The 72,089-nt window shown below is 34.5% G+C and overlaps 5 protein-coding genes and 1 long non-coding RNA gene across 6 annotated transcripts in view; 1 reads left to right on the top strand and 5 right to left on the bottom strand.

Moving 5' to 3' along the window:
• LOC122316089 (cation/H(+) antiporter 3-like) overlaps positions 1–2,707 on the bottom strand; it is a 3,373-nt gene extending 666 nt beyond the window's left edge. The window contains exons 1-3 of the mRNA XM_043132622.1: positions 2,086–2,707; positions 749–1,756; positions 1–526 (exon numbers count right to left, since the gene is read on the bottom strand). The exon at positions 1–526 is cut by the window's left edge and continues 666 nt beyond it. Coding sequence (XP_042988556.1) covers positions 1–526; positions 749–1,756; positions 2,086–2,316 — 1,765 coding nt within the window. The 5' untranslated portion in view covers positions 2,317–2,707. The remainder of the gene's footprint in view (positions 527–748; positions 1,757–2,085) is intronic.
• A 965-nt stretch (positions 2,708–3,672) lies between these two features.
• Positions 3,673–9,215, top strand: LOC122316782 (mannosyltransferase APTG1). The gene is made up of 9 exons (XM_043133567.1): positions 3,673–4,047; positions 4,158–4,275; positions 5,739–5,843; positions 5,996–6,282; positions 7,168–7,449; positions 7,596–7,794; positions 8,457–8,608; positions 8,731–8,893; positions 8,998–9,215. Exons 1-9 carry the CDS (start codon positions 3,806–3,808, stop codon positions 9,079–9,081), a joined length of 1,632 nt encoding a protein of 543 aa, XP_042989501.1. The 5' UTR covers positions 3,673–3,805; the 3' UTR covers positions 9,082–9,215.
• Positions 9,216–32,816: 23,601 nt separating this feature from the next.
• On the bottom strand, positions 32,817–33,940 carry LOC122315206 (transcription factor IBH1-like 1). The gene is made up of 3 exons (XM_043131004.1): positions 33,779–33,940; positions 33,034–33,602; positions 32,817–32,939 (listed from the first exon to the last, which is right to left on the bottom strand). Exons 2-3 carry the CDS (start codon positions 33,599–33,601, stop codon positions 32,908–32,910), a joined length of 600 nt encoding a protein of 199 aa, XP_042986938.1. The 5' UTR covers position 33,602; positions 33,779–33,940; the 3' UTR covers positions 32,817–32,907.
• A 15,547-nt stretch (positions 33,941–49,487) lies between these two features.
• Positions 49,488–55,250, bottom strand: LOC122315134. Its single transcript, XM_043130904.1, has 4 exons — positions 54,982–55,250; positions 54,546–54,683; positions 50,540–50,759; positions 49,488–49,994 (listed from the first exon to the last, which is right to left on the bottom strand). The coding sequence occupies exons 1-3, from the start codon at positions 55,034–55,036 to the stop codon at positions 50,614–50,616; spliced, it is 339 nt and encodes a 112-aa protein (XP_042986838.1). The 5' UTR covers positions 55,037–55,250; the 3' UTR covers positions 49,488–49,994; positions 50,540–50,613.
• Positions 52,563–54,539, bottom strand: LOC122315135. Its single transcript, XR_006243950.1, has 2 exons — positions 52,902–54,539; positions 52,563–52,824 (listed from the first exon to the last, which is right to left on the bottom strand). It is a non-coding gene; the product is annotated as an uncharacterized LOC122315135 (long non-coding RNA).
• A 2,242-nt stretch (positions 55,251–57,492) lies between the features above and the next one.
• Positions 57,493–62,380, bottom strand: LOC122317141 (very-long-chain aldehyde decarbonylase CER3-like). The gene is made up of 12 exons (XM_043134076.1): positions 62,225–62,380; positions 61,886–62,106; positions 61,514–61,737; positions 61,162–61,397; positions 60,813–61,032; positions 60,346–60,473; positions 59,599–59,855; positions 59,365–59,472; positions 58,970–59,176; positions 58,659–58,769; positions 58,320–58,493; positions 57,493–57,883 (listed from the first exon to the last, which is right to left on the bottom strand). Exons 2-12 carry the CDS (start codon positions 61,934–61,936, stop codon positions 57,716–57,718), a joined length of 1,884 nt encoding a protein of 627 aa, XP_042990010.1. The 5' UTR covers positions 61,937–62,106; positions 62,225–62,380; the 3' UTR covers positions 57,493–57,715.
• Positions 62,381–72,089: the final 9,709 nt, after the last annotated feature.

The following is a 72,089-nucleotide window of genomic DNA, read 5'->3' as shown; positions in this document are numbered from 1 at the left end:
CGTCAATGGAATATTTTCTATGAAACGGGATTACTATGAGAGACGTGAGTTTGTCCAGTGCAAGCGTGCAAATATCTTCGTACATCAGCTTGGACGGGGAGATCGCAGTGAAGACATTCACGACTATAGCTTCTTGATTGTTTCGCTGGAAGTGACTGAATGAAAGAATCAAGTCTTGGGAGTATGAACGGTTGGAGAGAGTTTTCTTCTGCATCTGGTGAGAAATGAAAACGGGGGAGGCCCTGCCAATTAGCTCAATGAGATGAAGAACGTAAACAGCAAGAGGGTTCTCTCGAGTTGGAGATATATGCTCAAGGAGGTTGATGACGGCGGGGATGTTGTCTGGTCTGTGGATGCAAGAAAGTATCCGTAGCTCTGTATTTGGTTTATGATGAATTAAATTTCTTTTCTGGTAGCCTGCATATTTCCTTGAAGGATCATATAACCTTCTTATCAGAATTGGCACAGTGCTTGCAGTTACTAGAATAGTGAGCATTGCAAGCGAGAAAATCTTCTCGTCTATGTTCTGAATTTAATCAGGAAAAGAACGTTGAAAATGTTAATTAGTATATTATATGTTGCAAGATCAAAATGGAATTCAGAAAACGAATTCTTCTGCTCAACTCTAAAAGCTTTAAACTCATAACCCAAGTCAGCAAGCAATATGCATGGATTTGGTAAAAGATGAAAAATGGAAGAAAAATATAAATCAGGATTTTCTTGTACAAGGGAGACCTAAAGTACTTACGTTTTGGCCTCTGGCAATGCTATAATTGGCCATTTCGACGACGCCTTTGCAACTCATAATGAGAGCCAGTGTGAGAGCATCATTCATGGGCATACTGGAATACAGTGGAGGAACCAAACAGGCTGCAAACTTGGCAACGATGACAACCAACATTGCTATTGCATGGGCCATTGCTAGATCGGAATTAAGGTTTATGCCTGAGAAATTTACCCTCATCATGGTTGTGATTACAAAGAGTGGCAAAAGCGCCCCTGAGACCATGCTATCGAGCTTATAAACTAGAGTGGAACCCAATGGCGGTCCGTCTGGCACGGCCAAACCCAAAACAAATGGCCCGAACACTATCAATTGGTCAAACCACACAGACAGCAGAGCTGAACCCAGAACTGCTAGAATGATAATATAGATGTAGAGGTCCCTGACAGGTCTCCCTTCTGGGGTCTGTCTGACCATCCAATACATCGCCGGCCGGGCAACAAGCACGACAACAGCGAGATATACTACAATAATCCCGAAATCCATGAAAGCCCTTCTGGCTGAATGATCATAGGCAACTTTAGCCAATGTGAAAACACTGGTGAGAAATCCACTGAATAAATCGCTGACAATTGCAGCAGATAGTCCTAGCCGGCCGAGTTCTGAGTTTAGGATATTGAGTTCACTCAGAAGGCAAGCTATGACCGGAAATGGAGTCATAGAATGTGTCGTAGTTGCGAAGACAAGTTCCAGTTTTTCTGCGCCTCTTAGACCCCAGCGATTGCCGAGAAGCTGGAGCGTTCCCATACCAAGTAACAGGGGCATTAACAGGGACAAAGCACCTGTATACATGGCCTTTCTTCCGGTTCTGAATATAATTCCCATATCCATTTTCACTCCACTTAGAAATAGAAATAACGTGTAGCCTAACATAGCTATCGTATTAAGCATTTCCTGACTTACAAGGGGGAACAGGAGTTCACCAAAACTTTTCATGCCGCCAAAAGCGTGAGGACCCATTAATATCCCAGCCTGTTTCATGCATAAAATCATAATTTTTTAGGACAACTTTTCAAACTACAGAATCTCATCTTTAACAATTTTAAAATTTTCCCACTAAAAACTAAAGCATAAAGTACTTCTACAGCCTGAATCGTGAGAACAAACAGAATTTTTTAAGCAACAAGTGGTTAATTCGTCGTCCTCAATGACTGATCAAGAGTAGATCACTGAAGAAGTTCAAAGCAAAATTAAAATTTACAACAAGTGGTCAATAGTGCTATTATTGGATCCTCTGAGAATGTGAAATGCAAATGCAAACAAAGAAGGAACTAAATAAAAGGGATATATAGATGGCATACTGTCATTTGAGAGACAAATTTGGTAATCAGCCCAAAGCTATTGAGAATCAAATGAGAGACTATGTTGGAGGCGAACACGAAAATCAATTGCATTTCCAGCAGTGGCAAGGAGAAGTTGGTAAGAGATGAAGCGGCATTCGAGATCCAGACGCCATTTGAATTTACTCGAGGTGGTAGAGAAATACATATTTCTCTACTTGCACTGGGGCCGTCAATGCTTGATGAATTCATCTTTGCCTGCTCAGCTAGCCCGGGACCATGCAGAGGCAGACGCAGGTAGAGAGAGATCAGAGAACAAAGACACTACTTCCCAGAAAATGACACCGTCTGTGGCTACAAATGGCGCCCTCGTTCTGCTAGGTTGCATCAAAGTCTTTTAATTTAAGGTTGTCATGAACAGCATGATTAAAAACTCACTGTCTATAGGGCTCTAGCTAGAGTATTCCAACCGAAATACAGATGGGATCCTTGTAATTCTTTTAACACAATTCTGAAATTGTTGGGAGGTTTAAAAATTGAGGGTTTTGAGTGGATGAGGGTTGAAGATGAGGGGAAATGAAAAGTCGATATCCAGCCACCATACAATGGTTATAACTGTTGTTTGACAGTTTGTTATCTTGTTTCCTTGCTAAATAGTTGAGTCCATTTATACGTTGTATTGGAACAAGACAGAGTCTTAAAATGGCTACCAAAAACGTAGTACTATTATCTTGTGAAATAGATTGTAATATCTAATATAGGATATTTTGGTTATTTATTCCCTACTTTACATTAAGGAAAATGCTAGAGTCCCTCAACATTACCGCTCACGTATTTAAAATTTTTTAATTATTTTTTTATTTAATAGTTAAGAAAATGATTATTAATGAAATTATATTTATATATATATATATATATATATTTTATTTTATTTTTAATGATTAAAGATGTCAAAAAAATACTTATAGAAAAAAAAAATAAAAAAAATAAATTACTACAATTGTGCTAGCGGTAAGTGCGGGGCAGCTGCTAGCACCTAAATTACCTAATTCCTTACATTAAATAATTAGACTTTATCTATCTAATATAGGCTATTTTGGTTATTTTTTAATTATTCCCCACTTTACATTAAAATAGATAGAAGCTATGATGCATATATAATCATTTTTATAGTTATAATTAAGATGGATTAAGAATAGGTAAGGTTACACAATTTGACGACTGGATCTTAATAAACAGTATGCTTTTTTTCGTTGAAGTTAATAGACGGTACAAATTATAATTTATTAGTAATTTAAATGTGTAATATATAATTGCTTTAATTATAAAAATAAATTTATAAATTAACGTTATTTTTATTATATAATAATATAATTAACATATCACATAAAATCAAAAATTATATTAATTTATAAATTTAATTTTATAAAATCTTTTTATGAAGATATTATTTCACTTCTGCAAAATATTCTTTGCACAAGGACATTGCTAGTCTTTGATAGTTTATTACATAATCGTATTTTGAATCGATAATTTTATAAGTTAACTCATAAAACATTATTATTTTATAAAAATATTCTCATTTAAAAACGTAACATCGTTATATCTGTAATCAAACGTCCCTGTGCAGGCAACCATAGAGGGGTCTGCTGGCCAACCCGCAATATCCCCCAATCTGATTTGGGTATCGTCTTTCAAATTTCAATACCTGTGCGGCCGAGTCTCAAATTTGCGGAAAGCAATGAGACAGAGACAGAAGAGTGGAACCAGTCCACCATCCAATCAACCCGATGCCCAAAACCCAAGATTTCCAAAATCAGATCGCCACAAACCACCTACAAATTGCTATCTCCTTTCCTCAACCAGGAGAGTTTTTGCACTCTGCTTGGCCTTCAGGGTGGTGAATGCTTTGTTGGTGCAGACGTATTTCAACCCGGATGAACACTGGCAGGCTCTCGAAGTCGCTCATCGCATCGTTTTCGGGTAGCTTCAATTTCCATTTTTTTTTTCTTTTTCCAGAAGCCGTGGAATGGGCTTTCAAAATGGCATAGTAATAATGCGTTTATGTTTGTCTTGGTTGATGAAACTTTAAGGTATGGGCATCTGACTTGGGAGTGGAAGAAGGGGATCCGTAGCTACTTGCATCCATTGCTGTTTGCTGTTCTTTATAAAGTTCTCACTCTTTTGGGTCTTGATAGTCCATGGTTCATGGTAATCACATTAATTTTCTTTTCTTTTCCGTCTCTTTAATGGAAATTGTAATACCGTGTTTTCTTTTAGTATGTCTCACTAGTAAGGATTTTGAAACCTGAGTGTAGCTCAGCTGGTCACGCCTTGGATTTGTTTTCAATGGTCACCAATTCGAGTTCGCCACTGGAGATTTACTTGCTGTTAACTTCATGGCCGTGAGATTAGTCGAGGTGGTCGCAAGTTGGCCGGGACACTCATTTATATAAAAAAGAAAAAAGAAATAAGGATTTTGATATACTTATTTTTTGCAGAAAATAAGTGACAAACTTTCGAAGTAATCTAAGTATATTAAGTAGGATTTCATTTAGGTATCAGCATGTGATTATATCCAACTGCTATAGCATAAATAGGAAGTGTGTGGAAATTGGTTTAGGTCTGTGAGGAAAACAGATCACTTTCCTTTGCTGAAGCGATGGTACTTTTATTGACGTGGATGCGACTTTAAAAATGCCAAGTACATAAAGGAAATCCTTTTTTCTTGTTTGATAGGCAATCAAGAAGTTTTATTCATTAAAAGTAGGCAAAGTCCAAGTATACAGGGAGTATACATGAGAAGTACCTAATTAGAGTTTACAACTGAAAGTAGAAAATTGTGGACACTTAGCCCATTACAAACAATGGCTCCTGCCCATAAGAATGAAGGAAATCTACCATTGGTTATTGTTATCTGCCTTTGGAAGCATTCTTAATTGCATACTGATGCCGCAAAAAACTTAAGGATTTGTGTTTAGTATATAAAAAATATATGAATTATGATCTTGGAGGTTTTTGGAAAAGTGTATAGTTATTTTTTCAATGATACTCCTCTCTTGAAACAAAGTCTGATTCAATATGTATTCTTGGCTTCTGACCATGTTTGGAAATTGATAGAGTGACATCGGGATCCCAATGATGCACTTTATAAGTAGTTTTTTAGGGAAATCATCTACAAAATAGTGAGCGATTGCAAACAAAATGTCCGTCAGTAACTTAATAGACCTAGGTTCTCCAATGGAGCATTCCTGTGAATTGGTGCTACGTCTTTTGCAAATTTTAATCAAATGTTCAATTACTCACATAAAAAAAGATTCTACTTTGGAGCGTGAAGGATTTAAATCCCCATCATTTCATACAGTACCTATGTTAGTGCCGTGTAAATAGCTATAATTTACACAGTTATGGAGATGCTGGACCTCTTTTTAGGCCTGAAGCATGTAGCCTCAAATGTTATGCTTACAAAGTATAGAGTATTACTCTTTTTATTTATTCCCAACGCATATTTCTTCAAGAATGTTACGAAAGCATGTAGCCATAGAATAATTCCACATGCATTTCTTTTGGAACCATTTTTTTTTCCCCTGATTTCTTCTTCCATTTTTAGCTCTCTGAGTGCATCGTCACATCATTCTCACAGGTACTAATTTATGGTTTTTTATGCTTCACAGCAAAGGGCTCCCCGGCTGCTGCAGTCCATATTTTCTGCAGTGGGCGATTTGTATTTGTACAAAATGTCAGATGTCCTCTTTGGTGACTGTGTTGCGAAATGGGCATTATCCTTCTTTATTGTACTCTTTTCAGTTTAGAATGCTATCTTATCGTCATCTCAAGATGAGAGCTCATTTCATATATTTATTGAAGATGAAAATCACTAGTATACATATGAAGACATTTGTGATAGATGGCATACTTAACGACAGTGCAGCTCTTTTCACAGTTGGCAAATTGGTTTATGATATTTTGCTTTCCCCGCACATTGTCAAATAGTTTGGAGACTGCTCTTACACTCGTTAGCCTATACCACTGGCCTTGTATAAGAGTTTCTCCTACCAAAGTTCCCTCGGTTTCGAGGAAGTGGGGTTTGGCACTAGCAGCATTGGCTTGTGTAATTCGACCAACTAGTGCTATTATATGGGTGTACATTGGCCTACTTGAGCTGTTTGGAACTCATGATAGACTGAGATTAATTTTTCTAGAGGTGGCTCCCATTGGGTAGGTATCAATGCAATTTTCTTTATTGTAATCACAATTATATCTCTTCTCATGTGCATTAAAATGCATGAATTCTTTAGGCTATTTTTATTCTCTTATCTGTCGATGCTTTTAGAAAATATTTGTAATTATCTGTAGACTTATTTTATTTTACTTCCTTAATTTTTAATGATCTGAGGGTTAGTAAACATTCTCAGACTTTATTAATATTTGAAGTGTAGAAGACATTTTGTTCCAAATATTTAATGTAGATGGATGAGGTTCTTGTCGTTGATTGGCCTACACTTTTTATCACCAAACTAAAAAATAAAAAAAGAACAAAAGGAAGAAGAAAGAAAAGAAAGCTCGAGATTGACTTATTGAAAAAAAAAAGAATCCAAGATTGGGAATTCATATTTGATGAGGGAGAAGCAAATGAAATGCCACTTCACACCCTTGTGTTCATATAGTATAAAAATCCTTTCAAAGTAGTCTCAATTTTTCAGTAGTTGAAGTGAATGGATTGTCTTATGCACACGATGAAGCAGATAGAAAAAGGTAATGATTATGCTTAATGGCTTATAAGATGTGTCACAGTGCTTGTTTAGGAATACTGCTACCTATACCTGTGCATGCCTAACTTTGGCAGACCAAACATAAAACCTAATGTTGAATAGTGGAGGATGAATGCATAGTATACTGTAGTATAGACATATATGCTTATTTATTTCTGAAGTCTGATTGATTTTGTGAAGAAAAAAGTCCTAGACTAGATTATTGCTGGATGAATATTGTTGCTAGCTCCTCGAGAACACTCTTGGAAACATCAATCAATTCTCCTTTTTTTCTTTTGGTATTTTTAGATATTCTATCATTGTTTCCCTTATAGTTTAATTATGGCATCAGGGCCGTGGTTCTTGGATTAACATGTTTATTGGATCGCTTGGTGTATGGCTTGTGGGTCTTAGTACCTCTTAATTTTCTCAAGTTCAATTTTCTTTCCTCTGGAGGAGACTATTATGGAACTCACAAGTGGCACTGGTACTTCACTCAAGGATTTCCGGTCATGCTTTTCTCATTCTTACCTTTTTCTGTTGCTGGAATCGTGTGGTCCAAACAATGGAAGCTGTCTGGCCTTATTGCATGGGTTTTAGGAATTTACAGCCTATTGGGTCACAAAGAATTCAGGTATCCTATCTGAGAATTATTTGATCTGCACATATACGAAATTATATATATATATATATATTTATATATATATATATATATATATATCTGAACCTTCGGTTCTTGTTAAAATGATACTCATCCTTTGGTTAGAATATGGATTACAGGTTTGTCCTGCCTGTGCTCCCAATAGCGTTGATGTTCTCTGGATATGCTTTGGCCAAGACAAAGACACCCGATTCTCAAGATACCGAGAAGAAAGGATCTTTGAACACCCATTCCAGGCATCCTTTTAAGCGACTTTCCATATTGTTTTTGCTTGCTACCAATATACCAATGGCCCTCTATATGAGCTTGGTTCATCAGGTACAATTACTTTTTCTCTTCACTGAATAAAATCTGGTTCCCCACACCACCCACAAATTGAATGTCTTTATATACTGGAAACTGCTTTTTTATTTCCTCATGATTTTCCCTGGAGAGATGATAAGAAAGTAATTCCTTATTCTTGTCTTTTATTTTGTGGAAATTTAGGGCTTGTTTGGATATTTAAATATTCTCATAACTTATCATAATTTTCTTCCCAAATATCACTCAAACACGTAACACTTTTCAAATTCAAATTTTTAATTTTTTCATATAATCATTATCCAAATACAAAACGCAATGCAATTTTCCCAAACTTCTATACAGAAAAAAAAAAAATGATATAACTTTCTCAAATTTCAAATCTTAAATTATATTAAAAAATTATATTCAAATAATTTTTAAAATTTATAATATTTTTATTCAATTTTTTCTCTTTTCATTTCCAAAACTCAATAAAATATCTTAACTCAAACCATTTCACTATTATTCATAGAATTATAAGGTATTCTAAGTATCCAAATGAGCCCTTAGTTGACTAGTGTAGGAGGGCTGAAGCATCTGTAATTTTATTTTTATTTTTTAAATTTATTTATTTATTTTTTATTTTTATAATCAGAATTACAGTTGTTTTGGTTGATACTCACCTGCTTGCTTGACAGAGAGGAACTGAAGATGTAATGATATATCTATCTGAAGAAGCTCGCAATGACAAGGTGAAAAGCATCCTTTTCCTAATGCCATGCCATGCCACACCTTACTACTCCACTTTGCATCGCAACATACCCATGCGTTTCCTTGATTGCTCACCAAGGTCCAGACCTTTGACATTTGGCTAAAATGATTTTTATTTTTTTTTTCAAATAATCTTTTGGTCCTGGCACTCTCATAGTGAAGGTGGCCTATAATTCTGATTCTTCATGTTCTGTTAAGCAGTGAAGAGAAAGGAATTCCAGATGAGTCTGACCGTTTTATGATGGACCCTATCAGTTTTGTGTCAGAATTCACAAAAAGCTGGTCGATACCTAGTCATATTGTGTTGTTTGGTTCAGAAGAAAGATTATTGAGGGATTTTCTAGCCTCACATTCTTTCAAAGAGGTAAATGCCAAAAAACTCTTTATCTTATATCCTTATTACTTTTCCTTGTAGCTTTTGGCACCATTATTTTTTTTTTCTTTACTTATTCTAGATTATCATGACAGATAAGAAGGTTTTTCCATTCTCACTTCAAAGTGGACCGTGAGGTTCAAGCATCAGTAGTCGTATATGTTTGGACAGGGCATTGACATTGATTTTTTTCCAATCTGTCTCTTCGGAATATCCTGTTGGTAACTAAAATTTTGGTGTAAAAGTAAGGAATATTTTTAATGGCCCCTTGTTAATTTTCTACGATGCAATACTAAAATACTCGATTGATTACTGCTTCTTAGTACCTTAGAAATAACATTCGGATTTTGAATTATAACAGATCTTGTTTTAATAGAATCATTTCTGAAAAAAGTGGCAAAGGAGCTTGTTCCAAAGAGAAAAAAAGAAGGCAAAGGTTTGGCTCAAGCTGTATTTTTTTTTTTTTTTTTCTCCGACAGGCTTCATTCATATAAAAGGATAAACCAAACTATAGTGTTGTTAGAGAGATATATTACAAAGTTACAGGGGGTCTTTGCCACTATGGAATTCTAATAAGCAGGGGAGATGGAAATGAGGGAAATGCTTCCATAGAGACTATTAGAAGCTGCCCATTGTGTAATGTAATGCGCACATCGATTGAGATCTCAATGTATTTTCCTGATATTGCAGCTTTCAAAGGACTTAAGTGTGGTTCTGATATCTTTGACCATTGGTTCAATAGTCCAATCTGAATTATTCTCGGAAACCTCCATTGCTTGTATTACCACAAACGAATCACCTGCAGTTATGAGCTTCTTGATTTGTTGCCCCTTAGCTTCAGTGATTCCTATGTACATAGCTATGGCTTCTCCTTGATTAGGATTCTGGCTTGAGATGAACCTGGTTTTGACAAATACTGGAGAACCATCCCCTGATCTACAAATAGCTGCCGCTGTGCTGCCTGAACCTCTAACAGCCACATCAAATGTTAAAGTGAAATGATCTGTATGTGTAACTCTCTAATTATGGGTCTCATTCAATTGTTTATTGCCTCATGCATAACAATGTTCTTTATAAATTTTTAGAGTCCCATACACAGTTTTCTATATTAGGAATGAAGGACTCATGGATTGTTTTGTTTCTCAAAAACCACATATTATCCATAGCTAGGATAGCAAACAATTGAAAGTGGTGTTCTTCACGGCTTGGAATGTTGAGACGCTTTGAAGGATGGAGAATACATTCCAGCCAATGACTAATTTCGGTGTCAGCAAAACAAGAGATATTTAAAGGCCAAAGAGAATGTCTCCACAAAATTCTCATGAAAGTGCATTTCAAAAACGGATGCTTTTGGGTTTCTTCCTCCATGCTATAAATAGGACAAGAAGATTGATCATCATTGAGAGGAAGAAATCTTATCAACATCAATTTTGTGGGAATGATATTGTTGAGAATTCTCCAACAGAAAAATTTTAATCTATCCTGAATCTTGAGTTTCCAAAGCTTCTTCCAAATATCAGGTTGACCATGAGAAAGTTGGCTGTTGGCGCTCATGGTAATTGCTGCATATGCAGACTTTACCGAGAATTTCCCGGATGAATGATGGACCCAAATGAGTTTATCCTCAATGGTATGGAATTCTGTATGGGCTAAAGGGATTCTGTTAATCCATTCACAGATTCTTGATGAAAGAGAGCATCTAATAGAAGAGTATTCCATCTTTGGGTTCTTCCATGGTTAGTTCAGAAACGACATATACTTCTGAACAGAGACTGACTTTGGTATGGGTTGGAATGAAGATAGTGTGGCTTGGCTGTAATTTAGTCACGCTATTGCGTGACATGACTACAGTAGTATGCGTGTTAATCAAACTTTTGAGTACTGCTCCGATCTCTGTTCCCATGACAACAAGCAGAGCCCTGATAATGAAAGTGGTATCAAAGCTTTGGAGTGGGTTACAATTTACACCCCGAAAGCAGAAGAGGTTTACACACACCCACGAGGCAAGGAACACAATAATTTTTCTAAACCTTATAATTTTTGTCTAAACAAGTTTCGGACTACATCGGGTACATGGCCATATCAGCTTGAAGTTAAAATGATTGCAATTCGTCGTTTTGATGTACTAATTAGCCATATACGCGTTAGACTTGCATTTTCTCTACTTCAAGTTTCGTATTTTAGTACGATGAAGATATGTATTTCAAATCCGGTTTGTACGCATCCATGCAAATGCTCTTTAAGACATACACCCTGGCGCTCCTAGTCCCAGAGTGATGGCTGGATGAAACCGGCTGTGGCAAGTTGGTCTGCTTTACTCACCACCGGCCATGCCTTTTAAACTCTCACCACTATGGGCACCAGATTCGACCACTCTTTGCCCATCTAACGACCTAGCTTGTCTATCCAGCTGAAATTGGCAGGTCTTCGAAAGCTGGTCACTTTGCCCATGGGAGCCAAAGTCAAGCCAATTCGGAAAAGGGATAAGGATTCTCTTCATTTCAATTTTATTCCTCGGAAATTACCATGCATAAAGAAGGAAAAAGAGGGTGCAAGGACGATAATTTTTAGAAAGTAAGAAATCTGGGCTCTAGTATATAATATATATATACACATATACGTAGGTTTGGTGGACAAGTGGGATCAGTTTTGAGCCGACTTCTTGAGAAGTTAGGATTTGTTGGATTGTGGAAGGTGGGGTGATTCATTTGCATCACACATACTGCACACACAGCAGTGGAAAGAGACTCAACATGTCAGGATTCAGCCTCCCTTAAAAAGCATTGTACAAGTAGATTGGTGCACAGCACAAGTGAATAAAGAAAGCCTCCTTAATTTTTTTATCTGAAATAAGGCGAACCGAGTCTTCAAGTTTGGGAAATGGAAATGAGTTGACGTTACGGAACAAATAACAAGATTAGGAGACAGGGATTGAAGATAAGCTCACCAAGCTAACACTCTGTGGTCCTGCCTTCGGAGATTTACATTCATGCTTGGGGCTAGAATCTTAGCAATGAGCTCCCCATGCTTTTGCATTGTTCTCTCTCGAAGCTTTCCTACCATATAGCTAACAGAGCTGAACATAGTAGGACCCCTGACACCAGAAAGTGATGGTGCTTGTGACGCCCCCAAATTCCGTTTGGGATCGGACGGACATTTGAAGCGTCGAGACATGCAACACAAGGTTACCTGCCCCCGTTCATGACATATAAGATGCAATATTCCTAACATGCATCTAACAATATGCAATATTCGCAGCGGATAAATTTTTTCTTTAGCAATACTATGCACCAAATTGAAAATATCCCAAATGCTTAAAACATACTTCATACATAAAAATCCATTGAACAACTAAGATCACAACACTAGTCCAAAATGGTTATGATCCAAAAAGTAGTAGAGATGCAACTCAATCGTACAAGTAGTAATTTACGTTAATTACTATATCAACATTTATGTCGCACCGTCACTTAGTCAACTGTGTCTAGTTGATCAGCTCCTGATTCTCCTTCAGGTCCTGTAACAAGATCTACCATTCGGGGGGAATGGTAGTTGGGACTACCAAAATGAGATTTGATTACAAATCTCAGCAAGTTAACAAAAAACTTCCATACAGACTAATGATACATGTATGACAATAAAAGCATAAATGCATAATCAAATTCATAAGTAATTAAAGCATAACTTAGCGTACAACATAGCATAATTGACATAGCTTAAATTGAATCATGAACTGAACTTGACTTGACATGAACTTGATTTGAAACTTGACTTAGCATGAACTTGCTCTGAAACTTGAATTAACATGAAAAATACATACTCCACAGTTGTTGTGGCCCCATGTATTCTACACAAACTTGACTTAACATTAAAAATACATACTCCACAGTTGTTGTGGCCCCATGTATTCGACATAAACTTGACTTAACATGAAAAATACATACTCCACAGTTGTTGTGGCCCCATGTATTCTACGTGTAAATACATACTCCACAGTTGTTGTGGCCCCATGTATTCTACACAAACTTGACTTAACATGAAAAATACATACTCCACAGTTGTTGTGGCCCCATGTATTCTACGTGTAAATACATACTCCACAGTTGTTGTGGCCCCATGTATTCTACGCATCACAATTGTAGTAAAATACATACTCCACAGTTGTTGTGGCCCCATGTATTCTACACAAACATAATGTACTCAAGATGAAACGTGACTTGAACATAACTTGAAATACATGACCAACTTGAGATAGAAACATTTCGTAACATGGCATAACATATAATAGACAACATATTTAACATGACATACTTGCAACAGTGAATATTACATGACTTGACATACATGTAATAGATGGCATACTTAGCATGACGTACTTGTAATGTACAGTAATACATAACAGAATATATTATGTAACAGATAAAAATTGATGACAGAATAAATTCTGTATAATAAACAATTACGTGATAACTTGGCGTGGCATGACATATATGATAACACACATACATACACTATAGTTCTTTTACTTAGCACACATACACAGTAGACTGCTAGTAAGTTAAAAGCTAACTTACCTCGATCTCCGCGTTTCTTATAAAACCTCAAGCGCGATCACGAGGAACTGTAATTAGTGATTCTAAAAGTTAGTACTAAATCACTAATAATTTAAAATATGGAAAAATACTAACTTAAAGAGTAAAATTTCCATTTTACTTTCTACATGTAGGAAAATGACCGTTTTACCCATAACTTAAGAATTTTGCATACTAACTCCAAAAGTCACCAAAATTTACATGCCTCATGTAAATTTTATCCTCAACTCAAATATCAATTTAGAAAAATTTAAAACTAATCACAACTATTAAAACTCCATAGGGCCGAAATTCTCATATGCTATTTCTATTGATTTTTGTTTCTAACTTGTTTTGATCAACCTTTTGATCTATGACTTATAAATATGTGATCTTCAAACCAAACCATCACATGGTTTAAAAAGATGTCCTAAAACATATATAAGCTTCTAATTCAAGATCACATGGTTAAAAATTAACCAAAACATAAATTTAGCCAAGAACATCCACACTTTGGCTTATCTGAATATCTCTTTGTATAAAATTTCATATCTTTGAAACTAACATCAAATATCTTCAAAATAATAATATAACATGTATATAAGATGCTTAGGATCCTCCAATAAAATTATCAAAGTCATTAGAATAGGTTTAGACCACCAAAGAGTTAAACTTTCTCAAAATAGAAACTGTTTTTCTTCTTCCAGTTTCTAAGTTTCTAAATCTAAGCAAATATTTCATCAAAACCTTCAATCATGCAAAAATCCTCAACCAATAGTCATATATACATGTTAACAATACTCCATAAAAATTTCGGACCAATATCTATCCATTAGCTTGGTCAAAAACTCCAAACTATAACATATTCTCCAGTTTATCTCCCAGAATGACCTTTCTATAGTTTACACAATATTTGACTGACCAAATGATCTTCAAATGGGGCAAATAAGATATCCATGTAAACTAGACTAAAAAAGGAACAACTTATATGAAGGAGACTTTATGATAAAACACTTACAATAGCTTCGAAATGGGCATGCAAAAGAACTCCTAAAAGCTGTCCGAGAGAGAATGTTTGATATTCTTTTAAAGAAACGTGTAAATGAAGATAAGTTCGTGGGTGATGGCTGGAGATGCTATGGAAGAGATAAGGGAGATGATAAGGCTGGATTTGAGAGTTGAGTGTGGTTTTCTCCTACCCAAAATATCTATAAAATATTATCTCAAAATATTCTATCCAATAATATCTATAAAAATCAGCTCAATATATTTTCCAAATGTGGAGTAGACTTGGAAGAGTAAGGTGGATAAAATCTTTCTATGTGTATTTTAAATCTCTATTCTTAAGATATTTTCCAAATGTGTATTTTGCTTAGGTGTCATGATCTCACACCTTGATTTCCTTCACAATTCTATCTAATGGTTTCTCTTTGTGCCAAGTATCTAATACTATTCATTATGTGTGGTTAAGATCTTGCCAAGTGTCCAAATAAAATATCACTATCCTAATTTGGACATTTCACACTATGATTTTGAAAATACTGCGCTCAGTACATTTACCGAGGTTACTATTCATTCCAAAAATAAACGTAATAAACTTAGTACTGAAAAATTCTAAATATTCAATTAAGCCTAGTGGTGTAGACTATAATGTATTCTGACACTTTTAACTATCTCAAATAATTAAAATCGCATTTCTGGCATCATAGTGAGTGATAACACTAACTATGTTGACAAGCTAAAATTTATGTGATTAGTCGATTCGTGTAAACTTACAGAGTTTTCACGAGGTTCCTAAAGTCAATAGAAATTCCTTAATTGAATTTCTAGCGGGCTGTTACAGTGCTGCACAAGATGTTACGTAAAGCTAAGCTGTTCAGGCATTATCCAGCTAGCTATTTGCCATTTTGTAACTAAAACGTACGTTCAGCTCAGAAATCTTCAGTGAATAATTAAGAGTATCCTGTTTGTTTTCGTATATATATATATATAAATTAAAAAAAAAAAATTCTTACTTCGAATATGGACAGTTGAATGTTTGAGAAATTTGCGTTGATCACGTTAAGGTATTCCTTTTCTGCCAAGCGAAGAACACTATCCATTTAGAAATGTCATCGTTTTTCCTAGATTCTGGTATGCCAATCACATCTGCTCATGTCTAAAAGTCGAGTAATCATATTTCACTTTAATCTTGCATATGGGATGCAAAATGATGTTTTTTTATTTTGATTTTTATATTTATTGAGGTATGTTTGCAGCTGCTATCATCTTTTTATCCTGAACTACAGCCAACTTTGTGAGTTCCAAAATAGTTTCGACACAAAAAAGGACGCATACAAATGTGTCACTATAAATCACATTCCTTGAAGTTGCGTCCAATACAGCATTATTGTTTTGATGCTCCCTCCTTTGTCATTGTCTCGTCTACAATTATAATTGGTTATTATTGTTCTCTTTTGTTGGATAAAGATTTGTTAAAACATGTTGATATCGCCCATGATCACCAAGTGGCACAGAAAAAGACGCTAAAAGCCTCCGATGCGTCGTATCTTCTGTGCTTGTAAGTCTCTAGTAATTTCACTAAACCAGAAAAAAAGTTGTAGTATTGTCCCCAGTGAGAGAAGCTCATCTATAAAATCCCTATGGGTTAGTATTGTCTCCTTTAAAGTTCTCTATTCAATATGGGAAGAGCTAACTTGTTACATGCGAATAGGAAACTCAAAATCCAAAAGATGAAGACTATCTGTTCAACAGCTAGAAACAAGTTGAAGGTTGCTTGGGTTTCTTCACAAAGACACAGAAATGTCGATACTTTGCGAAGCATTATTCCTGGGTGTGAAGATGCGGATGTCGAAACTTTGTTCCTGAAGACGATGGAGCATATAATAAAACTAGAATTGCAAGTTCATATCCTTGGAAACCTCACAATCTTTGTGGTGTCTGATATTGTGGGGTTTTTCTCATGGAAGTTTGCTGTTTTATTTTAGCATGCTTTCATCCCTTGTGATGTCAGTCATGCAATGAGTCAATGCTTTAATTATTTATGTATCTTTCGTTTGATGTTGGGAACAAATAGCCATGGTGTGGCCTGGTTTAAGATTAATCCTTATTTGAGTCCATACAAATTATGCATTCTTTTAAGAATATGCACCATGCGAGCAACCAAGGCTCGCATCATACTCAGTGACTCACGGTCGTTGCAGTAGAGTTTGTCAACGTACAAACAGTCGATCTCTTTTTTTGTAATAGTTCAGATTATATATATAGGTAGGCTAAATAGAGGGAGGCTACATACGGCGCCGCATACGGCGCTGCTCTTCCCGCTCAAACTAGATATACATAGACATGTAAATATGTTTTATATAAGGGGGATAAATCCTCTGAAAGATGTATGAAATTGAATCCATTTGACATGGTATCAGAGCTTTCTTAATTTTTTCCGATCTATTTCTTGTGTTTCAGTCTTTCTCTACAGACACTTTCTTCTCGGTTGGATTCTTCTCAGCATTTCTCGACAAAAGTGGTCTGTTCTTTTTATTTTCTTTTCTTGGTTTCTCAGCTCCTCTGTTCTCGGTTTCTCGGCACATCTATGAATTGGTAGCTATCGGTGCTACCTCCCCTTGATGGTGCTGGTCTCTTGCTGGCTTGGGTGTTCTTGGCACAGTGGTGTTCTTTTCGGCTTCTTGGTGTAAAATCTGGTCTGGCCCTTCTGTTTAATTTTCGGTCAAGTGTCCATCTTTCTAGTTTTGATTTTCTCGGTTCCTCGGCACTTTCTTCTGGTCTAGTAACATTTCAGCTTCTATTTCTTTCAGACTTTCAGTTTCGGTCAAGTGTAACATTTCAGCTTCTTTTTTTTTTCTCAGAACTTTCTCGGCAATTTCCGCTTGGTCACCTCGGTCCTTCTATTTTTCAGTCAGTAATTGTTTTCTTGATCCACTGTTTTCTGGTTTCTCGGTCAGTTCTTGGAATTATTAGTTACTGCAAGTGGAATTATTTAAAGTTAAAGTTTGCCGTGGGTTTGCCGTGGGCTATGTGGGCTATTAATTAAAGTTAAAGTTTCTTGCTCAATTGTTTTCAGCAAGTGGAATTACTTTTTTGTGGGTTTGCCGTGGGCCATGTGGGCTATTAATTATAGCTAAAGTTTCTTGGTCAATTGTTTTCTTGGTCAATTATTTTCCTGGTCGGCCACAATTGCTTTATTTCATTTAATTATTAGTCTGTCATTTAGCTATTTGCCTGTCATTTAGCTATTTGCCTTCTTTTTTGCCTGTCATTTAGCTCTTCGTCTTTAGCTATTTTCGGCTGTTTGTTCTTTCTGTCATTTTCAGTTGTGTTTTTTTTCCTGGTCGGCCACAATTGCCGTGGGATATAATTTATTAGTCTTGTCTCGGGTTCCATTTAATCTTCTTTTCAGATTTAATTTTTTTGATATTTTCGGCTTTTAACATGGACTCCGTATCTGTATGTACTAAGTTTTCAGGAAATAATTATTCTACGTGGGCATTTCAGTTTGAACTTTTTCTTAAAGGAAAAGATCTTTGGGGGCATATTGATGGCACTGATTGTGCATCTAATCCTGATAAATCCAAGGATTGAGATGTACTTGATGCTCGAATTATGTCTTGGCTTCTTGGCTCAGTTGAGCCACATATTATCACCCACTTACGGCCTCATCGTACCGCTCAATTCATGTGGACTTACTTAAAGAAAGTATATCATCAAGATAATGGTGCTCGTCGTTTTCAGTTAGAACATACGATTGTCCTGTTTTCACATGACAATCGTTCCATCCAAGATTATTATTCAGCGTTTCTGACTCTTTGGAACGAATATTCTGATTTGGTTACTGCGGATGTTCCTGTTGCCTCTCTTTCCACTATTCAAAGTCTTCACGAGACTCGTCGTCGTGATCAGTTTCTTATGAAACTCCGCCTCGAGTATGAATCTGTTCGATCTTCTCTGCTGAATCGCTCGCCTGTTCCTTCTCTTAATGTTTGTTTTGGTGAGTTACTTCGTGAAGAACAAAGGCTCAATACTCAAGCTTCTCTGGAAAATTCTCCTGGAAGTTCCGGATTCCCTCCTGTGGCTTATGCTGCTCAACGACGAGGACCGCCTGTTCATTCTCGCACCTTACAGTGTTTCTGCTGCAAGGAATACGGGCATATTGCTGCTAATTGTCCTAAGAAATACTGTTCTTATTGCAAGAAGAAGGGTCACATTATCAAAGACTGTTGTATACGTCCCCAGAATCGTCAGGCTCAAGCATTTCAAACTTCTGTAGCACATGGCTCTTCCTCAGGTGCTTCCTCCGATCTTGCACATCCTGCAACAAACTACTGCACACCAGAAATGGTGCAACAAATGCTAATTTCGGCATTATCTGCAATGGGGTTTCAAGGTAAAACTACAACTAAACTCTGGTATGTAGACTCGGGTGCTTCTAATCATATGACGAATACTCCTACTGCTCTATGTCATGTTCGGCCCTATGCTGGTCAATCTGCCATTCAAACTGCCAATGGTAGTGCCTTGCCAATAGCTGCTATTGGAGATGCCTCTTCTCAATTTACTGATGTGTTTCTTGCTCCTCAACTTTCCACAAATCTTATTTCTGTTGGTCAATTAGTTGATAACAATTGTGCTGTTCACTTTTCTGGTGATGGATGTGTTGTGCAGGACCAGGTAACGGGGAAGCCGATCGCGAAGGAACCTAAAGTGGGGCGTTTATTTCCACTATTTTTACCTGTTCCACTACTTTCTTCAGTTTCGTCTATTAAGTCCTTTACTTGTCATAATGTTCCAGCTATGAGTATGATGTGGCATCGTCGTTTAGGTCATCCCAATGCTCAGATTTTATCTCATGTATTGCACTCGGGTTTTCTTGATAATGAAGAACGTTCTTCTTTATCTCTTCAATGTGATTCTTGTAAACTTGGTAAAAGTAAAATTCTTCCATTTCCGTTATATGCTAGTAGAGCTTCTCACTGCTTTGATCTTATCCATAGTGATGTTTGGGGACCTTCCCCGGTTAGTTCACGTGAAAAATTTAAATATTATGTGACTTTCATTGATGATTATAGCAGATTCACTTGGGTCTATTTTCTTCGCTCTAAATCTGAAGTTTTTCGTACTTTCACTGAGTTTTTTGCGTATATTGACAATCAATTCTCTGCGACTATTAAGACATTACGCACAGATTCTGGTGGTGAATATTTGTCTGCTGAGTTTCAGGCATTCTTGGCTTCTAAATGTATTATTCATCAACGTTCATGTCTTGCTACTCCCCAACAAAATGGAGTAGCCGAACGCAAAAATCGTCATCTTCTTGATGTGGTACGTACACTCTTGTTAGAATCATTTGTTCCATCCATGTTCTGGGTCGAGGCTCTGAAAACTGCTACTCACTTGATTAATCGTTTACCTTCCCAAGTCTTACACATGGAATCTCCCTATTTCCGCTTGTTTGCTAAACAACATAATTATGATAATCTTCGTATCTTTGGTTGTGTATGTTTTGTCCATTTACCTCCTCATGAGCGACATAAATTATCTGCTCAATCTGTTAGATGTGCATTCTTGGGATATAATGTGTGTCAAAAAGGATTTGTTTGCTATGATCCCACTTTACATCGTACGCGCATTTCTCGGAATGTTATTTTCTTTGAAAATCAACATTTCTTTCCTGTGTCTTCTATACCTTCTTCTTCTACTGTGGTCCTCCCATCTTTTGAACAGCAGTTCTCAGATCTTCATCCAGTCAGCTCCCGTTTTAAATTAGGTATTGTGTATACAAGACGCTCTCACTCACAGTCTCTTCCGGTGGCTCAACCAATATCTGATCCTACCATGCTCCAGGATCAATCAGTTGCAGCACCTTTAGAGCACTTGGTACGTCGCTCTTCTCGAGTATCAGTACCTCCGGATAGGTATGGGTGGTTTGCTTCTGCTCTTACTACTACATTATCCAATTTTGATATTCCCACCTGCTACTCACAAGCTGTCAAGCATGATTGTTGGCGACAAGCTATGCAGGAAGAAATTGACGCTTTAGAGGCCAACCACACCTGGGACATTGAGCCATGTCCTTCCACCATTGTTCCTCTGGGTTGCAAATGGGTTTATTCAGTCAAAATCCAATCTGATGGAAGTTTAGATCGTTATAAAGCTCGGCTTGTTGCACTCGGGAATAATCAAGAATATGGTGTCAATTATGAAGAGACCTTTGCTCCTGTGGCTAAAATGACTACTGTTCGTATGATTCTAGCTCTTGCTGCTTCCAGTGATTGGCCACTACATCAGATGGATGTTAAGAATGCTTTCCTTCATGGGGATCTTAAAGAGTGTATTTATATGAAGCCACCCCCGGGATTGTTCAGCTTTCCAACTTCACATGTGTGTAAGCTTCGTCGCTCTCTTTATGGTCTCAAATAGGCTCCGAGGGCTTGGTTTGATAAATTCCGCACAACTTTATTACAATTTTCATTCAAGCAGAGCAAGTATGATACTTCATTGTTTCTTCGGAAATCAGACATGGGTATTGTTGTTCTTTTAGTCTATGTTGATGATATTGTGATCACTGGTTCCGATTTTGTCTTACTTGGTCAGCTCAAGACTCATCTCTTAGAGTCCTTTCATATGAAGGATCTTGGATCTCTCACATATTTTCTTGGTCTTGAGGTGCATCGTAGTCCCTCTGGTATTTCACTCAATCAACATAAGTATGCTAGTGACTTGGTGGCTACAGCTGGTCTACAGGAGGCTCCTTCTGTGGATACTCCTATGGAATTAAATGTCAAGCTTCGCAAAGAGGAGGGTGACTTACTTTCTGATCCCAGTTTATATCGAAAGTTGGTGGGTAGCCTTGTTTATCTCACTATTACTCGACCCGACATTTCGTTTACTGTACAGCAAGTCAGTCAGTTTCTTCAGACTCCTCATCATCTTCATTTGGCTACTGTTCGTAGGATCATACGATATGTTAATAGCACTTCTGCTCGTGGTTTATTCTTCCCAGCCGGCAACTCGACTCGTCTGGCTGCTTATAGCGATGCTGATTGGGCTGGTTGTGCGGATACACGCCGCTCCATAACTGGTTGGTGTGTGTTCTTAGGTAATGCATTGGTCTCTTGGAAGAGTAAGAAGCAAGACCGAGTTTCTAAGTCATCTACAGAATCTGAATACCGAGTGATGTCTTTAGCTTGTTCTGAAATTATTTGGCTTCGAGGTATGCTTGCTGAGCTAGATTTTTCTGAGATCGATCCCACACCTCTACATGCCGATAATACGAGTGCTATTCAGATCACGGCCAATCCTATTTATCATGAGCGCACGAAGCATATTGAAGTCGATTGTCACTCTATCCGTGAAGCATTTGAAGCTCGTATTATCACTCTTCCACATGTTTCTACTGAACTACAAATTGTTGATATTTTCACCAAAGCTCTCACTCGTCATCGACATTGCTTCCTAAGTAGCAAATTGATGCTTGTTGATCTACGGGCATCAATTTGAGGGGGGCTGTCAACGTACAAACAGTCGATCTCTTTTTTTGTAATAGTTCAGATTATATATATAGGTAGGCTAAATAGAGGGAGGCTACATACGGCGCCGCATACGGCGCTGCTCTTCCCGCTCAAACTAGATATACATAGACATGTAAATATGTTCTATATAAGGGGGATAAATCCTCTGAAAGATGTATGAAATTGAATCCATTTGACAGAGTTTGTCCTTAAGCCAACCTTCTCCAAACTTCCGTTTCTCTTGGAAAAGCAACTGTTTGCATATCTGAAGGGGCAAAATTTGGCTCGAAAACCTTTTGGTCCATTTGTTTTCATAGTCTTATATATGCCTATTGCATGAACCCATCCCAGCTTGTATATGATCTTCCTCTCATCTGAAGTTCCCCAGTTTTTGTACTTCGGTTTGGGGTTTTTGGCAAAAGGCTCATGATTTCGTGCTACCTGATTCTTGGATACTTTTGCAGTCTTCATGACTGTAACCTCGTCTTGATTTAATTCAATAATGGTCATTTATTACTCTATAATTTTGCTAACCATATCCCATCTGGTGTGCTGTCATTGATATTTTAACACCCATTAAATTCCGACATTAATTTCGTTCCATCTTCACGATGATCATGCGTTTTCTTGTGTGTTGAATCTTCTCATGCGATTCTTTTACATCTCGAAAGCCAACTTTCTTTTTCTTGATACCTCAAATTAATGAAGAATGACCCATAATAGATGTTCTAATATATAACATCAGACAATTGGAAAAGATGTCGATCTGTTCTGTTTGTTCACTGCTCAAAATTTTATCCAGCAAAGCAGAAAGCAACCTAAGGATCACGGTGCAATCTATATAATGGCTGACAGAACTTTTTAAACTGAAAAGTCAGTCATGCGCAGAACTATCTGTTATAATAATAGTTACATAAATTAAGCGCATGCAAATAGGTAAAAGTGGTAATTTTCATACTAAAATCAAAACCATGAATTCGAACACTAACTAGAATTTTATAATGTGACTCAGATCCTGGCTTTGCTGTTCATGATGACTTACACTTTTTCGCCAGTGCTTCCCTGGGAATACAATATTCAGATAAGCAAGTGTTTGAGAGAATACAGAAAGAATTAGCGGGGTCCAAGGAATAGAGCAGTTGGATTATGTGTGTCATCTGTGCTGCCCAATTGAAAAGAATGACTTTCAAGCCATATGTTTGAATTGCAAGAATATCTTATCTCATTACATCTCATTTGATTTGATCTCATAACATCTTCTCAACATCTAATTAAACACCACAAACACAAGTACTTTTCAATCTCAAATCTTCAACTGTTTTATCTAATCATTATAATTTTTTCAAATTTCTAAACAAAATATAAAAAACAATTCAAAATTTTCAAATCTCATAACAGAAATAATATTAAAAAATAATATTTTAACAATATTTTAATTTTATAATATTTTTATTCAATTTTTCTCTCCTATTTTTCAAAATTCTATAAAATATATTAATTTAAATCATTTTACTGCTATTTACAGATCATCTCATCTCATCTTACTATCTAAACAGGCCTAACTCTCCATGCCTTATGGTGTTTCCACACTGACCTCGGCACCCTTTGAAAGGATTGCCCTATACCTCTCAATGGGCAGCACAAGTGCACTCCCATTCATTTTCTCCGTGCTTCAGGTGTGGCAGCTCCTTTCATATATGCTTTGACAAGTTAAACAAGCAACCATAAATAATGAATCAGGATACAAGCTTAGGCTCGAATGTTACAAAATAGAAAGAATGGGGGCTTTTGGGTTGGCTGTAAAGCCCGAAATGGCCCAATACTGTTAGCGTCTTAAACATAAAATAGACCCATACATGAGTAGTTGGTGTCTGCGCCCAGACTGCAATAATAATAATAATATGGGTTAGACCGGGATATGATCCACCTGCATCGTATACCGAATCGCTCAGTTGCTTGCTCGATCGGCTCTAAATTCCAATTTTAGGCTGTTGATTCTCAGATATGATTACCAAATGTATGGTATTTGAAACGTCTTTCTTAAATGTATTGCGATATTTTTAGACAAATCTCTGGAGATTTTGATTTTTCTGTTTTGGGCCAGCCGCATTCTTCATGTTTTGATCAATTAAATGAAGCATAAAACAAAAGACCAAGATCGTTGACGGGGGCGGGTCATGAATCATGATGCATTATTTGCAACATGAGTTTATTACTTGGCATGATGAGACTGAACATGAATCACGGCCAATGGGGTTTGGTCAACCCTCATAATTATTCTAAGTATTCTTGCTAATTAGCTAGCTAGGCTACAAGTACATTAATAGTCCAAAAGATCATGGATTATTGTACAAATATCTTGACTTGCTCTAATATGTTCGCTTTCCCCATTCCTAACTTTTATGCAAAACAAAAGAACTCCCCAACCCAAGGTTCGCAATTTTTAACACTGATATAATCGGCATTTATATATAATATGTTACAGGGCTTATAAGTTAGAAATTGCTACCAGAAAAATAGCCTTTTATTTTACCTAAATTCGTCACAAACTCAATTTTCTTATAGTGATATATATTAATTATCTAATTGAAAAAAAAAAAAAACTGCATCAAGGCTTTTTATTTTTAAGACCTCTTAATCTAACTATAACTCATCTAATTAATTTCTCATTACCAAAAAATTTGTACTCTCTCTCTCTCTCATCATGTACGTCTCTAAGTACATTCGGACTATTAATGATCAATAATCTTTCATCATTACTCCATAGCTCGCTCTCTCTCTCTCTCTCTCTCTCTCATCATGTACGTCTCTAAGTACAGTCGGACTATTAATGATCAATAATCTTTCATTATTATTCCATATCACTCCCAATAGTTGTCGTAAAATACATTTTCTTTTAAAATATAAAGAAATGTTCTTAAAATACTACTCTATTAAATTTTGTATTTTAAAAACATTATACATTTTGCTACAATGATCCCTGTAGAGGATCCTGTTTATCAAATGTAAACATTTTTAATTACTTTCTCTTTTCTCCTCGTGTGATTTTCTATTTCTTCAAGTTCTTTTTTATTTTCATTTCAGACCCCTCTCTCTTGTAATTGGCCTCAAGCTTTTCAAATATCTATCTTCCATCTGCCAAGAGCTCGTAAGGAATTTCAGCTTTAGAATTTCTATCGATAGCAATGTTATCTTCTATGCTAGCTTGTGATTACTTCCAGTTAACTTTATCATATTCTGTAATACTAGAGACATTATTCATTTTGCCAGATTGAGCGGTGATATTTTAATAAAATTGAGTCTAACATATTATTTATAGATCAACTATATTCATATATGGAATATACTGAAAAATATCTTAAGAATATTTTTTTTACAATTATCAAGAATGGATATTCTCATAATATACTTTGAGAATAGGTTCATTATATAATCTATTCTTTTTATTTTTTGAATTAATTTATATTTTGGTTCAACTTATAAATTTGAATTAATTTAAAATAGAACATAATCATATGATATTGTATATGGGGAGATATTGCAAATATCAAAAGATATGAGGATATCATTGATAGTTAGAGAAAATAATTGAAGTGAATAAAAAAGAATAATATTTAAATGATATGAAGAAAAAATAGATAAAATGATATATAGCATATTGTAAAAGTCAGTATATAAAATAGAAAAAATGAATTTTGGTGATGCATTTTGAAGAATATGATAGAGAAGCCATTGAGAGTGCTCTTATATATGAATATATATTATATATATACATATATATATCATGACTCAATATTAATTATACATACGGTTTATCTTTTGACGTACGTAATTTCTATTTGATCATCACAACTATATATATACGTAGCAGTGGTCATGATGATGTCTTTATATAATTCGAACGTTGTAGCGCCCTGCCTGATCACATAACCTTTTCAATCGGAGTATTTAATTCTTATAATTAAATTCCTTGAAAGGTCATCCGGTGGTGTTTAATTCCATGCTGGCAGTACTAGTAGTACTCAACATTACTTAATTAGTATGGGAATTAAACATTTCATTTGCTGTCTATAATATATATATATATATATATATATATATATATATATATATATATAAATAGCTAGGTACGTACGTATCAGAAATCCAGTTGCACCAATTGCCTTAAATTGAGGGCTAGCTTCATGAATTTGGAATGGTTATATATATGTGCATTTTTATGTTGCAACGTAATAAAACAGGAGAATAGAAGAAAAGGCTTAACGCATCAGACTCAACAACATTTCATTTCATATATTGCAGCCTTGCTTTGTACATGAATAGGACCTCTATTTATAGAACCAGCATATAACAAATTCTGTAATATATCCACTATGATATTGACATCTGTACAAGAATAATCCCTATTCTGTTATGAGACTACGTTCTAGAGCACTACCATTTATTTTTCCAAAATGTTCTGCCTTATTACTTGAAATCTGCATGATATTGAATTGTGGTAGTGCTGTAGGTTGAGTTGCCTTAATACCCTCCCGCGATTCAAGCGGCACCATTGTGAGGGTGAGGCTTGAACGGAGAAGAAGAAATCTGGCTGTGGACAGGGGTTTGGTGAGTATATCTGCAACCTGATCCTTACTGGAGATGAAGGAAACTTGCAGTGTCTTGGCAGCCACGCGCTCACGTACAAAGTGATAATCCAGTTCTACATGCTTAGTGCGAGCATCTAGGACTGGATTTACAGATAAATAAGTGGCTCCTAAGTTGTCACACCACAAAGTAGGAGAATCAGTGAGAAAAACAGCAAGTTCTGAGACTGAAACCAGATGAGTTCACAAGCTGCATTAGCCACGGATTTGTACTCAGCCTCTATTGAGGAGCGTGCAATTGTGGCTTGTTTTTTTGAACCCCAAGATATTAAATGATTTCTAAAATATACACAAAAGCCACCAGTAGACTTACGATCGTCAGGGCAGCCATCCCAGTCCGCATCAGAGAAGGCTGAGAGTTTGAAGGAGGAAGAGGTGGAAAAGAACAAACCGAGATGTTGGGTATTTTTAAGATACCTGAATATTCTTTTTATTGCTTGCCAGTGAGGGAGTCCAGGACAGTGCATGAATTGACAAACTTTGTTAACAGCAAAGGAAATGTCTAGTCGTGTGAAAGTTAAGTATTGAAGACTCCCTACCACACTCTGATATAGCTAAGGATCCTCAAAGGTACAACCATCCAGAGCTGATAGTTTGACAGGGGAGGACACAGGTGTCGACATAGGTTTAGAATTAAGCATGTTGGTTCTACGTAACATATCTGCTATGTATTTAGATTGAGAGAGGAAGAGACCATTAGATGACCGTGTGACCTCAATGCCAAGAAAAAAATGTAACAAGCCCAAATCTTTTACAGGAAAGGATGTACGTAAGGTAGCAATAAAATCTGAGATAAGAGCTGAATTTGAACCAGTGACTAAAATATCATCAACATAGATCAAAATAAAAATGCAATCAGTAGAGTTACGGAATATAAATAAGGAAGTATCTAAACGAGAAGGATAAAAGCCAAGTGAAAGCAACTTATAAGATAATTTAGCAAACCAGGCCCTAGGAGCCTGTTTTAAACCGTAAATAGACTTTTTTAACTTACAAACATGCACTGGAAAATCTAGATTGATGAACCCGGGTGGCTGTCTCATATAGACATCTTCGTGGAGATCCCCATGTAAGAAGGCGTTTTGGATGTCGAGTTGGTGGAGAGGCTAGTTGGAGGTGACAACTAGAGAGACTAGGAGACGGACGGTGACCGGTTTTATCACAGAGCTGAAGGTTTCGGAATAGTCTAGGCTAGGTTGTTGATGAAATTCGTTTGCCACTAGCCGTGCCTTGCGGCGTTCTAGAGTGCCATCAGATTTTCGTTTGGTTTTGAGGATCCATTTTGATCCCAAAATATTGAGATGGGGGGAGGAGGGAACAAGATCCCAAGTTTGGTTGTGAAGCAGAGCACATAACTCTTCATTCATGGCAGATCGCCATTCGAAAAATTTCGATGCTTCAGTGTAAAAGGAGGGTTCTTCTGGGATGGGGGAAGAAGAAGATTCAGATGATTTGGTGGTGGAGGTAAGAGAGAGGGAGGGTGTGTACGTGGAGACCGAGAGAGTGGCTCTTGGTTTCGGTGAAGGCCATGGAAGAGTTCCATCGGTGTGAAGACGTGGGCAGGTAATTTGGGAACGGGAAGGAGTTATCATGGGGTGATTCGATGTGGTGGAAGAGGAGGACTGCAATGGAGGGATGGTGGGAGGTGGCTGAACGTTCTGAGAGGAATGAGTTGAGGTAGACGATGAGCTAGGGCTGTGAGAGGCATCAAGTAACCGTGATGGGCCAATGGGCCGAAGTGGTAAGGAAAGGGATGGGCTCGAGTCTGAAGGTGGAGTGTGTGTGAGAATATGAATGGGTCGTGATATTGACTCCATTGTGGTTAGAAAAGGATGAGTAATGAGCTGAGATTCAAACGAAAAGACTGACTCATGAAAGACTACGTCTCTGGAGACATACGTACAGCGTGAAGGTAGATGTAGACACAAATAACCTTTGTGATCTGGGCTATAGCCCATGAAAACACATGGTTTGGATCTTAGATCTAGTTTGTGTTTATTGAAAGGCCTTAAATTGGGCCAACAGGCTGAACCAAAGACACGGAAAAAGCGATAATCTGGAGGGTAGCCCATGAGAACTTCATGAGGAGATTTGTGGTTCAATAATGGTGTAAGCATGCAATTTATCAAAAAAGTAGCCGTTTGAAAGGCTTCAGCCCAATATGTTTGAGGCATGGAGGCATGAGACATGAGTGAAAGACCGGTTTCAACAATGTGATGGTGACGTCTCTCAATACTTCTATTTTATTGATGAGAGTGAGGACAAGAAATGCGATGTGTGATACCCATGGATTTAAAAATGACATGAAGGGGAAAAAATTCCCCACCCTAGTCGGTTTGAACCGAGACAACATTTTTGGAAAAGGTATTAGTGACAAATTTAAGAAAAGTAAGAACAAGAGTAGAGACATTGGATTTGGTTTGCATGGGAAACAACCAAATAAATTTAGAAACATCATCTACAATAGATAGGTAATAACGACAAGCATTAGTAGAAAGAATGGGGGGCTGGGCCCCATACATCCAGAAACAAAAGTTGGAAGGGCCCACTGGATCGAGAGTAAGATGGAGGATGAGGCAAGGCATGTGCCTTGGCTAAGGAGCAAGCTGGACATATGGTGAGCCCATGACGAGAGTTGATAGGCAGCTAGAAATGACGAAGGGTAAGAGACGTTATTCTGGAAGAGGGATGGCCGAGTCTCTGATGCCATCGCTGAGCAGAAGTGCAAGTGCCGATGTAGCCTTGAGGCAAAATTGATGGGGTGGAAGGTGGAGACGTAGAGACCTTCCTTAACGGGGCCCCGTAGAAGTACTGCCTGGGAACATCGATCCTTCACAAGAAAAAAATGAGGGTGAAATTCAAAATAGACTTCATTATCCATACAGAATTGACACACAAAGAGAAGGTTTCTAGAAATTAAAGGAACATGTAAGAGTTTATGGAGGAGAAAGTTGCCAGAAGGTGTGTTGAACTGAGCCGAGCCCACATGCTGAATAGGGAGAGAGGAGCCATCTCCGATGCTAATTGTGTCGGACCCCTGGTACGACACCGAGTCTAGGTTGAGCGAAGCAAGGTCAGGTGTGAAATGGTGCGTCGCAGCTGTGTCGGGGAACCAAGCAGATGACATTTGGTTTGGAGAAGCAACATCCGTGTAGTTGGCAGTGAAGGAATTAGGAGGAGGTGCCTGGTATGCTTGGTTAAAGCGATGATAGCATGTGAGAGCCGAATGACCTGTCCTCTGACACACTTGACAGAGTGAGCGTGAATCTGGGTGGAAGGTGTTGCCTGATCTCGTACCACCTCTGGTGCCATTGCGGCCCCCTCCTCGACCACGATGTCCACTACGAAAATTAGTGGTGTGACCTTGGTTTGGAGATCCCAACAGAGAAGGAGATGAAGTTGTGACAGTGTTATGAGTTGCAAGAGATGAACCTGAAAATAGAGATTGAGTTTGATGAGTAATGCGAGATTCATGGTTAAGAAGATAGCTATAGATTTGTTGAGGATAGAGGGGATCTAGGCGGGTAGTGAGAGACGTGACAATGGACTCATATTCAGTTCCGAGTCCTGCAAGAAGATAGATTGAAAACTCTTGGTCTGTGAGAGTATGGCTAGCAGCTCCCAAGGAGGAAGAGAGTGCTTTGGCTTTGTTATAATATTTGGAAATTGATTCCGAACCCTTTTTTAGGGTAGCAAGCTAATATTGAATGTGAACCACATGATCAGATGATTGAGATTGGAATAGAGTTTGTCAGGTTGTCCAAACTTCATGAGAAGTGTGACAATCCAAAACTTGTCCGAGAACTGATTCGGAAAGAGAGGAGTTAATGGCTGAAATTATGAGCTGGTCTTGAAGAACCCATTTGGTATCAGCAGGATTGGGAGCGCCATCAATGAAGGCTGTGGGGATGGAAACTGTACCATCAATATAACCAAACAGTTGATGGCCCTTAAGGAAAGGCACTATTTGAGCCTTCCATAAGAGGAAGTTGTCAATATTAAGTTTGACAATGACGAGATTGGAAGCGGCGTTGACAATGGAAGGAGTAATGGTGGGAGAAGAATTTTTTTCCAAGGTCTCCATTATCGTGAAGAACAGACGGTGGTCTTAGGCTCTAGATACCATAATAAAACAAGAAGAAAATAAAATAAAAGGCTTAACGCATCAGACTCAACAATATTTCATTTCATATATTGCAGCCTTGCTTTGTACATGAATAGGACCTCTATTTATAGAACCAGCGTATAACAAATTCTGTAATGTATCCACTATGATATTGACATCTGTACAAGAATATTCCCTATTCTATTATGAGACTACGTTCTAGAGCACTACCATTTATTCTTCCAGAATGTTCTGCCTTATTACTTGAAATATGCATGATATTGAATTGTGGTAGTGTTGTAGGTTGAGTTGCCTTAATACAACGTCATTATATATAATCAACTTCAGAGTGCATGGGGTACTTGTGGGTTAAGAATATATATCATAAATTAAATGGCCAAGATCTAACGGATCATCGATCGAGTGTCATGTATTCATGTACATTTAAGATGATCGATCGAGTCTAGTTTTCTCTACTTTCATAATCATGTATTTATTTAAGTTATATATTCATGTTGTGATACCTCATATCATAAGAATAATGACATGTGGTGTATGAAATTTCACATTGTTTTGGAAGAAAAATTCTTATTTTTTATATTATTCTAATGGGACTCGAATTGTATCATTGACTAGTCCTTTTGAAGTATAGTTCACGTAGTTTGAGTCTTCTATTGAGGCATTACGAATAATATCAGAGCCTATCTCAACTAAAAATGCGAAACTTGACCTGAATATATCAGGAATTCAATGGAGTAGATTGCGATAACTCGTATGATAAGAGCATTCTTATTGGATTATCCAAATGTAAATGTACAATTTGCATAATATAACATGATTTTACATCTAGCTATTTCATTCAAAACTTATTTTCATATTGGATTATCTATTTATTAGTCAAAATAATAATAAAATATTATTAATTTAATAATTTTTAAAAGAAATTCTTTTCTATTAATTTTTTTTTCTAAATTAAGAGCTTATATGAAAATACATTATCATTTTTTATTAAATAATATGGAGAATAATGTAAGAGAAAGAATGAGAATGAGGAGAGAGCATAGAGGGAAGAGAGAGAGTGTATAAAGCGATTATTTTTTATTCATTTGGATGTGAAATAGTAACAATCAAATTTGGTTGTAAACTTTAATTTTAGTGTAATTAAAAGTAAAAAAAATTTGAATTTAGATAATTCAATGTAGAGTATTTTTAAGTCCTATTAACTAAATTTTTTATTAAATTTATATTTACATAATCCAATAAAAATGCTATAAATATAAGAGAAGAAAGAAATGATTACTTTTTATAATATTTGAATGAGATTTCAATTTGTCATTAATTAATCTTTTTAAAATATAAACAATATGATTTGAATCTCTGGACGCTAGACATGTGCTTGCTGCAGGTACGTAGGTGCGCACGGGCGTGCGGTCTGGCATGGCTTTGTTAGCTAGCTGCTGTCTAGATTATAATGGACGTCAGACTGATCTGCCATTTTTTTATATATATAATTATTTTGGATATATGGAATCAGAAGCTATCTTGATTTTCTCGCTTATATGGCTCAAAAACGCTCGAGTCTGGACGTACCTCAGTTTAATTCTTGCCCAAAACTGGCAGAGTACGTAGAATCGCACAGCCTGTGTAAGAAATGCCACAATTGGAAGCACATCATCAATTTTATTTATTTATTTATTTTTCCTCAACCTTAATTAAATTGCACTCAGAAACGTACCAAACGCATTACTTTAATTATTAATAAAATTAACCTAAGAAGTATCGCTGTAATAAAAGCTATTGTAGGTACATATCTGGGTACGTCATACTTGATTCAAATCATCATAAGTATTTTAGATTATTTTTGCACAAAGTATGTTTTGAGTTTGATTTTCGTTAGTCGTTAGGATCATATCGTTATTATCGTTTTATTTTCCATGAAAAATAAAAGAAATAAAAGTGCAGTGGCTTTTCAGTAGCAGCTAGCTAGCTAGAAATTAAGGATCGAGGAGATACGAAGTTACGAACTCAGACTTAATGCAGCAGATTATAAGCTGCCATAATATTGACACGGAAAAGAAGAGGAATTTTGTTTTTTTTTTTAAAAAAAAGGGCTTTGGAATGACTTACATGATATGATTCATCGATCTGTACATTGCCTTTACTATACCATCTTGTTTCCTCCAATATTCATATCTAGTCATCTTGCAAAATGAGAATAAATTAAAGGAAAAAAAAGAAGATATATATATAATATAATATAACGATGTTGTGAGTTAATCGTTATTACGATTTATAAGCTCGGTGGCACTAGCAATACATCGCATGACATCAACTTGAGCCCTCAGATATGCGATATAATCAAGGGTTTCTTCAATCAAAGATAGCTCATCCATAAATTCTCCACCCGGCACAAGTCTCTTGAGAATTTGTGTTCTCTTCTGAACCAGTCTCTTTGCAATAGATTTCGCAAGAACCTTTTGAGGAAGATGAGTACCTTTTCTGACTCTACGGACACTATTACAGCTCCTTTTCAAGATCTTCTTGCTTCTAATCTTCCTGTTGCAACTCACAGTACCCACAGAAGTTGAAACTCTTTTTATCAAAATATCAGACTCCGGGCCCAAGATTCTCTCGGCCAGGATTCTGTTATCATTGTCTCTTGAAGCATTGGCAATGAGGGCACGGCTCCATGATGTTGTCCCATTTCTAGCAGAAGCAATGGCTAGATCGGCGGACAACTTTATAACCTTCTTTCTCTCCAAGACGTTCATGTCTTTCTTTGAAGAAGTGCATCTTTGAAGACCTCTCATCCATCTTTTAAGGAATTCTTGCTTGAGTGAGCTGGGACTGCGCATTCTGCAGAATGAAAGAAAGCAATATGGGTAGGACTTTCATCAAATTAATGGTTTCAGAGAATTAGGATGCTGGCAGATATATATTGCCTGGTAACTAGGGTTTTTAGAGAAGGAATAAAAAATAAAAAGAGTAATAGACTAATTACAAACATCAATAAAACTTGCAGTACTACTTACCTTGCAGATGATCAGGGAAATTCTTCTACTAGTTAATAAGAGAGAAACTCATTAGGAGTATACGAGAAACAAGTTTTCCGGAGTGTCTCCAGATCCAAGAAAATGTATTAGAATCAGAGAGAGAGAGAGAGAGAGAGAGAGAGAGAGAGATGAATGAGAAAGTGAAGAACGTGCAGAAACCAAATTTATGTTCTCAACGAAGAGGAGTGGTGGGCCTTCGAGAGAAAGACACAGCACATGCAGGCACATGGTGTCAGTGGCCCACCACCTAAACCCTAGAGAATATGAAAAATCTGTAGATTTATAATATAAAGAATAAAGGTCCCCTTAATCTAATGCAAACCTAACCTTTGTAACTTGTTATGAATACAAACAAAAGTCACTACACGGACATACTCATCAGGGTATGCCGCCCCGACGTGGCTCCTATGTGGAAGTTGGGGTACTACCATGGGAGATCATCAAACTACACATACAAGCTCATGAGTCCTGCTAGCTGGAAATCTTGTCCTAAGTACAAATTATAAACTGCAAGGAAAAAGAAAAATCTAAGAAAAAGAAAATGTTTTATAAATTAAAATAATCTGTATATAAAATCTCTGATCATCAGTCATCAGCTAGAGTACTACACATGATGATCTTTGGCACATCCAACGACAGTGGAGAGAACAAGAGAATATAATTAAATTAAACCTGCATCCACAATCATCACATGATATTTGTCTAAATTGTGGACAAAAACCATGCGGTTAAAAGTATAACATTATATACTTGGAATTATATATCGCATGCATGCATCTTGAAATTATTCTTCCACGTACAAATATATTGATCGATCGCTTCCTCGTGCATGTATCTGTACGTACGGACGTCGTTATTGATCAAGTAGTAGTACTGTACGTAATTTTTTTTTTTCAAGTCTTGAGATTTTCTTGTAAATATGTGGTATATATATTCGATGGTTCGATCAATTTTCCTGCAGTACCCAACTTAAGTACTTTGTGTCTAGGTATAGGTACATATAATCTAATACATGGTAATACTGCAGAAGGTTTCAGGTCAATAAATTGTACGTAAAAAGATCTACCTTCCACTTTTCAGCAAAGAAATAATACTTAGATTGTTGCCCGAGTTAATGGATTTGGAATTGCAACCCAGAGATCGAATAGTATTCAAGTAACCGAGTCAGATCATAATCAGATGTTAAGGTCTAGGGTTTTAAGTCATGTTACATGGGGCATCGAGGAGATTGAATTTTTGGAGAGAGAGAGAGAGAGAATTGGCCAGATCCGGAAAACATGGCAATGCTGAGTGGCCAAATGGGTCCCATTGAAGAAAAAATCGAGAGCATAAGGCTTATTGGCGCTTTTCTAGCTAGTTAAAAAGGATAAAAAGCTCCCTCACATGGCTTCCACATGGGAGTTTTTAAATATGGCCTTCTGAAGCCTCTTCAAAGTACGTACAGATCCCATTAAATAATTATAAATATCTTCTGCACAGAGAGAGAGAGATAAGCTGATTTCTTTGTTTTTTGTTTATTATTTCTTATTTGTTTCTTTTCTGTTTATGTATATAACATCTGGCCTCATAGCGTATGGAGGAGAATGAAAAAGAAGCTCAAAATTCAAGAAGAGAGAAAGAAAGAAAGAAAAAAAAGACTTTCATTAGAAAAAAATTCAAAGAATCTTATGCATATATAGCGGCACAGAGATGACTGTTTCTATACGATCAAGTTATCGGTGGGACCAAAATCGATCGATGGATATTTAAATGATCACCTTTTTCTTTTGTTTTTAATTAATTAATTAATTGTTAAAATAAGGGGTGTTTCCCAAAATCATGTGGGACTAGATCGAGATAGATGCATGCGTCCCAACTTCATTTTGCCATCTTTTTGGTCTAAGAGATTTTGCTTTCTGTGACTCTTTTTTGAATGGGTCGTAGCCTTAATTTGTGGCATTCTTCTATCCTGTGGACTGGTGGGACCTTATTGTCAACTACTGAAATTTAGTTCCCAATGCCCTCTCCCTCTCAAACTTCCAACGGTACTGTGATGATCAATAAAGCAGATCATCTTATCCCTAGCCAGCTCTCGATTAATCTGCTAATTAACAGTACCCTAATCACCATTTCTTTTTACCATGTCATTATTTCAAGATTTTCCAATATAATGCGTGTGGCCTATATATGCAATATGCCAATATGCTATATTTCCTGCAATTATAATTACAAAACGTACTGTGCACCATCTCGATCTCCTAAATAATCGTCTCTCTCCCAAAATTTTCAACCATGTTTCATGTTATAAACAAGTTTTTTTTTTTTTTTTTTTTAACGACATTTATTAAGCCAAAGAGACCTTGAAATGAACGTTGTCGTCAGTACTCGATCCACTAGGGAAAAATAATGGGAGAAAGTTAGACATGCATGCAAAAAGCAAGGTCGTTCATGTTTTATAATATTAGAGACGGTAAGACTTTTATTATCGTGATTTCATCTGTTACTTGTTTTAAGAATATAAAATCCAAAACCCATGGAAGCAAAGGTCCAAGCTGAGAAAGAGTCCAAAGCAGAGGAGGCAGTGGGTGTCTGCCGCTGCCCCCGTGATTTACGGCTATCCTATCCTTACAATCTATTGACTCGCTGTCAGCAGCAGTACAACATGGGACACTTGGATTTTCTCTCTTCCATTCTTAATTTTCTCCACCTCTCCACGTACCTTTCACTTCCCAAAGCCAAAACTTACATACCTTACTGCTTACTCCCTCAAATAATATTTTATATATTTCTTTATATATAATATATAACATTATAAAGCCCATGAATTGAATGATTAGCTTGACTTTCCTTTCATGCATTTGTCAATCATTTTTTTAATTTTCTTAGAAGTACTACAATCACAAATGAATTATATAAAAATAATATTTTAAATTAACATAATTTCATATAATCAGTCTGATCAAATTTACAATAAAAATAATCTTATAATCTAACAAATCATATCAAATCAAATCAGTATGTACAATTATTTTTATAAGATTACTTTGTGACTAAAGTATTTCTCAAAATCTACGACTCACTTTGTCTTTTATTTTTGGAAGAATACATACGTTATAGGATTATCATATATAAAAATGATCAATACTTGTAACCTTTAATTTGTTTTGATTTGTCACACAATATTGTGGTATATGTGGTTTGTACTAGGAAGGTGGATGGACTATATATGATATCCGCGCGTATGGATAGTTGCTTGATGTGGTGAGAGGTGGTGTTGATTAAGTGGCCGTGCTCGTTCACGCACGCACACACGGGAACACACGCATGTGTACACATGGATGGGACCCTCCCAATGTCCTAACAAAGGTTTACAGCCCTACAAGCTTCAATGATTTGGCCAACCCGGAGAAACACCTCCTTTCCTAGGTCCAATGCTAGACTACTAGCCCTCGTTGTCAAACAAAGCATTAATCCTTGTGATTGGCTCCTACTACTTCAACGCGTTCAAACAAATTACATTAAAGGGAAAATTTTAAATTTAAATTTAAATTAAAAATAAAGAAAAAGATCGATCAGCAATTCACTATCAAATTAATTAAAGCTAAATCACAGCCTTAATTTACTTTGAGATATCATTCTAAAAGTAGATAGTAATATTGTCTCTGATGATCATGATCACAATTAAAATAAGAATTAAAGGAGATCAATGCATATATCCATAAAAGAACTCATGCATGGAACCGTACGTGTTTTCGGCCTGATCATTTGCTCACTAGTAATTAATAGTCTTTCGGCAGTACTTAATAATTAGTTGAATTTATGTACAGTATAAGTACCCAACTTCCTGGAAAAGATGCATATATAAATGATTCTACAGCTTGGGGTACTCATGATGCATGTTAAACATGAGTAGTACTTATATATAATTAATTATGGGTGGAAACGGAATAAAATAATTGGACCCATAAATAAAAAAAAATACAGGGTCACATGACTATCAACGTACAAGTCCATGCATTATAATAAAAAAAAAAATCATCAATTAGCCATATGTACGTATAATGTATGTCAATAATATTTTATAAGATGATCTGCATGTAGCGCCGAGCAGCAGCGCTAGCTTTGTTTATTTTACCAATTACTTTACAGCTAGAAGTCCAATAAAGGTCATTAATTCGAATATATAGGCAGAAATATTTATATGTTTATATATATATATATATATATATATATATATATATATATGTGATACCTTTAATTTGATCTAGTGGCGCTCCTTATGCGCGCATTTTGCTATTTTTTCCTAAGCAGTTAATAATTATATGTATAGAGAAAATGCCGACCCTTAAATTAAGGGCTCGCTCGGTCGCTTCTAGCGCACTTCTAGGACACCACCGGCCACCAGTTTAGCTTGTTCAAGCAATCCAAGTAGTCCTCCTGTTAAGTTGAAAATATATATGTTCAGAATAAATAAACGAATTACGTACGTGGTGATCAAATGTCCAACGCAGGAATATCAGATGGCACACGCACGTATTCAAAAAGGGATGGTGCTACCGCTACGCATATATCCATGACTTAGAGTTATCACAGACCGAATGTGTAAACTTAAAAAAAAAAAAAAAAAATTTAATCTTTTAAATATTTTTTAAAAAAATAAATTTATTAATAAAGAATATATCCTTAATTAAAAATAAATAAATAAATAAAATCCAGCGATGGTCACTCTCGATAACCACTATCGGTTAGAATAGCATTTATATTCTTTAAAAATGAGTATATTTTCTTTGCAAATAATCATTTTTGTTGTAAAAAACCCGTTGTCACAAATGTTCATTTTTCTTGTAGTGTATATGGAGGTGTGCATGGTATATATATATTGATGGTAGTACTGTTTTTGGCCGGTACTTAAGGTATTTGGTTAATTAGGGTAATTGTAGTTCACTCATTAATTATTTGTTGCATTTCTGTTATAGCAATTAATATTAATTAACCCATGCACTTCAAATTCATGACGTGAATTTTCGGACATTCATAAATTAAAAAGGGGCCCAATATTTAACATGCATCGCATGAGAAGTTGCATAAAACAACAAAATCTAGGTTTATATATGCATTGAATCAAAATAAAGTAGCAATGCAGGGCTTAATAAAACCATATATATGTGTGTGTGTGTGTAATAGTTGGAATGCTACTTTGGGGAGGAGCTAGCAAGCTTGTTTGAATAATTGTTTTAACTGTAAACCCCTTAATGCATGGTCCGGTGATATATATCATAGTTTCAGACAGCTAAGGTAAGTGTGTGAAAATAAATAAGGACAGGGAATTAAGTACGTACGTACGTACGCACATTTGATTACCGCCAGAAAACCAGCTGCCAAAGGCATGCTTTAATTTTGGGCAAGCTGCATGGTCTTTTGAAACATATATGATCTGTACATCATGGCTAGGAGTCGATGGATCGAGTACTTCGGCACTCGGCTGGTGATGCATATATGGCTGGGTTTTTCTTAGGATCAATAGGCGAGATGGGGGCATTGTTTTTGGATATTATAATAATTGAGCTGTACGTTCTGATTATATATGATATATGCAGGATTCTTAGTATTACTAGCTAGCTAAGAGCATCTAATCTATTTCAATGGACCACTATCAAATCAAATCAGCAGTTGGCTTTGATTAATTTGCCTGATCGATCATGCCTTCAAATGCCATGCGTACGCATGCGGTCAGAGTGTTTAATCAGATGGTACGACCCTTCTAAACTTCTTTTGACTTTTTATATATCATGAAAAGATAATGACAACAAACATATGACCAGATCAAAGAAAATTAATGTATATAGGATGAATGCCTGATCTTGTTCCTGCAGCCCCCAACTGATTTAAGAGATCATGTAGGAATTTGCAATTTGAAGGAAATCAATTAATTAGCAAGTCATCATGTGTATTTGAGATATATAATATAATATATCATATGATGATATACTTATTTTTCTAATAAATAATTATGAAAAACGTTACAGTAATAAAAAGATTATATAAAAATAAATTTACAAATTATCATGACTTCATGTGTTACGTGACTTTTGCTTTACAATAAAAAATAGTTGTACAATCTGACAACCAACGTATGACCAAATCAAAGAAAAATATATATAGGATGAATGCCTGATCTTGTTCCTGCAGCCCCCAATAACTGATTTGAGAGATCATGTACGAATTTGCAATTAATTTGAAGGAAATCAACTAATTAGCAAGTCATCATGTGTATTTGAGATATATAATATAATATATCATATGATGATATACTTATTTTTGTAATAAATAATTATGAAAAACGTTACGGTAATAAAAAGATTACATAAAAATAAATTTACAAATTATTGTGACTTCATGTGTTACGTGACATTTACTTTATAATAAAAATAGTTATATAATCTGACATACCATATCAAATCACTCCAATTTGTAAGTTTATTTTTAGAATAATTCTTCTTGCAACCCATAAATGTGGACTGCTTTGCAGACCTAAATGAAACGGGAGCGTTTCATCTATTGATGAAATGGAGCATTTCATTGTACATGAAATCATAGAGTAACAAGTGAAATCTCAAAGCAGTGAAGGAAGTGAAATCCCTTCCTCAGTGAACTCACCCTCGCCCTCGGGCCCATTGCTGTCATCGTCGCCGTCTCCATCGCCTGTGCAGCTCCATCCGACCCCTTCATCGACTTCAAGTATTCTTCTCTTCTATTTTTCTATATAGGTGGGCACTGGGCTCTGATGTTTCAACGACAAAGACCTGAATTTTACTATACGAATTCTAAAAAAAAAAAAACTAGTCTCCAATCCGTGTAAAGCTTGACTCTTTTAGTTTCTAGGATTCTTAGCTCTAATCAATAGGTAAAATGGGGGTTAGAGCCTTGCTCCTTCTATCTCCTTAGGCTTGTCAAGAAAGATTCGCTCTAGATGTTCATTTGCTTCTGTTTATAGGATTTATAGGGAAGTTCCTATTAAATAAGGGGACTCTTATAGGATGCTTTGCGTACGGACTAGTTGCATCCCTTAGATGACTACCTTCTACTTACAAAAGGACTTACTTTACGAAAGGATAAATCTCAAGAGATTTTTCATCTGTTGTTTTAAATTTTGTGTTCACTCTACTTGTTTGTAAAAATTTGTGAATGGGTTCCATATGTTTATTCATGCTTGCAGTGTATGTGTTTGAGTAGCCTTTTGATTATGTTTTGTTATTTATTGGAAGCTCTAGTGATCTTGCTGCATGGCAATCTATTCTTCTTATTTATTTTTTGGGTAGTAGTTATGTGTTGTAAACAGAACTTTTATACTAACAAAATGCAACCAAAATGTTACAACTGTGGAAATTGTGAGAATTTAGGCTTTGAAGGATTTGATTAGTAGCAATGATTCCCTATGTCTGAGCTAAAAGAGATTTCCTACAGGTTGTGAAAATCGCTCCAAGGTATTTCCCCAATTGACTGATTGGTTTCCTTTACTCAACTATGGCCTATCAAACACACATTTTTGTGTTTGTTATGATGTGATCAACTGTATTTAGTCAAGGGTTTATTGACTAAATAGTCTAAAGACAAAAATTTATTGCTCACATACAGAAATATTTTGGAATTGCATTGATTATTGCATTTTTTTCAACGTGTTCATGCTATCTATAAAGGGGATTATGGAATCTCATAGGTTGGTTGACACAATTTTTACATTCAAAATTTCATATTTTTTGGCTTAGATTGCTTGTGCAACTACTTCTTAGCGTTTAAAAGGCACTAATGCTTTTTTGGCTGATGGGGCTAATTGCTATTACACAGACAAGAAAAATGTACAGTCCTATATATATGGGGCCCAGGAAACTTGAGGAAGAACAGAGACAGATAGGGAAGAAACTAGGGTAGAAAGATTGGGATTTTGGGATAGATCCCTACAATGGATAAGGGAATTGGCAAAGATTGGTGAAAGAAATAGCTTTGAAAGCAATGTGACATGCGACTATACCTTTAATAGCAATTTTGTTATATATGTTGTGCCATTTTTGACTGTTTCATTTCTTATTCTACCACCTGGTTAAATTTATGTGCTTTAGAGCCTGATTTGAAGCTAAGCTAGAACACAGTTTAGAAATATTAATTGCCCATGATATATCTTTATTCTTGAAATATTAGATTAGCCTTATTAAGAGTAAAATTGTGGGGCCAATCACGTAGTTTCAAAAACATATTCAATCTTACAACCACATGCACAACTAAGTGTTACATATTTAACACTCCCATCAACTTCTCTTCTACTTCTTTAGGTCATTATGCCAAATCCAGTCTGTCTCCCATATTGTTTATAGTAGTCAATGAGTTCTTGCTCAGTTTTAAAAAACATCTCAACCGTTGGCTCTGAAATCCCATCGTCATCATTTTGTAGAGTTGGCTCTGAAACCCCATCATCATCATTTTTAAGAGTTGGCTCTAAAACTCCATCATCATCATCATAATTACTGTTTTCAGGAAAAAATAGCGATCACCTACTAGATGTGTTTTCTTCCCCTTTCTCCATCAAGAACAATCTTCATATATTTTCGCACAACATAAAATAAAAAAAAAATTAAATAAGTTAGTACTGGTTATTTACAAACAAACATCAAGAACAATCTCGACATGTTTCAAATTACAAACAAACAATAAAGAGAATTGCTCCCTGCAAACAAAGTAATATTCCCCTACAAACAATAAAAAACATCAAACTTTTGTTATACACTACTTATTATCTCAGAACCAGAAAATTTGTCAAAAACACAACTAATCTCATTTTATGTACAAGCACTACAAAACTTTCAAGAAAAGATACTACAAATGAAGGGAAAGAAGTAGATGAAAGGACATCTACTGACTAAAAGAAAAGCAAATGGAAAAAAATATTCCCTATTTGAAGAAAGCCCATCCTCAAAATGAAAATAACATAAAAAAAAATGTAAAAAAAATATTATTTTTCATATGAGTTGACAATGCTCAACTATATATTGTTTTTCATATGCCCATTACTTATAAATACTATTTCATAGGCCCTTTAACGCATGAACAGAGTAAGGCTTTTCTCTATCATCCTTAGATCATTTCATCTTTCCTTGACTAAGTCAAGCATCAGACACACATCATATATAAATGTATTAAGATTTATAATACTTATTTATTGTTAGAGGGGAGCATTTGATCTTCAGACTTCAGTAGATAGTATTTTAGTGTGTTATTGTTTAAAATATTCCTGTAAGTGTAAATGATGGAGGATGCCGACAATGGAAAGTGGAGGAGGTCCCAAATGAACGCCACAAGGGAGAGGAAAATCGAAATTCGAAGATGGTGGAGGACCCAGATGCACGGCACAAGGGAGAGGAAGATCATAAGATTTTGGACTATTTTTTATTTGGAAATAAGGGTATTTTAGTCAAGTAAATTATAAAATGAGGACAATTTTGTTTATTACTATTTGTGGACTGCAAAGGAGTCCATTTTAGTGGACTATAAACCCTTTGGTATAATCTCTTTATATATAGATAAAACATTTTTCGTCACAAATAACTAACCAAGTATAAATATTTTCCTAGGGTTAATAATATTGGAATGACCCAAAATTTAAGAATCTGTTCAGTAGAAAAGAAAAGTATAATGCTTCATGTTTTTCAAAAACACGGCGAAAGATCAGCTCTATAGGCAGTTCCAAACTTCCATTAAAATAATCACAGCTTTACACACACACACACACAAACAAAAAGGACAGATAGAAAGAAAGAAAATCAAAGAGGAAGAATGAACGAAATTGATTAAACATATATATATATATATAAAGGGCTAAAAAAATGAATATTCTCAAATAATTTGATCAATTGAGGCCACCCAATTACGTACAAATGTCACTAATCACAATTAAAATATGTGCTGTGAAATAAAGTCGATCGTACGAAATTAACGTAGAATCTATGTAAGTTTCAAACGAATTGATCGAGATGGGGTCAGTATTATTTCGTTTTTCAAAAGGGTGCAACATGATGTACGTGAACGGACTTAGACGCGGAACGTCATAAGATGAAGATAATGGCCGTATATTGCTTGAACGTCCATACATAATCAGCAGAATATTTCGGCCGACAAAATACCCGGCCAATTAACTATCGGATCTTATATATCTTTGTGGACACGATCTTCTATTCATAATGTCAGACTATTAATACTTAACCCATCACATCTTTGGGTCATCTCTTTAATACAAACGACCGGCCAATTGGGTTACAAAAGCAGCCATCAATCAAATCCCAGCTTATAACGATCGATCAATATTGTTCATATATTTCAAAATATCACAGCCGATTTTTTTTTATCATTTGTTTTCATTTGATCAGCATAATATATATATATATGATCTGTGCCTATTAATTGATATTAGAGTACTTAATTAGTCGATTGTTAATTAAAATATTATTCATTTCTTTCTTTTGACATGATGTTATATAATTGATGATCTATCTTCATCAATTATTTGTTATGTTTCGATAATTAACTCTAATTATTTGATGTTACATATATCAAGAAGAAATGATTGAAATAATTACGGTATCCTAATTTTATTTTTATTTTTTATTTTTTATTTTTGAAAGGATATACATATTATTTGTAAAGAGTTAATAATGTAAAAATTTTCTTATTGTATAGTACTCGTTTTAATTATTAGCAAGGATAATAATTACCAAATCTAAATTTTTAGACCCATACTAGCACATGACATATGCAACCAATAATAAAAGGGGTAGCACTACACCCACCGATTAAGGCTTTTGAGAGATTCTTCCGATTAATGCATTTGTTGTTTTTTTTTTTCCATATATATTTTTTAATCCTCTTTAACATTTGTTTTTTAAAAATCACGACATTAATTATTAAAAAATATTTTCTTAAACACTAAGTAAAAAATAATAATAATAATAATAATAAAATTATCAAGACCCATCATCGAGATGTTTTATCGAGAGCTAAAGTATTGTCCAAATAATTTATATCAAATGTAAATTATGGAAAAAAAAAAAAAAAAAAACTTTCGGTTTGCAACTTAATGTGTATTCGTTTCATCCGTATTCTTCTCTGTTGAATATCGATCTCATCAAACAATAAAAACTTAAAATAAAAATAGAAGTTTGAATTAATACCCATTAATATATACTTGTAAATAGGAGTTGCATTGATTTAAACATACAACGTTGTTGATACAAGCTGGTAATTAAATACACTAAGCACTGCATCCCTCCAACCCACGCTTATACATTTTTAATTAACCCCACAAATGGAATTCTCATCTAGTTGAGAAATTCTTGATGAATTGTTTTCTTCTCCTCAGACCCCATATAATGTGGACAGATTCTTAAGAGCATTCACTTTAACTTGGAGTAAGAGAATGTAATTTGCAACCCTTGGAAACAGAGTTTCCATGTCCGTTTCATGGCAGTCTGGAATCATCCTTTGGAGCTGCATAAGCTTTCCTTGAATGGAAGTCTTGACGCTCTTAGCGTTTTCAACCAATGAAATCCTCAGCCTTTTCTTCCTTCCCCTCATCCGCATGGCCCCTCTTCTCCAGGACGGAGATGAACACCTTGTTCTCATTATGTATGAGAGAGAGAGAGAGAGAGAGATTGAATGATCAATTAGGGCTGGAGGTGCATGTTTATATAGGCACAAAGGAGAGGAGACCCTATATCTCTCGCAAGAAAATTTCTCACACGTGTGTATCTGAGTGAGAGAGGAGTACTCAAGGAGAGAGGGTCACGATGGGTTGAGTGATTTTAACATGGAAAAAGCTAACAAGAAAGTTTTGTGCTTTCATGAGCTTTCATGATCTCAGGGATCATGATCTGATTCTGGTATATATAAAACAAGCAACAAGCAACGATCAAGTTTCTTGCTAACTAATTATGGAGCTAGCCGGCCTAATATCTAACTCCATGCATTGTAGATTAATTCTACGCCATCTTCCAAACTTAATGTCCAACGTTTTGTCTTATACTGAGGTATATGATAAGATTAAGACCCTGATAGTCTTGTAGTTTATGTTTTCTCTCTCCAACAATTGAGCTGATTGGAGGAGCTCCAATTGGGGGTGGGGGACCGGCCTCTTTACAGCTGCCTAAACCTCTTAATACAGCCATTTCGCATAGAAAGAGAAAACATATATATATATATATATATATATATATATATATATATATATATATTTATATAACAGCCCAACTTAAATTGTTGGAAAGAGAAATCCATTAATCCATCAATATATCAACCACACGTCCATCTAAAGGAAACGAGTATGACGGGTAAAACGCGAAAAGGGCAAAAAAAGTGTTGCAAGTAAAACCGCCATCTATATGGCTATATTTGAAACCAGGCATTATTGTCGAATCTCTGAAAAAATGTTGTGGGCTTCATGTTTTGGTCAAGTCCAAGCTTACGTGGAAGGAGACAGCTACATTTATATAGCTTAAATATTGGCCGAAACATTCACATATAGACGGATCAGTGGGTCTTTAAAAAGATATTATATAAACTCGATGGCAATAGGTCCATTCGTAGATGGCAACTCATAGATACTATACGTAACTGTCAGACAAGAAAAAGACTTAAATCTATGTTACAGGCCAGTTCTATTCTTGATCAAACCGGTTATTCCATGCGCTCCTGAAACAAGAAACATAAGAAGAAAAGATACTTTCTTCTTAAATGCGTGTTATCTTAGCAGGCAGATATTCAACGAAAAACAGAGAGAGAGAGAGAGAGAGAGAGAGAGAGAGAGAGAGAGAGAGAGAGAGAGAGAGAGTGCATCGTGATGTTTGCATTGGGTATTTAATTAATATCTTAGCCCGTATACGGTATTGGGATCAAGCAGATGGAATGGTGCCATAATCCTAAGCATGCACACTCAGAGTTTGAAGAAGTCCCTAAAAAATTAAATCGGAAAGAGTTAATCCAACGGATACAATAAGGAGCCGCTTATGTTGAAATATTCATCTACATTAAGTACTAACCCTAGTACTAGTGTAGTTAATAGCATGGCCTACGGGCGGTTGCTCCCGATCAGTTTCAATTTTCTGAAACTACCAGGCATGTCTGTATTATCGGCACTTGAGGTCTTTTTCTAACGTGGGTAAACTTGAAAGAAGCCAAGGCAACCAGCCTAGCCCAGACAAAGATTGAAGTGATATATGAGAGAAAGAGGGGGAGTCGTTATCTTTGGAGAGGCCCTAAATTTAATGTCACACACGTGCATGGCTTGATGGATACTAGACTACTAGTACTACATCTTCATGGGCAAGACTGCTGTCACTCGGGAGTTCAAATGAGTCATGCCTTTGATTGGAAACATGTGGCCGTGCTTTCTCCCTTGGGGTCCAGCTGCTACGAACTTGCATTATTGCAGCAGCTTATGGTCCAGATCAGAATTTGATGCATACCCATACCCAGATGATCAGATCATGTTGTTGTTCTCCCTCTTTTTTCAAATGCCTGTTTTGGACTCTCTCCCTCCATTTCCTTTCCTGCGCAAAACATTTCACCTCTCAGTTCTAAATGCTAAAATTCTATACACAGCAATAGACTCCTATTGCAAAACATGTGCTGGTGATTTTTTAGGTCTACGTAGGACCCTACTTAATTAAAGCAATTGATGGCCAAACAAATGGACGTGCTGAAGGTTGGTAAAATGCCACGTCAGATGCATGCATGTTCTGACATGATGTTCCCACGTGCGGGGAAGGTACTAGGTATCCATGCCCAACGCTAATGGGCATAGTACTCTGTTTTTATACCAGTAGACTGTAGTACTCACTAATTGAGCTATACGTTAATTTGTTGACAGCCCCAGAGAGGAAAAAATATGGAAGTTCTGATGATTCGATTATCTTCTGTAAGAAAATTAGTTTGGATATGAATTTATTCATCCGCTTCATACATAAGTTCAAACAGAAGGCAGGTATTCGTGTGCAGTTTTCCGGCCCCGGCCCCCACAAGCAACTGCTAGCGATATTGTGATTCAAAGAGCTTTTAACGTGAAGGACCCTCTACCCTGCATGAAGTCATATGAAATATGGAATGTGCGAAAAGAATAATAATCGGTCCCAAAACTGTTCTACGCACTCGTTGGGCCCAATGGGTGGCATCTAATCTTTAGGATTCGTTGTATTTCCTTCAACATGCTTCCTCCTTGTAAAAATAGTATTGAAAATTATGACAGAGATCCGTCCCAAACACTTGTATTATCCTATTTTATGTTCAATATATTTTTACGTCACTCTAATTCTCATAAGGTGTGACTCAGGCGAGACCTGTCCTCTGAGAGATCAGGCATGGCAGTGTGAATCTATTGATGATATACTACTACGTCGTCCTTTAGCATGAGATTTTTCGTCCATCAATTATTTCTTGTCTTTATGGTTAAATGGGTGATCATGGCGATCGAAGAAGATTATTGACATTAATTTTAGTTAGAAAGGATAATCTAACAACTCGAACCGACATCAGCAATATGGTCGGATGGTATAGAGAAATGAATAACTATACCTTGAAATGATTCATGCGCTGCTTCTCTATTAATTGAATAACCAGTGCAGCTAGAACGTCGATCTCAGTAACAGATAAAAAGAAAAACTGTGCTGCTCCATTTATCGACTTCGAGATGCATGGTAAGGTTACTGGAATACAAATTGATTTAGTAAGATAACTCAGAAACTGGCTAACATCGTTGTAATTTGTAATCTTTTATACTTAAAACTTGTGTTGGTGACGTTCATTTAAAGTTGATCAAGAAATCTGTCACTAATCTGTGGCTGTGAAAGATACCGGCATCTCTTGGGCAAGACAGTATATTTACAGTGCCGACATGGTCCTCGCTACACGGGATGCATGTAACGTGCAGTGTTCCTTATCTGCTACATCTGCGCTACTGATTTCTACAGTAATCGGGTATGGCATAAGAACCCAAAAACTAATGTTAATTAATATTGGATCATGCAGAAATATATTTTATTCTTTCAATCCGTGGCACCACCTACTAGTTTAATTCTTCCGTTTCCACAGTTGACTTCAATGCTTCCCTACGATTCTCATTGTTCTGTTATGTTGTACAGACACAGATCTTCCAACGAGCACATTTCAATTGTTCTCGATAACCTAAGCTAACCTGTCAGACTTATAAATGTTTTGGGGCAAGTGTTCTCAACTGGGCTTAATTGGATCGTCGAAGAGGAACAAATAAATAATATGCAGGTCTTAACCTTTCCCATGAGGCAGATCATAAGAACAAACAAAACAAAATCAGGGCCAGGATAAACGACCCCCCAGAAAACAATAAAAACACGACAAATAACAAGATTAAAACATTGCATAGATGATATATCTTTTCACAAGTACCGCTGGGCATAAAGTAATCTCAAGTTCTGCTCTGTATCGAAGCATTCCACATGGTAATGACAGGAATATACAGCGAGCACGCAATCATCACACATTGATCACTCCCTTCAATCAAGTCAAGGGCATAACCAGCCCCTGATTCATGTCATCATGCTGTTCCTGTTCTGTCCAATCATTCTAAAGCGCAAAGTACATGTTTTTTCATCCTTGAAAAGACGTGCTTAGGCCCCCAATGCATGATCTCTCGACCTTAAGTCAAATCATTCAGATAATTACTCCCATAATCTATAGTTGCCAAGATAAATATACATTCATTTTTTTTTTTTTAAACCCTGAATTCAGCAAGGGTAATTTGATCAGAAATCGCTATAATTATGCAGGGAAGTTCCATTTGGAAGTGACTTCAATAGTCAATTCACACAACAGCAGCACCACCGTATTTGTCGGACGAATTCAATGTCTTTCAATCCGAACCTCCGATTTAGCACCTCCTGAGTTTTAATGGGGACGAATCTATGTCGGCGACAATTAACGGAAGCACTGCTACTCGTCTTCATAATAACAAACTATACAGACTCTTCATAACAAGAAACTTTACAGACTCATGGACAACATACCAGCATAAGTTTTACCAGCAGTCTCACTAACTATGACATATAAATATAAGTACAAGATGCCTGTATATTTAAGTGCATTGATGGAGAGAGTTTTCATTCAACGACGAACTTCCTCAGCTGTGAGTTGAGCTTGCCCTTTCCTGTGACGGACCAAAACCAGTTCCTCAATTCTCTAGATTACACTAACAAAATCAGAGGTCTTTGCAAAAGAAAAAAGGCAAGCTGTACATCGAGGCACTCTTTGTTTTCAAGAGAACTGCAAAAGTTTCTGGTGAAATATTAAAGAACCCAATATCATAAAATCATTTCAAGAACCAATTCGTTACCGCTAACCCCATAATTTGGGGCAGAAGTTTAATTAAAGTAATTGAGAAATCAGTCTCAACTGCCACCATGAGATGCATATGCATCGAATTAACTGTTGTTTGAGAAATCAGTCTCAACTACCGCCACGAGATGCATATGCATCAAATTGACTATTGCAGACACGGTCCTCTTAATACTCTTATGCTCTATCGGCCAACAAGACGTGTCAGAAAGAAACAAATACCAAACTGACAATTGACAAGATCTCAAAAAGCATCTACATGTTACCGATAGTGCAGTAATGTCATGTATGACATGAAGAAATCAAATAATGAGCGAAGGGACAGACAACAGACCATGTCATGGGTAAGAATGTGACCTGTAACGGATGTAGAGTGACATTTTTTGTAAACCATGAGCTTCACCATCTCTCCATGCCCAAAAGTTTGTTCTTCAGATGCTAGTTTCCTGAAGAAAGCTCTTGGAGGTTTGATCCTTTCCTACTATTTCAGATGACCAATCTGTTGGCTCATTGTCTTGAAAGGTGATATTCTGCGTTGAAACTGCCGTGGTCACCCTTTTCATGTACCATGAAGATCCTGGAATATAATGAAACAAATAGTTCAAGTGATGATGAAACTCATTTTTAAACAAAAGTAATGGGGTATTTTCTACTTAACATGTGAATTATTTTTATATATAGTAAATTAATAAATATTTATTAATATATATAAATACTTATCAAAAAAAGTAATGGGGTATGGACTTCCTAGTGCTGACAGATGCATGGAAGCCCAACCATTCAGGCCATAACAGAACTTAGATTCATGGCAAAACTTCAACTAAGCATTAAATTGGACATGGAATGGGAAGATTGACTTAGCGAGGACTCCGGTCAGCTGAAGGATCGACTGACTTAACGGGCACTATGACATACTTCTCATTCAGACCCATTTTTTACCTCAAAATACTAATGGGGTGGCAAATCGTGTTAATAGATCGTGTTTGTATCCTGTCAAGACATGTACATTATATTTAATGGTTCAACACGAACACAACCCATTAAGGATTTCGTGTCAAAATATCAAACTCTATTACGACCCATTAAGATAACAGGTTGACACGACACGACCCATTATGACCCATTAGTGAATACAAAATAAATTGACACGATACGATATGACCCATTGCAACCTGTTTATATTAATGGGTTAAACAGATTCGTTAGTGACTCATTTGACCTGATTGATTTTATATAAATATTAAAATATAAATAATATCTTTAAAAAAATAAAATTATAAATTCATATATATATATATTTAAAAAAAAAAACCCAACTGTAAGTCTAAAATTACAATACAAACAATAAAAATACCAACTTTAAAATCTCAACAATACCAAATATGATCTACACACATGTTAAACATATTAATGTTATAATCCCAAATACGATAAAAACATACATCTAAACAAATTTAGAACTTGAAGAAGGAAGTGGATCATAAGTGTTAAGGGTTTTTTGAGTTTTAGGTCTTAGGGTATAAAGGGAAATCTCATTTTCTTAACGGGTCATAATGGGTCATAACGGGTTGACCCGTTAGTGACCCGATAAGCAATCGTGTTTTAACAGGTCAACCCGTTTTGATTCGAACCAGTTAAAACTAAACCTTAACCCGTTTTTATCGTGTCATATTTATATTGAGTTAATAGGTCATCTCACAAATTGCCACCTCTAGAATTTATTATACCATCATTCTCCAACTTCTTCGTTTTTCAGCCCATGGCCATTTTTTCTAACGAGTAGCCCGAAGTCATTTAATGTCCTCTATTTTCGTTTTGGTCCTTTTCAGTGATCTACTAGACGTGATTTTCCTTCATCTCTAATCTTCATGCTTATCATATATTATGCTATCATATGTAACAGTAAAAACCACACAACCACACAAAAATTTCTATTCTGCTATGATTGAGGAATCTAATCCTTACAAATATTTAGAATGTCTCTTATATGATGTCATTAATCCCAAACCATGTGGATTGAAAATGTCGCAAGGGTTAGTCATGCTTTCCTTACCTCTCTGGTATGACACCATATCGACTAACTTAAAAGAAATATGATATTCATGACCATCATTTCTCATAAGTCATGATTCCATTTGATTGCAGTCCCAAAAAAAGGAAGAAAAATACAGGTAGTACATGAAATAAGGAAGAGGAAAGTGAAGGAAACGAAAAAAGGATAAGAAGATGAACCATGATTATGGTAGTGATGCTAGGGTAATAGATGAGGTTGAGTTCTGGATGTTCATTGCAGCATAAGGCTCGAAGGGGTAAAAGAAAAGCTGAGATGTTGAACGGGATGTGTGGACCAATGATGACAAACAGGCAAAAGATCAAACTCTTTTCAGGCAAACTCTGTTTTTATAGAAAAAGAAACATGCAACTCCTGATAGAAATAGTAATAACCAACAGATGAATCCTACAAAAAAAAAAAAACCTAAAACACCCAATTGCAACCTGATGATAATCCTATTCCCAAATACTCCTAAATAAATTTGATTCTAACACAACTCTATTTCCTCAACTGCTCAGCCACCAATGGAATCCTTCTTAGAAATGACCTTTGCATTGCTTGTGGAGTCCTTTATGGAAAATTGCTTCGTCTGACAAGTCAGCAAGAGCAGATCAGCATGATTTCTATCACATGACTTGTCCGCTAAAACGAAATTGTAAACATCACCTCAAACGCTTGTTATGCAAACTTGATCAACCATGCAAAACTGCACGCTCTTAGCCCTTCTTGCTCTGTTGAAGATTTTTTTTTTTCCTTTTTCCTGTTTAATTTTCTTTTGTGTCTTTCAAACAAGAAAAAGCTTTCAACATTTATCAAACGTATCAAGAAGGCTGCCATTCATAAAATCATAAAATATTAGTTCAGTAGGAAAGTAACGTTTTCATCATCCACATAATTTCTTACATGTCAGGGAGACTCAGATTTTATAAACCCTTTAGCTCTCAATACAAATGCAGGGTAGAGTTCCTAGCAGCAGGCTTGACTCATCACTTGTTAATTTGTAAATTTTCAGCAAAGCCACATCTCATCCATTTCATTGTGGTTTACATATGCTTTCCTTCTTCTGTTGGAGAAAACTCCCTTCCAACCATGAAATAGTTATCATCCTTTTAGGGGGAAAAATATTAGTTTACCCAGAAAAGTGAGATGATTTGAGAATTATGATTTCAAGATGGGGTAATCTTCAACCTCAGAACAAAAATATTATGATCATCAATGGACTCCCAGTGTGGGTCACTCTCTAATTTTTCAACATGACCTGGACTTTGGTTTTTGTGCTTAATTTTGGACTCGTTGAAACCTGACTTCAGCACTTCACATAATCAGACTGCGTTATAAAAGTGATCTCACAGTGAGATAAACTCCCTTAATTTCTGTTGGAGTTCTCCCACATCAATTGTGGAAGAGACTGATGGTCAGTTTATAAGTGTGAAAGAAAACCTTACCTCTTGAGCTAGCTTTTAGAGTTGAGAGAGACCTAAGTACACTGGTATCAGGGTTAGGTTTACCAATAGCCTCGGCCCAACAGTCTGTGGGAAAAACAAGTTGTTGTTGCTCCGACCCAAGGACCGATGTGTGAGAGTAAGATTTGTGATGGTGCTAAACTCATTCAGCTGTGTGCTCTGGAATTTCAGGTTACATTCACCAATTTCGCCCCAAACCCAACTAATAATGGTAGATAATTTGGCCAACCCACAGATACATTTCATTCAGTTCATCATAACAGGAGCAATCATTTTAGTTTGCTCTATGCGTGTTATATAAAATGGTGAGCATCATTATTCTTCAAGGGAGAAAAGTAACTGGAATGCTTCGTTACTTTTCTCCCAACCCAGCCTTCCCCTCCTCCTGTGCAAGTGCGCACACAGAGTAGCACGCACACAGAGTAGCATGCACAGAGATTAAGACAAAGGCAGACATTTTTACCTGACATTTAAATTTGTAATAGGATTGCTTAAAAAAAATCTTATCACCAATGTACTAATGGGGAGGACATATTTGAAATGGGAGGTTTGAATAGTGAGTTAAGATGAAATGAAAGTTGAATAAAATATTATTAGAATATTATTTTTTAATATTATTATTGTTTTGAAATATAAAAAAATTAAATTATTTATTATATTTTGTGTGAAAATTTGAAAAAGTTGTAATAATTAGATGAAATAAGTTAAGGAATTTCTTAATCCAAACCGGGCAGAATTGCATAATAAATTGCTCTTTACCATTGCTAATGCAATTTGAAATCCATGATTAAATTTAAAAATAAAAAAGCAAATAGCAAACGGCATAGGATATGTAAACTATAGGTACCTGTAGGAAGAGGACTAATTGATCGAGGAGGATCAACCAATGGTGCATACATGTAGGTATCAGACTTCAGATACTCCCCAATCTTCTCGATTGACCTTTTGTTGTTGTTTTCTCTGATGGGTTCTCTCACTTCCGCTCCTAAGATAGCAAATTCCAATACATTGAAGCAAATATTTATAACAGCAATGCTATAATAAAATTGCAAACGCCGCATAATCGCTTTGGAAAAGAGTGAGGTTCACGATTAAAAAGTTAGTTTTTTTTTTTTACGTGAGTCTCATATTAATTTATTTTTTTCAAAGCGATTGCATGCCGCTTACACAACCACGACTGTAAATATCATTTTTCTATTTATAAAACCCCACAAGCAACACATTAAAATAAAACCCAAAGATAAAATCGAAAAGGGTAAAAAAAAAAAAAAAAGGGTAATTACTTTCAGCAGAAGAACGAAGAGTCCTAGATTGGGAAGAGATGAGAGGAGCGAACATGTAAGAATCCGATCTGAGGTAGTCTACTACTTTCTTGAGCAGCTTTTTCTTGCTACGTTTAGTGGGCTTTCTCTTCTGTACTCCACGCAACACTTTTTCTTCTCCATTTCCTGTTTGGTTCGGGAGAAACAAAACCAGGGAGAAAAGCGCTATCGCACACTTCCTATTTTTTTTCCCTTTCCTCTGCGTTTCGTAAACAAACTTTGGTGGTGAGAAAGTTTTGGCGGTTGGGAACGTTGGAAACAGGTGTCTGTTGCTAAGATCCTTTGGGTGTCGTTTCTGAGTTGAGTTTTCGAAGAGTCACGCGACACGTGGTGAGGGAAAAATTCTGCAACCGCTTAAGTGATAAATGTTTGGTCATAAATAAGAATATTAAAAATAATTTTACAACTACAAAGATACTTTCTTTTTTTTTTTTTTTAAATCATATCGGGTTATTTTTTTTGTTGTAAGACTCAATTGAGATTAATTAATCAATTTAATTTAATTTTAAGTTAAATTTAACATTCAAATATTCTATTTTTAAATTATTAAATTCATCTCAATTCAAAATCTTTTTACATGTAATATTCACAACTTTTTTTCAACTTGACACATTTTTATATATAAGACCCACAATATTTTTTCAACTTTTTATAAATAGTACTAAATCTATCTTAACATCTAAACACATCTAAACTTATTTTAAAGAGACTCACATCAATTACACAATCAACTCAACTCATTATTATTTATAAAAAAAAAAAAAATAGCTCAGTTCAACATCCAAACGCAATCCAAATGATAGAGTCACAAGTAAAACATAATAAATAGTTTTTAATTATCTAATTCAACATTATAAAATGATAAGAGAATAATGATAAAATGGATGATGAATAATATTACTCAATAAAAAATGTTAAAAGTATTTACAAAAAATTTATAAAAGATTTACATATTTAGGAAGCGTGAATATAAAACTTTTTTTTTGAGTTCATGAGTTAGTATTATCCATCTTTATTTTTCACATCCTCTCTGATATCAACTAAGCTTACTGATTCGTTTGGACATTGCTGGAACAACCTTCCAAAGCTGCATTCACTGATCGCTTCTTCTTCTTCGTTTTGGGTGAAATGGTGAAGGGTCATTTTCTCGTACGTATAAATGTGATTGTTAGTGAAGTTAGACAATCCTATGAATTATTTCAAGAGATTCAACAGCAGCAAATGCATGTATTAGTAGCAGATAGCGTCTGAAAAATCTTTTGCTATTTTGTTTGGAGCCAGACGTTGTAGGTGAAGCTTTAGGAGTTGTGGAGGCGATGAAACTTAATATCTGTATTGAGGAATGTCTTCTTTGTATTCAACATATATCGCGTAGACAGTGAACTATCATGTTCTTAATCAATGAATCATGTATCAGAGTATTCATTCTCAAAAACAAACATAAAAAATTCTGTTTTCAATTCGTTTAATGGGCATCGATAATATCAGTTATTATGCTAAAGTGAGAAAATAGTTTACAGACTGATTTTGCGTCTTATTTGATTCAGAGTTAGATATGGGCTTTTTCATACAACGGGCCCGTTTCTCATTAAGTATACACACAGATTGGAAGGAAATTTGGAAGGATATTCATATCCTCTTGTTTGATGGTACTAGACAATACATAAGTGTTTCACTTGAAGATTCCTAAAAGCCTCAGAAGTCTTTTCTTAATTTTTTTAAATAAAATTTTTAACAAAAATTTAAATCCCTTGTTCCTATTCATTTATTTTTTTACAGAAATAAGTAAGGACTATTCTTCATTTTGAGAAATAATTATTTCACAAAGTATCACAGATTTTTCTCATCAAAATACTAAGCCAAATAATAGAATAACTATTTTGGAGGAGTAGTTATGGCTTATATCAAACATTTTGCAGCGGAAATGGACTCCTACGGTAATACCCAGGAGGAGTACCACGTTGGTTGGCCCCGCCTCCCATTTTCTTAAAACGAGTATTTATTCCAAGGAGGAAAACACTAATATACCCTCACCCCTTGTCCCCTCAAAGTGACCACTAGTCACAATTTTTTTTATTTAATAATTAAGGAAATAATTTTAAGTGTATTGATGTATTTTTTATTTTTTAAAAATATTTAAATATATTAAAAAATGTAAAAAGAAGGAAAAATAAAAAACTGCCTAGCGGTTAGATTGAGCGGTGCATTCTGAGCAACAGAATAGCACCACTCAAGAAGGATTTTAATTTCCACTAGGGATTCGTGGAAATTATTTTTTTCATCCTGCAAGCATTGAGAAACTTGTTACTTATTCATTATATATAACTTGGTTCAGGTTGTCATTATTTCTCAGCTAGCTAGCTCCTTCGTTAATTAGTTTATATAAGTAGAATATTATAGTTGAAATATTAAAAAGGAAAAAGAAAAAGGAGTAAAACCAAGTAATGTTGATTGCATGCTTGCTTTGCTTGGTTTATGGAAGAAATTATGACATTAATTGATTATATATAACACGTACAGCTTATTTGGGTTGGCTTACAATATAATATTTATGCCACAATCTGCTTCCCAACTTTGTAAAAAAACATAAGTAGCTAGAGAAGTCTATATAAATTCGGTACAGCAATCGCCTCTTCTACCATTTAATTCCTTCCAAGTATTTGAGGTTGCACGTGGTACATATCAAACTTAATAATTAGCAGCTTGAAGACACGGGCCTAAGACCGTGTTTTAATGCTGCATTCCAAACAAGGTCGATCCGGTCGACGTCAATCGCCCCGACTTCATGGTGAGTCCAACCTTCAAGCAGATGAACCACTCCCCCCGCATGGCATGCATGCACTACTCCTCTAGCCATCGTATACTGCAAGTTATAACAGTACATGCAGTGGCAGCTAATTGTGAGCCAAAAGAAAAAAAAAAAATCTGAAAAAGATTTTAATCAGATTAAGAAGATTGTTGAGCAATTAAGTTTATAAATTGACTTGATTTTTTATGATGAAAAAGATTTTGTATGATGGATTCTATGTCATGCAACAAAAATAAAATGGTATTTACATGATGATGAGAGATCAGTGTGAGAAGTCCCCGAAAGACATCCGATCCCAATATGTTTTTATGCATGTTGGCCTGGGCCGGGAATGGAATCGTAACCCGGCCTTCTACTACCCGCCACAAGAATTGCATGCATGCGTTTTGTTTTCTCTTAATATTGTTACAAGGCATTTTCATTATGAGAAGAAATCAGAAAGACAGCACAAATTTATAATTAGTAGAGTGGTGCATGCATGCATGCTCACCTCGCAACATCCAAGCCCTTGTACATCGTCGGGTAGTCTCATGGCAGCAAGATCACCGTAAGTGCAGTCTCTTCTGAAGGAGAAGATGGGGGGAACCACGAATTGATGGAAGTGTGTCCCAGGTGGTGCCCAACTCTGTTCTCTTGGTGTGATCCATTTCCCAACAATCCATGTCTACAATTCATCACCAATAAAACATGCATATTTTACTAAAAATCACGCATATATATATATACTTCAACTCTAGACGCTTTTTCTTTCCTAAATTACATCATGTTAACAAGAAAATAATTCATAGCTGGACTTGGGCTAGCAAAAACGTTAGCTTTATATATATACCTTGCAGTTTTGTGCTGCTTGATACTTTGTCACTTGGACCAGGTAGTTCTGACAATCCACTGGAGCTTCCTTCTGAATTTTTTGAAATCTTTCTGCCGATAGAGTCAGCATCTGAAAATTTTCCCACCCAATCAGAGTTTAGGTACATAACAAGCTAGCCTTTCTCATCGAGTCATCATTGTGAATGCCAATATTTGCCGTATAGATATTGGGATTCCTTCTTAATTATATCAGTCAATTTTTTGGAGCATTTGTTTTTTTAAGGAAATTATTCAGCGAAACAACTAAAAGAGAAGAGAGAGAAGACTTACGAGGACTCTCACTCTCTTTCGGCAAAGGTAGAGAGCAATGGCCCTGCCAAGCTTGGAAGTAGCTCCTGTTAAAAATACCTCCTCAACATTCTTAGGGAGGTCGTTGAGAATAACTGCGGCGGTCAAGGTGTTTCCATGGACAACTCGAACGTTAAGATTCGGGTGCTTGTCTACAAACAGTGTTCCACCCCCGTTGAGTGCTTCATTCTGCACAGAAAATTTGAAAGAAAAAGATATTCAAGGTTCAATACTGATGGGAATAAGAAGATCAGTGCATGATTGATTATTTAAGGCTTTTCCAACTTATAATAATGGATTTTCTATATTAAAATGAATTTTACTGTTACCCTGAATATGGACATGGATTGTACATGATGAGATGAATACCAACCAACCTTATTCAATGCAGCAAGGCTAATGACTTTTATCCCAAGTTTATCTGCCCTGAGGATGGCCTGCTCAATGTGTTTGTTGATGCCCTCCCTAGCAAATGGTAAGAAATACTGCATAGTATAAAAAGCACCGGATGATTGAGATCTTTGTTAGCACAGATATCTATCTAATCAGCAACATAAAAATTAGCAGTAGAAGTGATTAATTGGGAGGAAAAACTTGGAATGTAAGCAGACCTGAAAGCCAAACCTGGGCACAACCCAGGTCTGGTGCAAACGGCCTGTGAGTTTGTAGAAAGAGTAGACAAAAGTTTTAGACCAAGCCCACATCATGAGCAACGCTAACAGTGTCAAGGGCCACAACGGGATTATGAAGAACCTCGGAGAGAATGGCAATGCTGCAAACGATCGGAAAACGAATGGTGCGTGCAAAGCCGCCGAGACATCCACAACATGGGCCAGGAAAACAAAATCCGGTACCCTTCCTGATTTTCCTGCATTCATATATTTATATGTGGGTATAAAAGAGTTAAAACATTTTTAGAAATGTGCCCACCTATTAATAATTGGGTTTCCCAGAAAAGTCTTGAAAAAAATGTGAAAAAGAGAGAATGGTGTTGGAAGTGTTAAAAAGGAAAAAGTTACTTTGCCCACTCCAATATATCGTTCAAGTCTACCGCTCAATAAAAGTAAGTGATTTTTAAAATGTTAATATATTTTTTAAAAATATTTAAATATATTTAAAAAAATATGAAAAAAAAAAAAAAAAATTTAACTGAGCCACAATGCCATTACTTTAGTACTTTCGAGTCTGAGAGGTACTTCACTTATTTCGACGATCCAGTAAAATGCACATGGATGGAGCAGGCATTAGTGGTGCATGGTTTGTGACACGTTTCCCCACATTAGATCTCAACCAACACCTAACTACATGTGGAGTACTGATTGGTTGTCTTTATTTTGTTGAAAGTAAGCCAAACCCACCTAGATTTGATCTTATTTTCTTGTGCAGCTCCCATGATTTGCCGTTGAGTGTCTTCCATATTGCATCAAAGAGAGGCATAAAGAGGCAGAAATTGGTACCCATCTCTGTGTGGTGCAAACTGTGGTATCTGCACAGCATGAAAAACTAGTGAATCGGTAAAATCCATAAGCAATATTATAAATTAAAACGGAAACAAAAAAGACTTCCCAATATGATCATGTTCACGAGGAAATAATCATTTCATTTGACGTCCGACAAACAGCAACTACACCTTTATATAGAACAACTACATGCGTGAAAGTAAATGCTACCTTACATATAGTTCCTTATTGTGAGGGACTTGATGATCTCTTTGGTAATTAGAACACAAATCGTATTAATTTTAGGAAATTAGGTACGTAATCATGTAAAGTTGCAAGAATCGAAAATATTAAGAGTGCACGTTATCGAATAATTAAATGCTTACGTTGGTGTATAGAGAAGATATCTAAGAAAGGGAATGGTCTTGAAAATTTGATACGGAACAACTTCAACATTGCAATGCCCCAGGCATCTCAGAAAATCGAAGATTAAAACGTAGGAATAGATTGTGATAATCGATCCATATCCCATTAAAGAAGCCCCCAGAATCGGAATTCCAATGATCACGGCTAGCATAAGATGCTCAGAAAATGTTGCAAGTCCAGCTGCAGCAAAATTATAAGTAAATTATAAATACCAAATTGTCGATCAATTGCATAAAGTTAATGACAGGGTAATAATTAGGAAGGGAAAAAAAATTATTATTGAGTTTTATCTTAATTTATTGCTGTCACCTGTGAAGGGCTGTGGTACAGGAGATGAATGGTGAAGTGAATGGTGATGGGTGAAAAAACTGTTCCCATGGAGTACGTATCTATGCATCAGATAATAAAGAGGTTCTGAAACAGCCATATGAAGTGTCAGGACAGCAATAAATCCTTTCGTGTTCCAGAAGGGAAGATTCGCAGGGAATGGAAACATGTAGGAGGCCATGGAGGCTATTAATGCTTGAAGAATAATGAAATTGTCCCTGTAAAAATAGAGTTTTAATAAGTTAATGAGAAACTGGATTAATTCAGCTAAATATCAATATTCGTCCAGATTGATTTCATAAATCATAAAGCTGAATTATTGATAGGAAAGTACCAGTCCCATTCCTTGTCAATCTGCTTGAAATCAACCCCATGTTCAATAATCCGGAAATTTCTCTTTAGGAAAAGCATGTTACTGTAAGAGCTCCATATCTGATGAATTAAACCTCTGAGTGCACATATGACCAGAATATGGAGGCACCAACTATATTCGGAGGCTTCCTGATCATGAAATCTTGAATACAGAACTTTCGCAAGAAAAGGTCCATATAGCAGATACTTCCACATACAAGAAAACATCATGTTAGGAAAATAAAAAAACACTCACAGAAGAGAGAGATAGAGAGAGGTTTCAATTCAAAACTCAATCGAAACTAGCTTTAACACTGAGCAGGGTGGAAACAATAAAGGATTTGTAATTTCATACCTTGAAGCAGCCCAAGTTCTCCCAGGGCCAAGCTGACAAAGGAGCAACCATTTTTCTCTACAAGAAAAGACACTCAAAGGACCGTCCCCTGGCCTTTCTCCTTATATATTTTGACAAGATATATATACGATCCTGTTGTTGCGATAGGTTCTTTTTTCTGTTTTTTGACGAACGTACACAGTATAATCTTTATAATGTGGTAGCCCAAAATAGCGATCGAGCTGAAAAGAAGAAGGATTGAAAAGAGGCCCAGGTGTCAGGACTCCCAATACTGCACAAAGAGTACGGGATCGGGGATCCCAGAGAGAGAGCGAGAGAGAGAGATAGAGATGCACTTACGTTTCCCAATTTGCAACTTCTTTCTAATTTGCTACTCGACTTCAAGGCCTCAAAGAGATGGATAGCCTTTACTTCTCCCACGCCTCAAGCCACCTACTTATAGCCTACAAGACATACGAGTCACATCCAACACACACTACAGTGAGACCTGTATTTATCTCCCTCTTTTTTGTCTTCATTCTTGACGTATAACTAAGTGTGTGTATATATATATGGAAAAATATAATTATAAATATAATAATGTATTAATCTGTACATTAATTTAATATTATTGATTAAAAAATAAATTTTATTAAAAATAATATTAATTTAACTTTAATATTAATATATATATTAATATGTAATTTTATTTATATATAATAAAATTATATATATTATACATATTCATGTCTGGATCAATGGAGCCATGGTGATGCACAGACATCAGCATTCGTCAATCATGGAGGCCGTGTGTATGTTTGACTTTCAACGCATCTAATTAAAATTTCACGCCCTCAAATTAGCACAGCTGTAGGGATGGCCTACAAACTTCCCTCCTCCCGAGGAATTTAATGTTTCGTATGGCTGGGGAGTAGGAAGGTGGTGCTTCGCCGCTGGGTCCATTTGTAATCTCCCTCAGCCTACATGTTCGTACCTTTCCTTAGTAAATATTCAATTCACCCTCCCACTGCTCTCCGCGTGGCTTTTTTGCCTCTCTTTATTTATTTTGATTATTACTCCACCATCAATGTGTTCATCACACGTCACATTTTTTTCCAAAGGCCTAGAGTCCAATTACTCCATTGGCTTTGTTACGTACGATAAACATCAAAATAATAATAATAATAATAATCTATACATGTATTTCCCAAAAAAGAAAATAACCATAAAAGAATAATAAAGAGATTATCACGTTAATTTATTTGATTTGATTATACATTTCAATAAAATGAAATAAGATACTTTATTAAAATTTAAATAAAATATTTTAAATATTAATTTTATTTTACAATTTAAAAAATAAATAAATTTTTTATTATATTTTATATAAAAATTTTAAAAAATTATAAAAATTATATAAGATGAGATGAGATATTTTGATAATCAAACCAGTCCTTAACTACTTCTTCACATGCAATATAAATATAATCAGGAATTAATTATTGCTTCACTTGGAATCTAATATATCATTTTATGGATCGTTATTAATATTATTTTAGAGTTTAATTATAAGATATATATAATTTATTGTTTTAATTTACAGGCTAGTCACCCTCTCTAATCCCCTAGTACGTACGTAGTACTGTTTGTGCAGCTTGTGTCCGTCGTGGCGTGTCGGGTCCATAACTTTTGTATGGAAACGATCGATGCATTAATTCACTCCACAAATTCTAATTAACTTCTTTGATTCTCAATCGGGAGAGCTGGCTTGCACTTCATCACCGTTGATTATGTTGCATGCATGTCAGATGTACGTACAACCTCGATCGCTTGGTCAATCTGGTTCAATTCTGTATCTTCAGTAACGTATTGATTTCTATCTATTTTTGTCCTACTTTATAAATAAGATATTTTTAATTATAGATCTAGTTTATTTTTACAAATCATCTTATTTTATTAAATTATTATATTTTTTAAAATTTTTATATAAAATATAATAAATAATTTAATTTTTTTAAATTATAAAAAACAGTTTATATTCTAAATATAATTTATTTAATTTTAAATTTTTATCGCATTTTATCTTATTCATTAATATAAACAGATAAGACCTAATTTATTTTTTAAATTTTTAATAAATAATAAAAAAAACTAATGAATAAAATCACATGATTATAATAGAATAAAAATAAGTCGATAATATAATATATTAAATTTTCTTTCTTTTTTTTATGATTGGATATATAGTCACTGAAATTTCGAAATTTGATTTCTGTGAAAGCTGACATCAATTAAACATGGCTAGTCAGAGTCCAACCAATACGAAGAAATACTTGTTTGCATTTATGTTAATCAAATTATAAAAAATAAAATAAAATAACTTTTAAATTAGTTTGTAACGAGTTAGGTGAGAGTTGGGAGAATGGAACCGTGCCGCATGCTGTACCCCTTCTGTGGTAATTAATATGACTAGCCACAAACGAACGACAGATTATTTATTTTACCAGAGAGGATTCAATGCATGTACGACATGGGTCATCTGTCCTGTTTTTGTGCTTTGTCATGATCAATAACCAAGAGTTTTGAACGGACTATGCTTCTGTGCCGCTTAAGCTTACCGCACTTTTTTTTTTCTTTTTCTGTTTTTTTTCTTTTTTTAATTAATTTCTTAATTATTAAAAAATATATATATATATCAATTCATTTAAAATTATTTTTTTAATCATTAAATTAAAAAATAAAATAAAATTTTGTCAATCAAAATAAGCAGTCAAGCCCAGGCGGTAAAGAGGCATTTTCCGTTTCGAACTTCTAACTTTCCTCGTTCGGTAGGATACCTATTAATAAAGAAAGGAAATAACAATACAACGTTTTAACTATAAAAATATCTCAAATAAATAAATTCATTTGATATAATAAGTTAAATTATAAAATTATTTTTATTATAATATAAATTTAACATATTATATAAAAAAATGATATCAATTTATAAATTTTTTTTTTATGAATTTTTTTTTATACATATAGCACTTCTCTAAATTGTATATTAAGCTTTTAAATTTATTTCTTTACATCGTTGATGTGGTATTCTTTATTAGAATTTGATTTCTTTTCTTTAAAATAAAATGAAAATTAATATAAGATACAATATCACATTAATGCAGTATGATAAAAAAAAAATTAAAAAATAATAAAAAAAGGAGAGAGAAATATTAAAATGAGTATATAGTATTTTTTTAATAAACAGCATTGTAAAGTTGGGTCAGTTTGGTTATTTTAACCCTTCTCAATTTATCTTATCTAATCATTACAATTTTTTAGATTTTAACATAAAATATAATAAATAATTTAATTTTTTTAAATCTCAAAATAATAATTATATTAAAAAATAATATTATAATAATATTTTATTTAATTTTCAACTTTTATATCAACTTAACTCAATTTAACATTTATACACAATCTTACCTTTGAGATAAGGATTTTGTCCATTTGGCCGCCACATTTTATAATATCAATTTCATGCAACGGAAAATATGTAAATCTAAATCAGGTTATGAATATTAAGCTATAAAATAAATAATAAAATTTATTTATTTTTATTAAAAAAAACTTTAAAATAAATAATAATTTTATATAATATTAAAATAAAGATCTTGAATTTAAACTCTTATTTTAAAGTTATCTCAATTAATTAAATATTATACGCATTAAATTAATAATTGAAAAAAAAATCTAACTCTCCCGTATGAGAGAATGTTAAAGCAGAAAATAAATAAATAAAATTTATCGATTTAATTTTTTGAGATAACGAGGGATTCCACAATTAGTAATTAGAAAATTTTTATTGTCATCTTCACACTTCACACATCATATTTATTTTAATTTTTTTTTTATTTTTTTTATAATAAATATGTAGTGTGTAGATGATAAATAGAATAATTCAATTAGTTTAACAAGAATAAAATAAAATAAAAAATAAAAAAATAAAAAATAATATTTTAATATATAACATATTTGATATGGGATGATGTGTAGCATTCCTCTTAGCAATTAAAGCTTCTAAGAAATTTCCATCTAAAGAAAGAATTATAATTTGTAGAAGACACAGTAAATAGATTTTATAATGGAAAATACTTGATTCGCCGTTCGGATCCTACTGGAGCTACTGTTTTTAGTGTTTTATTTTTTTATTATTAATTTTTTTTTAATGATTAAGAAAAATTTGTTTAATATTATCATAAATTTTTTTATTTTTTTCAAAATGTTTAAAAATATTAAAAAATGATATGTAAAAAAAATTTAAACTCAGCGAAAGCTTCCAACGGTGGTTGTAGACCGACTCTTTTATAATATTTAGAGTTATTATCTGTACAGAAAACAATCAAATCAATTAAATGGAGACGTGATTTGTAATATTGAATTTTAAAAATTATATTCTAAATCAAATGCAATTTTGTACTACCTATAAATTTTAAAATAAAAGTACCATAACATTTAAGTTTACAAATTAAAGTCGGCATTATGGGTTCACACTCCACACGCTATATATTAGTCAACATTTTAGACTGTAAAAAAGTTTTTGAAAAAAATAAATTATAAGAATTTTGATAGATCGGTGTCCAGGATATCATAAACGAATGAATATCGTGTAATGGCTTTAAAAAAAAAAAAAAAGAATGAATATCGTGTAATGTCAGTAAATTAAAAGAAATGATATTTATAATAAATATATAAATGTTGTGTAATTTAAAAATAAATAAAAATATAAAATTTATATAAAAAAATTAATAATAAATTTTACTTTTTTTTAAAATAATTATGCAACACTTACGTATATCATAATTAGGATGAAAGTTAAATTGAAAAATCAGATTGGACTAAACTGGTTGGTCTGGTTTTGAATTGGTTTAGTTCAAGACCGATTTCATGATTCTATAAACCAAATAGAATCGAACCAAATAGAATCGGTCCAATTCCAATTTTAAGATTTTCGAGACCGGACTAAACCGGTTCATGTTTATATATATATAATTAATTTTTAATATTATGTAATTTATATATATAATATATATAAAATTATATATGAAATAATTTTATATTATAATTTATAACATGAATATTTATTTGATCACATGTTATTAACATACTCCTTTGAACCTTTTTGATAAATACGTAATACATTATTAATACACATATATTAGTATAGTAATTACATTTCACTTTAATTAATTGATATACATTTTAATTAATTGATATACATTAGTATACTAATGTACGTTAATACTAATATTATATGAAATCATTATAACTTATTAATATTAAGTGATTTTTATATAGCAATATTAATACTATATTAAATCACTATAACTTATAATAATATAATTATACTAAAACCAGATCGAACCGATAAAACTAAAAGTATTAGTTTAAAATAGTAATTACTATAAAATTGGTTTTTGAAAATATAAAATCGGTATAACTTGTTTGATTGTATAAATTATACAAAATTGAAATAAATCAAACCAATTATACCCATAACGTAATTAGTATTACTAGTAAATTAATGTTGAATGATAGCTTTATAGTTTCTAATTCTGAAGGGATTCGAATAAACTAATAATCCTTTCTGTGATACTGGCCGGGTCAATTATGTCACTTGCCCCAAAGACCACCAACGGTAATCAAAACTAAGAAGATTGTTATATACACCAAAATATTATATAAAAATAAATTTATAAATTGATATAATTTTATAAAATCTATTAAATTTACTTTGTAATAAAAATAATTTTATAATCAAATGTACTACACTAATAAAAAATATTATATTAAGTCATATCAATTTATTGATTTATTTTTATATAATCTCTTTATTTTTGAAGTATTTTCTTTAAATATTTAGAATATTGAAACGAAAAAGGTAGAGAGATTTGTGGCATAGTGTGGGTGGTGGGATAAGTTCGTACAACGACCATGTAAAAGTTTTATTTGTTTTCATAAATAAGATAAGATGAGTTAAAATTAAAATTAAAAATTAAATAAAATATTATTAAAAAATATTATTTTAATATTATTTTTATATTAAAATTTAAATTATTTATTTTATTTTATATAAAAATTTAAAAAGATCTTAATAATTAAATAATATAAGATAAAATAAGATGAAATATTTTATAAAAAAATAAACTAAGCTAATTGTTTTTAAGTTGTTCATCTCAACTAATAAATATAATTTTTTAAATTGTGATATTTGTATAACTAAATAAACCCTGTTCCTAGCATGGGTGAAGCCAAAAGTCCTCCGATGGCATAGGCATGGTCAGTATTTTAAAGATTGTGCTATAGGTACTGTTGATGGATTACGTTGAGAGCCATTATTAGGATAAAAAAAAAATTATTTTTTTTATTTTTCAAATTATTTTTTAATAATTTTAAATATTTTAAAAAACTATAAAAAATTATAATAATGTTAAAAAAAATTTCTTAATCATTAAAAAAAAAAAAAATTAGACTAACGGTAGCCCCCAAAGGCCCCAACCAGAGCCGTGGCCTTAGTGTTTTCCATCATTCCAATACCCTAACTAAAAGGTACCGTACGTATAGCCGTAGGCATGGCTATTCATGGTCCCCAAGTTCTAACTGCACCTATATATATAGATATATAGGTTGCAGTCTCCGTTGCCCTAAGCCTTTTATGATCTTCATTGCTGATTTCGTAGGGAATTGCCCTAAGCCTTTATTTTTGAGATTTTTTTTTTTTTTTTTGTATTTTTTTACATATATTTTTTAATACATTTAAATATTTTTTAAAAAAATAAAAAAATTTATAATATTATTAAAAAATAATTACTTAATTATTAAATAAATAATAAAAAAAATAAAAAAAGTCAAAGTAAGAGAAATCAATAGTAAAAATCATTGGTAAGAATAGCATTTACTCTGTTTAAGGGTATTTACATCCTATTTTTTTATTTTTTATTTTTATTTTTGTCATTGTGGAAAGGATTCGAAGAAAACTTTTTAACTTTTTTTCATATTTTTTTAATTATTTAATTATTTATTGTACTTGTACTTATATTTTCGATTTTTCATCTTTAACGGTTTTTTTTTAATTACTTGTCTCTCTAAATAATAATCCTTTTTAAATCAGTGCTTTCACAATAATAATATTTTAAAAAAAATTATATTTTCTCGATTGGTTAATTAAAAAAAATTTGGTTGGTGGCATTTTTTTTTCAAAATTTAACTATAATAAATATGAAATAAAGCGTAGATGATTGAAAAATAAATTTATTTTATTTATTATAATAAAATATTAATAAAAAATAATTTAAAAATAAATAATGACTTATCATATTTAGGGAGCTACTGATGAGATCCTAAAAACTTTTTCCTAAAATAGGGGAACTGTTGGAGATGAGTTTTTGTCAAAAGTTAATTTTTTTTTGATAAATTTAGAGAAATAGAAGTTTTAGGCATCTAGATATGCTCTAACCATAGGAAGCTTATTCAACTTCAGTCAAACCAAGTACTGAAAGCTTATTTGTAACTCTAATTTTATCTCAAGTACACATTTTTTATAAAAATGATATTAGTAATTATAAAATACATAAGTATTGAGTATTATTTTTTAAAAAAGTGAGTGTAAATATGAGATTTACATTAAAAAAATTAATAATAATTAAAAAAAAAAAAGAGTACACAACACTTATACAACATATAAGTATTTTATCTAATATTATTATGTTTAGACAGAGATGTCACTATTATGATTTATCCTATACTTTTTTAATAATAAATAATAACTTAAAAAAAATAATAATGCGTGATATTTATACAACAGATAACTTTATGTAATATTACTATACTTAGAGATGTCGCTATTATAATTTATCATATACTTTCTTTTTGCTTGTAAAACAAAAATAAATAAATAAATGATTGCCATAAAATACATTATTGATCTGTAGGTCCCCTCACATGGGGCGGGGCTTTTTTCTATCCATGCAGCTAATTCGATCAGCACATAGGCATCGAGTTCGTTGATCACATTTATAATAAGATGGGTACGTATTATAACGCCGGCCACTTGCTAACCAATTGGCAACTACTACTGCCCGCCGAAGCTTAATTGATGACAAATGCCACCTCATATAAAGGCTGATCGAGTATTTCCTAATGCAAACCCCTTCTATCTCTTAATAATCTGCGTCCAAGTTTGGTTCTCTTGGCAATGATCATCGACATCTCCAAACAAGTCATTGAATTCAGATATGAAATAAGATAATTTTAAATAAAAATTAAAAATTGAATAAAATATTATTAAAATTTAAAATATTATTTTTTAATATTATTATTATTTTAAAATTAAAAAAAAGTTAAATTATTTATTATATTTTGTATAAAAATTATAACAATGAAATGAGATGAAATGAAATACTCTCTAATCGAACCCTTCAAATGGAAGCAATTGAGGAGTATTAAATACTGATGATCGATGATATCGAAGAACGGACACACAATTGACATTCAAAAATCATGTCTAAATCTTTAATAATAATAATAATAATAATAATAATAATATGACATATCAGATCGAGGGAACTAACTAATTTGCATAACAAAGACTAGTACGTACGTGGATCGAACTCAAAGATCACCACTGCATGCATGCCAGACTAGTCGGCAAATTGACGGCATAAATCGATAGTTATGTGTCACCCTCCCAAAATGATTACGTCTAGCTTGTTTGGTTTCGTGGGTGACGCTCACAAGTTTAAGTCCCACAATTCGAGGCACTACAACAAAAATAGGTTTTAGTGACAGATGAAACTGTCACAAGAAATGGAAAAAACGTCACGAAATATATTTGGTGACGGTTTTAGACCGTCACCACCACTGTCACGTAATGTGCGTCACGGATTACATTTGGTGACAGTTTACTGTACAAGCGTCACTAAAAATATTTTTAGTGACGGTTGGGGATGTGCCGTTTGAAGTAACGTTCGAACGTATTATTTTCTGTGACGGTTAGAATCTGTCACAGAATATAACGTTCGAACTTAAAATTACACGTTCGAACGTAAAAAAGACGAGCTGACATCCGAACGATAAAAGGTAACGTTTGTTGATTATAGTTCGGACGTATAATGTAAACGTTCGAACGTTTATACGTGCGAACGTTACGTTCGAATCTCGATTCCAACGAAAATGAAATAATGTCCGAACGTTTGTATCATGACGTTCGGACGTTAATTCGAATGTTAAGAGAGTAGTGTTCGAACGTAAAATGTACGTTCGGATGTTTGGAACGTTAAACTTTTTTTACATTCGAACGTTTTTTTTAAACGTTCGAACGTTTTGTTACTATTTTGTATGGTTACGTTCGAACGTATTTTCGAACGTTTAATACTGTTGAAACGTATTTTATTTACATTCGAACGTACATATCAGAAATGCTAAACTCATCCACTTAATAAACAAACCAATTGTTTCATATTACAGTACATATTTCACAACCAATATTGTTTGAAACTGTTTTCAAATTAGATGTTAAAAACGTAATACAGAAATAAAATTCATTTCTTTTTCTTTCCTCGCCCAGCACGATTCTGTTGCAATGACATAACACGCTCCATTTGCAGCATCATCTCCCGCTGCACTTGCTGTTGGACCTCACTACGGATTCTTTCCTCCTGGTCTCTTTGTTGGTCCTGCAAACGCGTCTCTAAATGAGACTGTCGCTCTAAGAGGGACTCCAACTCTTGCTGTCTAGACCTCATATACTCATTCTCGCGTCGTGCAGCTTCTAAATCTTTGGTAAGATTATTAATTTGTGATGTCGATGAGGTTGAGGAAGATGAACCGGAATGCTTGAAAGATCGTCCCAAACCTCTTGCCATACTAGAGTTGGGCCCAAGCACCTGTGAAAAAATGTCCAAATCACTAGGAGAGGAATCCCCAGAAACTGACTGCATCTCCATCATTTTCCCCTGCAGTTTGAAAGATCAAAACACACAATAAGTAACATATTAAAAGAAATACAAATAAAAAATAATTTAATCACATGTTACATAATATAATTCAACAAAAGGAATACCGCTTACATAATTAATTGCAGCTGCAGGATCCATCCACTCACTATGCTCATTAGTGTGAGCAGCAGCATAGACATGAATGAGGGAAAAGTTTTCAGGATCATCACGTTTCTAAGAAAACGACA

Source organism: Carya illinoinensis, chromosome 7 (assembly GCF_018687715.1).
Source record: "Carya illinoinensis cultivar Pawnee chromosome 7, C.illinoinensisPawnee_v1, whole genome shotgun sequence".
In the NCBI taxonomy this organism is placed as follows: domain Eukaryota; kingdom Viridiplantae; phylum Streptophyta; class Magnoliopsida; order Fagales; family Juglandaceae; genus Carya; species Carya illinoinensis.
This window is presented reverse-complemented; position numbering and strand designations above follow the sequence as displayed.

What these genes read in the sequence shown, in the direction of transcription:
- LOC122315206 (XM_043131004.1), bottom strand. Translation starts at nt 33,601, where the DNA reads ATGCGCAGTCCCAGCTCACTCAAGCAAGAATTCCTTAAAAGATGGATG. An exon ending in TGCCACCGAGCTTATAAATC is followed by an intron (nt 32,940 to 33,033) that starts GTAATAACGATT and finishes CAAGATGACTAG; the next exon opens with ATATGAATATTGGAGGAAAC.
- LOC122315134 (XM_043130904.1), bottom strand. Translation starts at nt 55,036, where the DNA reads ATGTTCGCTCCTCTCATCTCTTCCCAATCTAGGACTCTTCGTTCTTCT. An exon ending in TCTTCGTTCTTCTGCTGAAA is followed by an intron (nt 54,684 to 54,981) that starts GTAATTACCCTT and finishes TTGCTATCTTAG; the next exon opens with GAGCGGAAGTGAGAGAACCC. An exon ending in AATTAGTCCTCTTCCTACAG is followed by an intron (nt 50,760 to 54,545) that starts GTACCTATAGTT and finishes ATTATATTCCAG; the next exon opens with GATCTTCATGGTACATGAAA.
- LOC122317141 (XM_043134076.1), bottom strand. Translation starts at nt 61,936, where the DNA reads ATGGTTGCTCCTTTGTCAGCTTGGCCCTGGGAGAACTTGGGCTGCTTC. An exon ending in ATTGACAAGGAATGGGACTG is followed by an intron (nt 61,398 to 61,513) that starts GTACTTTCCTAT and finishes CTATTTTTACAG; the next exon opens with GGACAATTTCATTATTCTTC. An exon ending in GCCTTGCTGCATTGAATAAG is followed by an intron (nt 59,177 to 59,364) that starts GTTGGTTGGTAT and finishes TTTTCTGTGCAG; the next exon opens with AATGAAGCACTCAACGGGGG.
- LOC122316782 (XM_043133567.1), top strand. Translation starts at nt 3,806, where the DNA reads ATGAGACAGAGACAGAAGAGTGGAACCAGTCCACCATCCAATCAACCC. An exon ending in CTAGAGGTGGCTCCCATTGG is followed by an intron (nt 6,283 to 7,167) that starts GTAGGTATCAAT and finishes TTATGGCATCAG; the next exon opens with GGCCGTGGTTCTTGGATTAA. An exon ending in CCTCACATTCTTTCAAAGAG is followed by an intron (nt 8,894 to 8,997) that starts GTAAATGCCAAA and finishes TTATCATGACAG; the next exon opens with ATAAGAAGGTTTTTCCATTC.